The 72,089-nt window shown below is 41.7% G+C and overlaps 3 protein-coding genes across 4 annotated transcripts; 1 reads left to right on the plus strand and 2 right to left on the minus strand.

Annotated features, from left to right (window-relative positions):
- Positions 1-17,558: 17,558 nt before the first annotated feature.
- On the minus strand, positions 17,559-34,876 carry ppm1db (protein phosphatase, Mg2+/Mn2+ dependent, 1Db). Of its 2 annotated transcripts, none has more exons than XM_080833771.1 (6): positions 34,259-34,876; positions 33,117-33,345; positions 32,453-32,577; positions 29,129-29,310; positions 28,558-28,782; positions 17,559-18,205 (listed from the first exon to the last, which is right to left on the minus strand). In XM_080833771.1, the coding sequence occupies exons 1-6, from the start codon at positions 34,812-34,814 to the stop codon at positions 17,834-17,836; spliced, it is 1,689 nt and encodes a 562-aa protein (XP_080689897.1). In that variant the 5' UTR covers positions 34,815-34,876; the 3' UTR covers positions 17,559-17,833. The 2 variants fall into 2 exon arrangements, with proteins under 2 accessions (XP_080689897.1, XP_080689896.1); XM_080833770.1 differs by having other exon boundaries at positions 17,559-18,208.
- A 29,767-nt stretch (positions 34,877-64,643) lies between these two features.
- Positions 64,644-67,823, plus strand: pomp (proteasome maturation protein). The gene is made up of 6 exons (XM_080837172.1): positions 64,644-64,725; positions 65,429-65,529; positions 65,819-65,879; positions 66,387-66,488; positions 66,682-66,775; positions 67,619-67,823. Exons 1-6 carry the CDS (start codon positions 64,723-64,725, stop codon positions 67,684-67,686), a joined length of 429 nt encoding a protein of 142 aa, XP_080693298.1. The 5' UTR covers positions 64,644-64,722; the 3' UTR covers positions 67,687-67,823.
- A 963-nt stretch (positions 67,824-68,786) lies between these two features.
- spag16 (sperm associated antigen 16) lies at positions 68,787-70,619 on the minus strand (the record flags this gene model as incomplete). Its single annotated transcript, XM_080840942.1, has 1 exon — positions 68,787-70,619. The coding sequence occupies one exon, from the start codon at positions 70,617-70,619 to the stop codon at positions 68,787-68,789; it is 1,833 nt and encodes a 610-aa protein (XP_080697068.1).
- Positions 70,620-72,089: the final 1,470 nt, after the last annotated feature.

Here is a 72,089-nt window from a genome sequence, read left to right on the forward strand (position 1 = left end):
AAACAGTTTCAAACTGCCTAAGAGTTGGTGTTCTACTTCATTAGGACTTAAGCCACTCATCGTGCGAGGGAGCGACTTCACAAGTGCTCTGGTGACCCTGACTCACACAGAAACTCCAGACGGATGACTCAGCCTGCAAAAGTAATTATCTGTCCAGTCTCAGTGGTTCCTGTGAGTAACTTACCCAAACAGCTCTCCCCCACAAACACAGGCCAGCTAGCGGTGGGAAGACTCAAGGAGGCCCTAACAGGCACCTAGGGCCGACTGGAAACCCCACCGACTTTTGAGCCACTCAGTAGCATGTGAAGCCGAATACCATTTTCAGAGCGTTGTCACTGGTTTTTAAGAGTGCCCCACATCCACATAGGGTGAGATTGAAAACAAATCAGATTGAATTGAATTGATGTTCGAATTGTTTGCATGTGTTCAGTGAATGGTAACTAAGTAGGAAGTGGCTGCCATCTTAAATATTGCTCACATACATCCGTTATGTGCATGATTGAAATGAGTGCAGTGGTTGAAAAAACGCAGACAAAGGGAAAACATAGAAAGTCATTTAGCATTTTTTGTCTGTTTTCAATAAATATACCCCTGTCAAAACTGCAGTTGGCTAAGTCTCAGCTGTGACACAGACTGTGAGCCTTTTGGTCCAGTGCCACACCTCCCTCTCAACACTTGGGTTTTACCAAAGCTGTGGCTCTGATTGGATGGAGATCTATAGGGTCTTTGTACACCAGAGCCAGTTTATTTGTATGAAAATGTTTTTCAGCACATCCAATAAACAGGCTCTGGTCTGAAGGGCTGCCAGGTCCAGGAGGAAGAGGAGGAAGAGCAGGAGGAAGAGCACAATGTGTTGAATCAACAGATGGGCATCCTGGTGCCACGCTGAGGAAAGAACTTTTGTCAAACATGAAACCCTAGACAAAATATTCCACTCCTCCCACACAAACAACACCGGCACAAGTTTTGCTTACTCCGGGGAAGATGTCTCCCTGCCGTACGAGGGTCAGTAACAATGGAGCTTTGAGCTCGGTGAGGTCTTCCTGGATGGAGTTTTTAGCACAATCCAGGAAGTGCGCTAATGGGAAGAGATGAAACAAAGTCCATTAAAAGTCAATTAAGGTCAGTGGGGCTCTTACCAATACTTAATCAATAATAGAGAGTTAACGGCTTAAGTTAAACTTGCTATCACAGCAGCCAGGGCTGTGCAGTAAATCCCTGGGAGCCATGGAAGAGAAATTTCTGAGTTTTTATCTGATAAGAGCTGCTGAAGAATGATGATGCCAAAGCCATATGCTGTTCAAAGGTATCCAACTGCAAACAATACTTCCCCAATACACATAAGAAGTTAAGCACAAATGCATGGGTTACACATACACATAAGAAGTTAAGCAAAGATGCGTTACACATACACATAAGAAGTAAAGCACAGTTGCATGGGTTATGAAATGTTTTGTCATAAGCATGTTTGTATAATATAAAGTGAAATGAGTGCAGTCATAGAAAGGCTCTAAGAACATGCTACACACAAACATTACATGATGCCGACAATGAACACTGATGAATGGAAATTACAACAGAAACTAGTTGAAATAGTATTTATTTAACATTTTATTTAACATTTTATTCCACATATATTATCAATATATGTGACTGATATAAAATATAATTCAAATGATTATGACTAGTGTTGCACCGATACCGATACCAGTATCGGGTGGGGCCCCGATACAGCACTAAAATGGTGGTATCGGCGAGTACCAACAAATAGTGCAGATACTTTTTTTTTTTTTTTTTATCAATGGTTTGGTCCCCAAACAAAACAAACACACAAAGAAACAATACAGGGAAAAAAAAAAAAAAAAAAACTGACCAAACTTTAACTGTATTGTGTTCAAAATCAGAAAAGCAACAGTGCTGCTCAGTAAGGTAAACCATCAATTATAGAGGACTAGTACTCAGTTATGTCTGAAGTGCTGAAACTGTCAAGAAATGTAACTTGACTTTCTTACTGTTACACTAGTATTATACATGGGACCAAACCATTGATAAAAAAAAAAAAATTTAAAAATTAAAAATAAAAATTCAAACAGAGTGGTATCGGTATGGTATCGGTATCGGCCGATACTGCACAGCCAGGTATCGGTATCGGTATCGGATCCAAAAAATGGCATCGGTGCAACACTAATTATGACCATACAATTTCATATGTGTCTAGGGTATGGAGACATGGAGCCAACAGTTAAAGAAATAATCTGCTTTGGCTTTTAGTATTGGCAGCTCTGTTGTGGGTGTTACATATAGAACATTTACATTCCCCTGTGCTGTTGTTACAATTGAATTACAATTTCAAGAAACATTCTAAGCCTTATATAATATAATATAATTTAACCCAACCATTTTCAGCCAACATATTTGTTCTCCTTAAATCAAGGAAAACTGGTAATACACACACACCAGTAGGTGACAAAGCCATTGCAATGTCCTGCAGAATGTCTAAGAGGTTTGCCTCTTACCCCGACAGAGAAGGACAGACCCCTGTCTGGTCTCTCTTGCCCCAACAGAGCAGGTAATACCCCTGTCTGGTCTCTCAACCAGCTGCCTTTGTTCCTCTGGTGCCAAACGATTTCATAACTCACAACAATTATTGTGGAGGCTTTTAGATTTACGCTGAAACAAATGAGGTGATAACAGCGCTGTCTCATTATTTCTGATGGGAACTGACACGGAGAGGGGGGCTCCAGGCGTTTGAAGTGGCCTGCACCCGCCCGCGCCCCTGCTGGTATCTGAAACCAGCCGCTTGCAGACTGCTCACCATGGGGCATCTGGGGCTGGCGGCAGCAAGTTCAGCGGAGGCTTCTGGAAGCTTCTGGAGGCCATTCCCACAGATTAAGAAGGAGTTATGATCCAGTAAAACAAAAACAAAGAGTTGTTCTCGTCTAGAGTGGAGTTAGAAATACATATTTTGTTAAATAGGTGCGGGTGAAAATACATGCAAAAGTATTGCCATTTTATTGTCTAACTTTTAGCCTACATTTTTCGTAATGGATGCACAAATTCGAGCTTTTTGGAGGCCATGCTTTAAGGGGTAACTTGTGTAAAAGTGAATACTTGTTGTGTAAAACACTAGGTTATACTGCCCCCCAGAGACTCCCAGTGTAGTGAGATGTAGGTTGTAGCCTGCCATTGCATCTACACAGAGAGATTTGCTCTGTTTCTTTATAAAGATTATTATCTTCCCCTTTATATTTCATGTTTTTCGAGAGATTTGTTGAAAATATTCTTGAATTTATCTGATGGGCCAGTTTATTTATCAGAAGTGCATGTACAAAATGACTGAATTGCAGAATGTGGAGGGATCTCCTCCTGAAAACAACAGCTCTCACGGGGGAGACACACTTATTGGTTTCCCCTCGACCACTCTAGTGAGAGAGCCTTGTGTGAATACAATGCTACTTTGTCCTGTGCAAGCAATGTGTCAAAACACAGAGACAGTAGAGTATAGAGAGAGACAGAGAGACACACACAGACTGTGTATATCAAAGCAGCCATCAGGAGGATGTAGCCTGAGGTTACAGCATCTCCACAGAGGAGCCATTGGTCTGTCAGAACAAACAACACAAAGTGAATTCAGAGCTCTGATAGCCCTTTGTGAAAGAGGAGCGGAGAACACTACGGTGCACTGCTGTTGTGTAAACAACCATCGCATAAGGAACCATACACACAGAATTCAGTTCAGGTTCAGGGTTTCGCATTTGTTGGAGAACTACACCAAGTTAGGAGGTCTCTATAATAGACTGACAGTGTGTAGTTTGAGTGTGGGTACAGGTACACAGCTGGTTCTTGTGGGTGATCCGGTTTTAAAGTGGTGTGGAGACTGGCCAAAGAAGAGCGTCACGCTAGCAGTGAATTATGTGGCTAGATAGTGCAAAGCACGGGGGGAGGCTGAGAGCACAGTTCATCATGAGCCATGACACCAGTGGTACTGCAGAGTCTGGTTCTTAAGAGATACCATCGTTCAGGAAACACATCATAAATTGAAGAAGAGTTTGGACCTGAATATATGAAGCTCTTTTAAGACCATTCAGCGTGGCACTGCTGCATGAGTAACTCTGAAATACAGTTGTAGATTTGGCTTGCAGGCACTTATGTTCTTGTATTTCAAATGCAATTCCTACATGGAGACATTTTGTTTTTACCACCTCACGGTCAATAGTGCATGAACTCATATTTTTTTTTTAATGAACCTGTTGGTGATGCAAAGGGATATGGGGGTGGGATAGGTTAATGTGACGTACTGAGAACATATTTTGTGGTGAGGTTGGAGTGGCAGGCCACTATAGACCATAAAGAGAGGTTTCTGTCTCAGAGCCCTGCTATTACAGTGGAACCAGAATTATTTCATATTGACAGGTCAAGACAATACAAAGGGCCCAAAGCCATTCGCTTGACACTGATGCCTTCCCACACATTCAAACCTCTTCACTGCCCCCTACATGTGTGAGTTCAAATCACTGTTAGAAACACTCAGATGACACCTTGCACCTGCAGCATTGTCACCCTCACTAAACCTCTCATTTTACTATCACAATACTCTCTCTCTTTCTCTCTCTCTCTCTCTCTCTCACCCTCTCTGCCTCTATTTCCCTCACTGTCCCACTTCTGTGTCCCTTTCCTTCCTTCCCTCTCTCATGCTCATCTTTTGCATAACCATGGCCCTCGATTCCCTCTCCCACCCCACCCCATCCCACCCCACACCCCTCACCCACGCAGAGACAGACTGCTTTGAGGCTGACCCCAAGCATCACAGGGGTCACGTCAACAGCCCCCCGCACACACATTGGGATGGGTTTGGATGCAGGCAGAGGAGAGGAGCCAGTGCTGTCTGCTCCTAATGGCTCACGTCTGACCGCCGCCCTGTCACATGGCATCTGCAGACGCTGCCGTGCCGCACGCCTCTCCAGGAGTCGCAGCTGACAGGCGGGAGAGGTGCACTCAGGGTTTAAGTGTGCCCAAGAGCACGCTGTCTAGCAGGAAGCCCAAAGAGGGAGCAGGAGAGATAGATAGATATATAGATAGATAGATAGATAGATAGATAGATAGATAGATAGAGAGAGAGAGGGAGAGAGAGAGAGAGAGAGAGAGAGAGAGAGAGAGAGAGAGAGAGAGAGAGAGAGAGAGAGAGAGAGAGAGAGACAGACAGACAGACAGACAGACATACAGTAGAAAGTGAAACGGGTGTCTAAATAGACACAATGCCATGCTTTATATAAAATGATACAGCAAAATACATGAAGAGATCCAGAAATATCTATTTACTCTTTGAAGCCACAATGGCATGATTGGTAAGGTAGCTGAATTGAGATTGTTGGCGATTCACAATTATAACTGATATAAAACTGCAAATGTCACTGCAAAGTACAATTTAAGATTTCTATGATAATCTGTCAGCAAATAAAAGTGTGTACACATGAAAGGCCAAATATCAAATAGATGAAAAAAAAAGATGAAATCTTGATAAGTCTAGAGGTATGATGCATTGTTGCCCCAAAACATTGTCAAAATAAGATCCAGACCCCCACATGCACAAAACAATTCAAGAAAATTGCTGCAATTTCTTGAGACAGAGACAGTTATTTCAGTTACAAAAAAAGTAATTGAAACAAACCAGATCCTTTTATTACGGTTTGCCGAGACAATGTTGTCCTGTCGAGAATCCTGTCGTTCCCTTTGAAAGGGAATTAGTGTCCAGCCACATCTGAGGACTAATCCTATTACACTGGAGACTGGGGGTCTTGCTCTCCGCAGGCAGGGGTCAAACCCCTAATGCCTCCTTCCTTACCGGGACAATGAGGCAGGGAATAACCTAACCAGGCAGGCAGTGTGACATGTCATGCTGTCCTGGTCATTATTGTGGCGACCCCCCCCCCCCTCCCCCCCATCCCTTAGAGTACAGTGAGAGAGCATTCATGGTGTATGCTTCTGACGAAAAGAGCATATCATTGTGTTGGATGGGGTTGGACAGGGTCTAAGATTGCTAATGTAATATCATCTCAGACACTTGTGACTAATGGCAGTTCAAGAGGTGGATGATGATAGTACTGCTATTGTGTGGAGGTCCTAAAAATTATGCATCATTTTCAATTTTCATAAGCGTATTTACATGGCTGGAATACCAAACCTACAGACCACATATGGAATGACAGATTTAAACAATGTGTTCATTTTGCAAAAAAGATTCAACGGTACATTTAGTCTGGGTCTCTCTTTGCTGCTTTGAACTAAAAACCTGATGGTCTTCAATACCTGTAGGAAAATAGCAGACAGTCAACACGACAACAACACCAACATGTCTCCCTAGCAGTGTTGGGCAAGTTACTGAAAATTAGTACTTAGTTACAGTTACTAGTTACTTCTTTTAAAGGTAATTGAATTACTTCCCAGTTACTGTATATCAAAAGTAATTAGTTACTAGGGAAAGTAACTTTTAAGTTACTTTTATATCTGCGTTTAATATAATGAATATGAACAGTACTGAACAGTCAAACACAATAAACATATATATTTTTTACCTAATTATTTTAAACAACAGGGCAACATGCCTTCAAATCAAGCAGTAGTACAAATGTCCCTTTTAACACTTAACTTAACACAAAATAACTGTCTCAGTCATTTAACAGTGTTTTTTTTTTTTTTTTTTTTACTTCATTAGGCCCAATGTAGTTAAAGTGATTGGCTTACAGTATTAACACCATACAAAGAGTAGGGGGATACAAAATAATCAATTAGTGGTTCAGTTCACAAAATACCCTGAAACACCCACACAGTATTCACAATATGCTAAATATATAATTAGAATAATATCTTTCTAATACATCCTAATCGCTGGCAATCCCCACCCTGATCAAGGTAGGAACTGTTTATAAGTTCCCACCGGTCCCGGTGGCGCTTCTTTCGCCGTTGCCCCGACAGCCAAGATGACTGAGGACACGAACCAGTTGGTAATAGCTTCCACGCGTTTTATGGTTAAACAATAAATGTTGGAAACCATGATCGGTGTCCTAGCCTTCTTTCCATATGTATGCGCGATTGTATAAGTGCAATGAATGTGTGTTAGCGCCCGTGGAGAATGGGAGAAATAATCGCGGTTGTATATCCGTGTGTGTGTGTGTGTGAGTGCGTGCGTGATTGTATGCAAGTGCAGTGTGTGTGTGTGTGTGTGTGTGTGTGTGTGTGTGTTAGCAGTCCTGGAAAATGGGAGAAACAGTTGCGTATGTACAGCCTTGTGCGTGTCTTTGTGTGTGTATGTGTGTGCGTGCGTGATTGTATGCAGGTGCAATGTGTGTGTGTTTGTGTGTGTAAGCGGTCGTGGATCTGGGTAGCAGAGTGTCTTTCATGTGCGGTCGCATTGGTCCTGCGACGTCAGATCAGAAGAAGCTAAAGTAGGTCTATCTTCCACAAAAGATAGTAACGCGGGTAACGAACTCATTTAGATTTCAGTAACTGTAACTGCGTTACTCGATTTAAACAAATACTTAGTTACATGCTCGTTATCGCTAAAAGTAGTGGAATTACAGTAACGCGTTACTTAGTAACGCGTTAGTCCCAACACTGCTCCCTAGTCTGCCATTGTCTCTTTATGAGAAGGCGAAGACAGCAGCCATGGCTTACAGGGAGATGTATTTCAAACAAAGCCCTGCTTGGTGCCTTAATCTTAGATGTGTTATCTAAACATTTAAGATTTCCAGCCTGCTCTGGTGTTAGTGTGCTCCTACCGGTGGCACTGGTCTCCAAACCAGTGGTCTCTTACCTCCACCTCAGTGGGCATTAGGATTGTACTGTTCTCAGACAACAGGGACTGGTTATCTTTGTTGTGACTTGTTTCTGTATCCCACTCGTCCTGCTTCTTCATGTCGTTCTACTGCATGAGAGCAGAGAGCAGCTACCCTGGTCTCCAGGATGAGGGGCTGACTCCACCATCAAACAGCCAGGTAACCAAGAGTGGTGTGGCCCTTGATCTTCTTGCATTGTGGAGCCTCCTTTGCAGATATCCTATGCCACACTTCACACCAATGACCCCACACAATTACTCTGGATGGAGTGAGGGATGGCACAATAATACACACAAACTAACTACACTGAGACTGCACTGACATCGAAAGGTCTAAGATATCTGTGTGTTGTTGTAAGGAGATCAGGTTTACATCAGTAAAGGTAAAACAAATTACTCAGGTTAAGTGTATTTTATCATGCAGCCCCTTAGCAGTCCATCGATTAGGTCTGTAGTGATTGACAAACTAAACCTCTAACTCCGGTGATTAGAAAGCTCATTTGCACTGATCAATCCTGAGGCAAGTGCTTTGTTAAATAATTGATGATGAGCAATTTACACACACTCTGTTCAGTGGTTTAGCGGCGCCTGGGTCTGTCTTGATGAATGCAGGCGCCGAGCGATATCGACAGCGGGGCGAGAGACGCAGTCTGATTGAGTTCACCGGTCCCCATAGACATCCACAGAGCTGCTTACTATATTAACGCTCAATGAGGCTGCTTGTTTCAGCTGTTACAAAGCCTTGAGGGGTACAGAATGGCTTCAGACTATGGGGCTCCAGCATGTGATTATTTACAGCCCCCTAAAAAGCCTTACAATAACAATTGGTTTGTTTTGTAAATAAGTGACTCGAAAATTGATAGTGCACTTTTGTAACTGTGTAAGTATTGTAACATATTATACCTTATATCTACTGAATATTTATGTCTCCAACCACTAAACATCATGGTAATGTACAACAACATTTAACCCTCATGATAATGAATCATGCTTTTAAGCTTCTTTTTATGTCAGTGAGAATATAATTACTAATTTGTTGATAGCTTGCATAAGTTGAAAGTTTCTCATGGCCTTCCATAGACTTTAATTTCAGGAAGATAAACTAACTGACACACAGGCTATTGTGGTCCAACAAACAGAGGAAAGTTATGCTCTCTCTCTCATTCTCTCTCTCTAGCTCTCCCTCTCGCTCTCTCTCTCTCTCCCTCTGGCTCCCTCGTACCTCCACTCGGCTGGTCATTGGGTCGTTGAGGCGGGTGGCTGACGCAACGCTACAGGCTCAGGGGCATTGTTATAAATGACAGCGAATGGCTGCTCAGCAGACGAGCAGTCTGAGCAGCCCTAACCTCGTTTTCTCCGGAGCCCTCTCGGCACGGGCCCTTTGATGTACACCACCATTAAGGCTAATGGCCCTTGTCTCACAGAGGCCACTGGAGGTTCGTTACGGGAGGTGATCAGCTGGCAGGGGAAGGCACGGATGCTTTCAGTACATATATGACAACGACAGGGATACTTAGAGAGGGCTGCAACCACGTGGGATGTAAATGATACTGGCAGACAACAGTCTAGGATACAGTATTAATATTTGACATGACTAAAAGAAAGACATGTTTGGCCAGACCACTCCCCCCCCCCCTGCTAAATTAACTTCAGTGGACATTGCTGTTTTAGGATCCTACTATGTGGGTATGGTGCTTTGTGATATTTTGGCACAATATGCGCTTTCACACAGAGTGGGTTACATAATGCATGAGCATTTCTAATCTCCTGGAAATCGGAATCAAAGACTTAAAAACAAAGATGTCAAGTGGAATAAAGTCAATTGGCAGACTCAATTGGCAGACCTTAACAAGGAGCCAGTAAAAGCTAGTTTTGGGGGTGAAAGGGCAGGCCTGAAATCTCCTCCTCCAATTAGTGTCTAGAGTCCATCTAGAGTATTTGTGTGTATTAAGGGAAGACTGTTAGCTAGCGTCAGAAGGACGCGTCGTGTATGGATTACCTGGCAGACACATTGACCTGCTGGGGTAAAAGCTTTGTCACAAGTGATAAGGCTACAAATCCCTTTACAAGAAGCTGCAATGTTCTCGTAATAAGCAATGTCCTATAAATCACAGACAAATCTGGTGTGTGGTAACATGTCGCACACACACACTGGTCTTGTCGGGCTAACAAAGTCTGGTATTCTGTCAACTCACATACGTATATAGCCTTTTGATCTTTCTTTTACTTATGATCATTGCACTTGTTTTTTTGGGGAGTTTGGGAAATTAGTTCCATTGTAAACACATTTCAATGACTCTTTTATCCATCACTGGTAATTGAATTAAGGTTTGTATTGTTCAATGTCAGTACATTCATATTGTGAACAGAAGCACTATCTTAGTGGCTTGTGAAGAGTGAATGTGAATGAATTTGTTTGTCGACCACAGCAAGACAAGCCAGCATCTCAACCAAAGAGGCTCATTAAAAACCACATCTGAAGACCATGCATCTTATATTCACTCTTTTTCTCCATCTTGACAAGCAGCCATTGTTAATGCTTTCCTTAAGTTGCTTCTTCATTTATAATAACCACTAACAGGTAATTGCAGCAGTCAAGGACCATGGGATGTCCAACAACCGCTGCCACTGACCTTCAGTTTTCCTTCTTTATTATTTAATCCAATTAATATCATGGATGTCAGTCCAGGACAGCTCAGCAATGGCCTGTGCTGATGCAGTGTCCATTGGTACTATTCCACAACGCTGAGGTGTACAAGAACCCCGCAATCCCATCCTGTGCACTGGGCAATGTCTCCTCACTGATCGCATTACATTAATGCAACAACTATGATGAATGTGATTGCCCTTTGACAGGACATCAAAGCAGCCCATCCTCAGCAGAGAGATCATTTGATTATCAAGAGGGTGGCGGCAGCAGGAATTACACAGGCAGAATGATGAGTTTTTGGGGGTGCTGGAAGGTTCACTGGCCTGTGCTGTGCATCTGAATGGGCTCACTAATGGAAGCATTGTTTGTCAGTATGTGAAGCAGTTTTATTTTATCAGTAATATACAGTATACTATATGCACTTGTGGGTAAACAGCAAATGTTTTGAGCCCTGAGCCGACATAAGCTTTTGTGTATCAGCTCACACAAATAACAAATGCACGAAACTGTTGTGTAGCTAATTGTTACCAAGGGTACGACGAGATAAACTACCATGGTATTTCTGCTGCATTGATAGCTATGACTATAAAGAGGGCCAAAATAGGACGTAATGGCCTCCACACACCCGTGGGTTACTAGGCAACCAAACAATTTGTCCTCATGTAGATAAACACATACTTTTCTCCCATCCCCTGCTAACATGGGGCTCACACTAACCAGTACAATGTACATTGACCATGTCCATTACGCTGCAGTTACAGTTTTGTTTTCAGGTTGGGACTTAGAGGAGGACACTGTTGACATCAGTCGGCTGGAGTTTTGTTTTTAATTCAATATACGAACTGTTATTGCTCACATCCTGGAGATCAGCTGAAATCTATTTGGCATGTCAGGATCGCATCCCTGGTAAACACCAAGCTGCGACCTCGGAATTTCCTAGTAGGTTAGGTAATGTATGTGTTTTAGGAGGTGTGATACAATAAGACAAGATAATGTGTTTTTTGGGCTATGGGTGTTATTTTCTGAACACTGGCCTGGTGCGGTGTCGTTTATATTGTTGCAAGAGCACAGAGATGGGTTTTCTCCTTCCTTTGCTCTGCAGTACAAACCAGACGGTGTTTTGGTGGAGACTGGAAAAAAAATTGACTCCATGTTGTGTGTGGTCACTTGGTCTTACTCATACCGTTACCAATAAAAGGGTTGATTTGTGAGTGTGTCTGTGTGGTGGTGGTTGTGGGGGGGTCCTCATATGTGTGTGCCTGGAAGCACATATTGTTACTAGTTGAAAAAGAATACCCAAACAACAACCAAATGAGTATAGTATAGTAATAAATACATATGCATCCATTTTAGGGAGCTAAATTCTAAATCATGTAGTTCTGTCATGCATATATCACTGTATTATGACCTATGATCTATATTCAATTCAATTAAATTCCATTTTACTTAAAGCACCAATAACACATTGTCTCAAGGAGCTCTCCAGAGCCCAGAGCCTCAATCCCCTAGACTAGAGCAAGCACCCACTAAGATGACGGTGGCAAGGAAAAACCTGCAATATGCAAGATGTACATACATGATACATGCGCGTTACACACACACACACACACACACACACACACACAAGATACATACATATTGGCCATACAAAGAAAAGGGGTTGGAGGGATTGCGGGGGATTGGGAAGTACGAAGTTGAGTTTATTGTGACGGGTGCTGGATCTTGATATATTATTCCTAGCTATATGATGCACTAAAGAGTAATGTTTTCAGTTTGGACAGTGTCCGCTCCTCGGATGGAAATTATTTCACGGGTAGGAATTACAAGAAGACCTGCACTCTGGGAACGATGGATCTTGGTGGGCGGTTTTCCCTACAAGTCTTGAGGTTGCTCTTTGAAAGCCGAGAGGGCGTTCTCTCATCAAATCCATTGAAACTGTTTACAAGATGTGTTGCTAATTATGTATAGGTCTAATGAGATAATAGTCTTACACAACAACAGACAGTAAAAGATCTGAGAGATACATACACAAAAGCTTTACTGTAATGTGAACTGTGTGGGCCTAGGCTGTCTGTGCATACTGCTCTGGTTTTATTCATCATTTCAAGTCTTCATTCAGCTCCAAGAGGGCTGCAGTCCACCATCAGAGTGGATTTGTACTTTCCTGTATTTCCAGCAGGAATAGCAGTAATCTCACTGATAAACAGATAGCAGTAATCTCACTGATGAATGGAACAATAACACAGACAGTTACTACATTTTTTTATCAAGCCTTATCAGTTGTCCAGTTTATATACTTGGCTAAGGACAACCTGTAAAGCTTAAACACAAAAAAACTAAGGGGTGGCAAGTACTGTATGATAGCAAAATCCCTCTTGATCCCTGTCTGTGTTTGTGTACAGCCTGGCACAGGAAATGGGGAAACAGTTCAAGTAATCTCCTGCCTGCTCCATGCATTTAGGTGCTAAGGAACACAGCGGCCTCCCAGACACCACTCCAGATGCCGTCGGGGCCGTGTTGCTCCCACTGACGCCTCCTCAGCGCAACACATTTTCAATGACGGCAGCCGGCCATGCCTTTATCTCCCATCAGACCACAAACCTCTCAGCAGGCCAGTCGTTCTGTGCTGCTGGAGATGTGAATGCAGACACACAAACATGAGAAAGACACTCTTAGGAGAATGGGGGGGTGGGGGAGGGATGGAGTGTTGTCGATGTAACACCATTATGGAGGGTGTTGGCTTAGTGGTTGTCAAGAACACTTCACGTTCACTCATGCCCAGAGATTATGCAGCCCTCAACATGCCCATACTGTTAAAAGCACAAAAAGGCTTTGGAGGGAAAAGCTGCTGCTGCTGCGGCTGCATGTGACTATGCAGCCTGGAACAGTGGTGGTGAGTCACACTGAGGCTTTTGTGGGGCTTAACACACAGTGCCTGCCTGTACAACCAGTTCTAAAGCACAAACCATGTTGAATTCACAACAGAAAACAGTACTTGAGAGATAGCTGACATTTTGATGGAGGCCTTAAGAGATTTAGTTGCAAACCAAACGCATGTGTTGTGGAATAACAGGCACAAATTAAGTTTGGCATTACTGCCATCTAGTGATTAGGAATCAACACTGCGTCACCCTGTTGTCTTTAATACAAACCAAACGTTTTTTTTGGAATGCCTCAATTTGTTTTCCTCCCAATGTAGGTTTTGATCACTTCCCAGCGTGTACTACGTACAGCCGCGGAAAAAATTAAGAGACCACTTCAAAATTATCAGTTTCTCTGGTTTTACTATTTATTGGTATGTGTTAAAGTAAAATGTACATTTTTGTTTTATTCTATAACCTACTGGCAACATTCCTACCAAATTTCAAATAAAAATATTGTCATTTAGATCATTTATTTGCAGAAAAATGACAATTGGTCAAAATAGCAAAAATGATGCAGTGTCTTCAGATCTCAAATAATGCAAAGAAAACAAGCTCATATTTATTTTTAAACTACACAATACTAATGCTTACACTTAGGAAGAGTTCAGAAATCAATATTTGGTGGAATAACCTTGATTTAAAATCACAACTTTCATGTGTCTTGGCATGCTCTCCACCAGTCTTTCACATTGCCGTTGGGTGACTTTATGCTACTCCTGGCGCAAGAATTCAAGCAGCTCGGCTTCTTTTCATGGCTTGTGACCATCCATCTTCCTCTTGATCACATTTCAGAGGTTTTTTATGGGATTCAGGTCTCGAAATTGGGCTGGCCATGACAGGGTCCTGATCTGGTGGTACTCCATCCACACCTTTACTGGCCTGGCTGTGTGGCATGGAGCATTGCCCTGCTGGAAAAAACACTTCTCAGAGTTGGGGAACATTGTCAGAGCAAAAGGAAGCAAGTTTTTCTTCCGGGACAACGTTGTACTTTGCCTGGCTGAGGTTTGTAAAAGACCATAAGGATTGAAAAAGCGGACTGGAGGTTCTTCTAAGTTCGTTTTCTCTGATGAGTCCGATTTCACAGTAGGTGCAAGACTCTCTGGCTTGTAGGCCTCTCCAGGTCTCCGTCTAACCATCAGACGACCATGTGTTGGGCAAAGCTGAAAATTGGACTCATCAGAGAAGACGAACTAGAAGACCCTCCAGTCCGCTTTTTTCAATCCTTATGGTCTTTTACAAACCTCAGCCAGGCAAAGGACAACGTTGTCCCGGAAGAAAAACTTGCTTCCTTTAGCTCTGACAATGTTCCCCAACTCTGAGAAATGTTTTTTCCAGCAGGGCAATGCTCCATGCCACACAGCCAGGCCAGTAAAGGTGTGGATGGAGTACCACCAGATCAGGACCCTGTCATGGCCAGCCCAATGTCGAGACCTGAATCCTATAAAAAACCTCTGAAATGTGATCAAGAGGAAGATGGATGGTCACAAGCCATGAAAAGAAGCCGAGCTGCTTGAATTCTTGCACCAGGAGTAGCATAAAGTCACCCAACGGCAATGTGAAAGACTGGTGGAGAGCATGCCAAGACACATGAAAGTTGTGATTTTAAATCAAGGTTATTCCACCAAATATTGATTTCTGAACTCTTCCTAAGTGTAAGCATTAGTATTGTGTAGTTTAAAAATGAATATGAAGTTGTTTTCTTGGCATTATTCGAGATCTGAAGACACTGCATCTTTTTTGCTATTTTGACCAATTGTCATTTTTCTGCAAATAAATGATCTAAATGACAATATTTTTATTTGAAATTTGGTAGGAATGTTGCCAGTAGGTTATAGAATAAAACAAAAATGTACATTTTACTTTAACACATACCAATAAATAGTAAAACCAGAGAAACTGATAATTTTGAAGTGGTCTCTTAATTTTTTCCGCGGCTGTATATATTCCAGTTTCTTTGTGGTTACATGTTGTTCTTATACAATCCAGACAAGCCAATCTTATTGAAAACATCTTTATTCTATACACTGATGTTCAGTCACATTCAAAGTGAAGCTGTTCAACATCAAGACTGTGCACACATGTAAATGACCACAGGAAACATGTAGCCAGACTGACATCATATCACAATTGGGCCTATTGTTCAGGCCACCACTTTGACATCAAAATACAGGTCCAGAGAAGAAAAGAAAAAAATACCCTCAACATATGTGCGACATGCAGAATCCTGATATAACGATGAAGTAATTCTGCTTACTGTACATGTGACAGTTGGGAGATGTGACATTATCTATACAAGGAAGGTTGTTTACCAGGAAATATCCACTGCTGTATTTAAATCAAATCCCTTTCAACCAATTCTCACTGAATATAAAATCAAAGTTAAAAATTAAAACACATTTCAAAAACAAAGACCTAGTCATCCAGAGTCTGTTATAGCTCCAAACATCATGTCCAACAGTCCATAATACATATTTAGAAAAGAAGCTGTATTTACAGCACAACTAATGTATTGGTATTGCCCATGAAAAACAATGCTAAAAGTCAGCCACGCAGACAGACCCTGGTGTAAAAATGTACCCAATTGCAGGTCAGACAAAATTCAGCTCTATTTTTTTTATGATATGATGCACAGTTAAATTATTTTCATGAACATTTCAAGAAATGAACATACTTGAACAACATTGACAATTTGGTTCAAATCAAAGCACTCAAAAAGTATCAAAAGGACCAGCCTACAAAATGAATGTAATATTTAAATGGTGAGTATATCTGATAAACATGACCATTGGATTAGCTGCACAGACCATTCCTTGACCACAGGTGGCAGTCAAACTTTACTCTATTCAACAGCTACAGAACACTTAAAGGGGATATACTGGAAGAGCAGAGATGGTTCCACAGACACTTTCATCATTCTCAAGAGTCAAAGTTCACAAGCATTTCCTTCTGGCATTGATGGAAAACAGAAGGACATAAGTCAAGTTTTTTTTACTGATGTTTCTGTCAATAACAACAATCAAATATCAGGAGACATGCCTATTGAAACCTCAAGAATCAAAAGTGCAGACACAGACTATTATGACAAAACCTTTGAAGTTATTTACTAGGCCATCAGCCACGAGTAGTTTAAAATGAGAACATTTTTGTCATGGAGTTCGTCAAGTAAATTGTGTCTTTCGACATTTTTTTAATACATCACATATAAAAATATATCATTCAACTCAGTTTATAATTGGTAATTCTATGCAAAATATTAATAAATCCTTTAGAACTATAAGATTTACAACTAGCTTCAACAGATTTTTGCAGTGGATAGTGTTTTTAATTACCAGGAGTCATGTCTAAAGTTTTTAAAAAACTGGAAAAAAACAACACCATGAAAAAAAAGAACAAAAGAAAGCTTATATGCTGACATGAAATCATACATTCTCAATTCTTCCACACTTACAAAAATTAAACATATTACAATAACCCCCAAAATGGTAGAGTTTGACGAACAATGATACCGTGACACATTGCTGGACAAATTAATTCTTTTCCATGAGTGATCAAAATGAGGAGCAGGTTTTAGTGCATGAATACTGGTTACATGGTCCTAGATATGGTCATAACGCATTCAGTTGGAACACGCAAAACCAGTCATGTATACAGACTATTTTTTAGAATACTCTCACAATAATTCTGTTGGAAGCTGAAGGTGTTTTGATCAATCACCATTATATATACTTTAATAACATTTACTTGTATTTAGGGTATTGCTAGTACAACTTGTTGCATGTGACTGAAACACTCCATGTGAAGTATAACCAGGCAGAAATATAAGTGTTGTGTTTATTTCCAATTATTTTTTAAAAGCATGTGCAAATGCATGTGAATGTGTTTTCATACACGCCCAACTAAAATCAGCCAAAGAATATCAGCAAAATATTGCAAGCAAAATATAAAAAGGCAAGTTAACATGGACATACAAAAAAACAATGCAGGCATTATGACACAGGCACTGATGATAATGCATCTTAATTTTGCAGGAGATTATGCTTCTTTTTGTTTTTCTTTTAAGTTAATTCAAACAGATTGGCTGTCAGTCATCCGTCTGAATGCATCATCAACACTCTTCAGCAAGGGACAGCCAATTTTGAGCACAGAGGTCATGTTAAAGTATTCTAAAAGTAGTAACATTTTAAAAGGGCACCATAATGTAACGTCAATAAAAGGTTTTACAATAACATTGCTTTTTCAACCTTACCTGTGATCATTTCCTTAAAAATGGATACAGAGATGCAGGTCTCAGAATGAGTTATATACGTGTCTGTGTGTGTGTGTGTGAGCAAGACAGACAGAGCGTGATGGAAATGGAGAGAGAAAGAAGGAGAGGTAAGAGAGAGAGAGAGAGAGAGAGAGAGAAAAGGGAGAGCCATGCTCTGCCACTCAACACACACACAGGGCTGCTTTCCGGTGCTGATGCAGGATGGGCGAGACGTTGGGCGCTCGTTTCTGGGCCCGGCCGCCACGTCTCAGAGGGGTCCGCTCAGCATTCCGACGCCGGTAGGGGTGGTGCAGGGAGCGCTGCATGCCCCGACGGGGCCGCTTCGACATGGGGCCCAAGAGGGTCCGCCCCGGGGTCCGTTCCGCTTCGCCCGACCAGCCAGTCAGGGAAGTGCCCGAGAGGACGGAGACCTCAGGGACCGATCCGGCCAGTGTGTCCGACAGGTCGCAGAGACTGCCCCCCGACAGTCCGTTGGCTCGCTCCAAAGGGGGCGGCGAGTCGCCGCTGGGAAACACCATGACCGGCTCAGGTGTCTGCTAAGAAGAGGAGGGAGAGGAGCGAGTGAATGCTCAGGTGTCTGCTAAGGAGACGAGGGAGAGGAGAGAGTGAATGCTCAGGTGTATGCTTAGGAGTCGAGGGAGAGGAGAGAGTGAAAGCTCAAGTGTCTGCTAAGGAGACGAGGGAGTGAATGCTCCAGCAAATCATACTACTAAACATCAGCCACAGAAATAGGGCTTCAAATATTAGCCGGAACGTTCCTTTCTCAGCTTAAATGATGTGTTAGATGTCAATTACAATAAACTGTACAATTTACTGGTGGCCTTGGCTAACCAGAGTCTTTACACCTAAAGCCTGAAAGTGGTTGACATGTGTGAAACACCAGAAGCATTAGGCTTACAATGACATTCGCTATTCAATGCAAATGATGCATCACCTCTATAGGCTCTGATAATTACTGCACAAACTAACTCTGATGATGTGACTGATACCTGAAGAACAACCTAACACATCACAATAAAATCAAAGTGCACCTTATCACATCACTTCGAATCAAAGCATCTGCCGATGCTAGTCTTTACCTTTTACCTGTCTATCTACAAACAGGCGCATAGAAGAATGGGACAAAATTTCTAAACAAAAATGTGTTATGTCTGCTGCACTAAACTGTAGCTGACATATTCAAAATTATGGAAAATGGTAAACTAGGTCAAGATCAAAGTGCCTTTTCACAAAAACAAAAACAAATTTTACATGAAGGGATTAAACAGCCACGTGCTTGGCCCACACTCTTCCCAGCCTACCAGAGATATCTCTAGGAAGACTAAAAAAAAACAAGCTGTGCTGCTTCAACCCAAGGCTTAAGACAGTAGATGAATCACCCACTATGTCTGGCAAGATAGAGAGAGAGAGAGAGAGAGAGAGAGAGAGAGAGAGAGAGAGAGAGAGAGAGAGAGAGAGAGAGAGAGAGAGAGAGAGAGATAGAGATAGAGAGAACGCCAGTGATGGGTGTAACAGGAGAACTTGTATGACTTCATCGTCAAACAGTTATGGTAAGTCAGCAGTATTTGTAATTGTTTACAATTAATCCTTGGTTAATGAGGGATATTTCACCATTTACAACCATTTATTAAAAATATGTATTTCTTTATTTACAGTTACGTGCCAACTTACGCGCATCAAATGTGATCAAGCATGACTGCTTAAGCCTGGTTGTGTTTCTTGTAAGGATAGGTCAGGTCACATAGCAGGGAAAGCACTGACTCAGGGGCGGGGCTTCAGTGATGTCACTACCTGTGGCTTATTGCTTAAAAGAAACACCTGTCCTCACCTTCAGGGCTCACAATTAGTTAAAGCCTTCTGAAGGAGCAGATTTATGTTTCCCGTGTGAACCAGGCGAACTTGGAACACCATCTTTTGTTTGGATTATCACCACCAACAACCAACTGAAAACTGAGAGCAAATTCTCCTGAGGGCATGTTTTGTAATTTCAGGTATAAGCCAGAGCAACGTGACGTCTTCAGAGGTTCTTTTGGCAACCACACTCCTTTTGGTGGAATTTAAAGTGGTAAAAGTAACGAATGGGAGATACAGGCGCTCACTTTGTCTTGCACGATAAAAAAATCTAATTAAAAAAAAAACCACATATGTGTTTATGCTTGGTATCGGCGTAAAGGGAGAGCCAATAAAGAGATTTAGTAAAGGCTTTTTGGAGAGAAGATACACCCTTCTCCCCTCCATGTCTGACAAAATTGCTGATAAGTACAGATAGTTCTCCTGAAACAGGTGAACGCCAGCGCCACATGCAAGAGCCTATGAGTGAAAGCTCTCACTTAATAAAAAAGTTGGCCATTATACAGCAGAACTACAGAGACTTTGGGATGTTGGATGATTCTGGGAGGCCAGACGTTTTGGCTGCAGGGTAGGCCCTGGCCTCTGTGAAATCCCTATGGAGGCTCCTGAGAAGAAGGGCATGGAGAGGGAAGTTGCTTTTTTTTCTGGTGCAGTGATGACTCACCAGCTGAGTGTTCCTGTGTTGCCTAAAGGCAAAGCTGTATCTGGTTCTGTGGTTGAGCTGCTGCAAACTGCAGAAGATAATCCCTCTGTGGCTCTCACAGACATAGTCATTTGGCAGTTTGAGTCAAAGACAGAGCAGTTGGGCATTGAGATATTTGAGAGGTGCCCTGTACTACAGAGTCTGTAGATTTTGAACAGGAGTCTCTCTGGGTTCTTCCTATTGACATTCCAGAGGTGTCTAGCTTCAGCAGAAGTCAACGGGGACAGCCAGGAGTGTACACCACACTTTTGGTTTGATTGCTGCCGTCACTTCCGGGGTACGTAATGCCATTTTGAGAAAGCCTGCCTTCTGGTTGTCGGGCCGTTGGTGGAGCCTGGTAGAAGAGGTGCCAGGTTCCAGGCAAAGTATTTAGGTGGTTTGGTCAAAACTAGACTGGAGAGGTTTGGGCTCAACTTCTAAGCCCTTCAGGCCTCTGGCTGACTGGATTATTAACCTGGATTTGTGTCCCGGTGGCAGAATCATAAACAGATAATCACCGGTGCTTTAGGTGGAGTTGTGTGTTGGACCCATGCGACCAGGACACGCTCTGAAAGGTCAGCAGAAACAGATTTGTGTGTCCTTATCTCGCCTCTCTAGGTTTCGACTAGCTTTGCATGTTGAGTAGTTTGGGGGTCTGTTGTAGGTTTGGGCTGTTGTCTCAGTGTAGAATTTGGACAAGCGGATGTCAAAGGAATTGATTTTGTATATAGAAAAGAGCATTTTAAAAAAAAATTGTAAGAGTATACTAAATTGTAAGAGTATACTAAAAAAGTATAATGGTGGTATAAAATATTTGGTAGCAGGAAAAGCACTGACTTAGTGGCAGGTCTTCAGTGATGTCACTTCCTGTGGCTAAATGGTTAAAAGAGACACCTGTCCTCACCTTCAGGGCTCACAATTAGTTAAGGCCTTCGGAGCAGATTTATGTTTCCCGTGAAAAGCCAAACAAAAGATGGTGTTCCAAGTTTGCCTGGTTATCACCACCAACAACTAACTGCAAGCTGAGCACCACCAGCCCCGGGTAGTGGGAGCCATAGGTATTAGTGTTGCACCGATGCCATTTTTTGGCTCCGATACCGATACCGATACCTGGCTGTGCAGTATCGGCCGATACCGATACCATACCGATACCACTCTGTTTGAAATTTGAAAAATATATATATATTTTTTTTTAATTTATTTATTTATTTATTTTTATCAATGGTTTGGTCCCATGTATAATACTAGTGTAACAGTAAGAAAGTCAAATTACATTTCTTGACAGTTTCAGCACTTCAGACATAACTGAGGACTAGTCCTCTATAATTGATGGTTTACCTTACTGAGCAGCACAGTGGCTTTTCTGATTTTGAACACAATAGAGTTAAAGTTTGGTCAGTTCTTTTTTTTTTTCTTTCCCTGTATTGTTTCTTTGTGTGTTTGTTTTGTTTGTGGACCAAACCATTGATAAAAAAAAAAAAAAAAAAAAAAATTAAAAAAAAAAAAAAAAGTATCTGCACTATTTGTTGGTACTCGCCGATACCGATACCACCATTTTAGTGCTGTATCGGGGCCCTATCCGATACTGGTATCGGTATCGGTGCAACACTAATAGGTATGTGACCTCTCTCTAGGCTTCCGCCGAGCTGACACACACAAACACACACACACACACACACACACACACACACACACACACACACACACACACACACACACACACACACACACACACACACACACACACACACACACACACACACACACACGGTAGGTCTTACATCCAAATGTTTACATCACGTAGGGCCAGTATGTAGGTAAGTCGTCAGGCTTGTTCGTGCTTGGTTTAGTTTAAATTCCCAACTAGGGTCTCAGCACATAGAAAACGTACTCTAGACCAGGGTTTCTCAACCCATGGGCCGCGGCCCTATCATTGGGCCGTAAAAATGTTTCAGATTTTTTTCTGTTTAAAAGGCAAAATGACGGAACAATCGACAAATCTAAAGTTGTATGTAGCATTTGTCAAGCTGAATTTAGTCACTGAAGCAACTCGTCTTTAAGTTATCACCTTAATGCAGGGGTTTTCAACCGGGGGTCCGCGGCCGTATTGCAGGGGGTCCGCGATTTAAAAAAATAAAATAAAAAAATAAATAAAATCATTTGTTTTGATATTTCAACACATTTCCAGATTACTCTTGAAAATGTTTGAAAATATAAAAATATGTCTAAAATAATATAAAGGTGATTCACGCTGACAGAATGTAACCTTGCACCTATCCAGTCTATGGTAGCCTGTGCTTTGCTGATGTTAATGCATTCACAGGATACAGGGAAACAAAGTCAACAAAGTCAACATTACTGTCAACTGAAGCTATGAAGCCGACGAAACTATTGCAGCATATGGAGACGCATTACGTTTTCTTGAATGCCAAGCTTATTGAGTACATGCAACAGATGTTGCGTGATTTTCATGACTTAAGTTCTGGATAAGTTACCAGACCAAATTTCCAGAGCTTGCTGCAAAACAATGAGGTGTATTTTGCAAACTTTCAAACTACCTGTGTGAAAGCATTTTTTTTTGCGTACTTGAAGAATAAGTACAGGGCAAGAGAATGATATGAGACTGTCGCTGTCTACCATTTCGGCACGAATAGACAGGCTGTGTGGACTTCACCATGCCCAGATATTACACTGACAGGTCTCCTCTCTCCCCACACATGCACGAATGAACGCACACACGCACGCGCGCAGGCACATCAGTGGGCCGCGGATTACTTTCTAGTCAGAATGGTGGTCCCTGGGACAAAACCAGTTGAAAACCCTTGCCGTAATGCAAAGCACCCGACAGAAAGCAACCCCAGGTTAGATGGTCGCCAACCCACACTATTCTAACGATTTACCGTCCAGTGGCAACATTGTGTTTCAAATATAACTTGCTTGACGGCGAGAGACCACGAAAAATATACCATTAAACAACAGTGTCTAAAATACACGCTGTCTGAGGTGATTACTGGTAAATGTATAGGATTCGACGGACGTCAGTAACGTTGCATTAGTGTTGTTTTTGTGCATTTTCATTGGAGTGGATATGCTTTTCTGTGGACAGCTACCAACTCAAACGACTGCCCAGGAATGATTGGTGCTATTTATGTTGATAATAGATTGCAGCCACAGATTTAACTCATTATTTAAATTATTCTAATCATTATATTGACCTATTTGAACCTATTTGTTTGCATGTCTGAAGCATCACTTATTTTAAATAGGCCTAGCTGAGTGGTCTTGTTTGGATGTTCCATCACTTGTTTTGAGTACATGCTATCTTTTGGGTCCTGACTTGCTTGTTGTGCACAAATAGGCCTAGGCCTACTGCAATTCAGTTCTCTGTGTGTATTTATGTTGTTTTCGGGTGCACAACACAATTTTGATGCAATATCTAGAGTTAGATTTTCTTTTCTTTCTTTCTAGGCTTCCACCTGTGGCAGGTGCTGCTGTTGCTTTTTCTCACACATAACAATCACTTATTAATTATAATTAATGGATTATAGATTCAATTAGCCTAATGGAATATACAGCCGCGGAAAAAATTAAGAGACCACTTCAAAATTATCAGTTTCTCTGGTTTTACTATTTATTGGTATGTGTTAAAGTAAAATGTACATTTTTGTTTTATTCTATAACCTACTGGCAACATTCCTACCAAATTTCAAATAAAAATATTGTCATTTAGATCATTTATTTGCAGAAAAATGACAATTGGTCAAAATAGCAAAAAAGATGCAGTGTCTTCAGATCTCGAATAATGCAAAGAAAACAAGCTCATATTCATTTTTAAACTACACAATACTAATGCTTTAACTTAGGAAGAGTTCAGAAATCAATATTTGGTGGAATAACCTTGATTTAAAATTACAACTTTCATGTGTCTTGGCATGCTCTCCACCAGTCTTTCACATTGCCGTTGGGTGACTTTATGCTACTCCTGGCGCAAGAATTCAAGCAGCTCGGCTTCTTTTCATGGCTTGTGACCATCCATCTTCCTCTTGATCACATTTCAGAGTTTTTTTTATGGGATTCAGGTCTCGAAATTGGGCTGGCCATGACAGGGTCCTGATCTGGTGGTACTCCATCCACACCTTTACTGGCCTGGCTGTGTGGCATGGAGCATTGCCCTGCTGGAAAAAACATTTCTCAGAGTTGGGGAACATTGTCAGAGCTAAAGGAAGCAAGTTTTTCTTCCGGGACAACGTTGTACTTTGCCTGGCTGAGGTTTGTAAAAGACCATAAGGATTGAAAAAAGCGGACTGGAGGGTCTTCTAGTTTGTCTTCTCTGATGAGTCCAATTTTCAGCTTTGCCAAACACATGGTCGTCTGATGGTTAGACGGAGACCTGGAGAGGCCTACAAGCCAGAGAGTCTTGCACCTACTGTGAAATCAGACTCATCAGAGAAGACGAACTTAGAAGAACCTCCAGTCTGCTTTTTCAATCCTTATGGTCTTTTACAAACCTCAGCCAGGCAAAGTACAACGTTGTCCCGGAAGAAAAACTTGCTTCCTTTTGCTCTGACAATGTTCCCCAACTCTGAGAAGTGTTTTTTCCAGCAGGGCAATGCTCCATGCCACACAGCCAGGCCAGTAAAGGTGTGGATGGAGTACCACCAGATCAGGACCCTGTCATGGCCAGCCCAATTTCGAGACCTGAATCCCATAAAAAACCTCTGAAATGTGATCAAGAGGAAGATGGATGGTCACAAGCCATGAAAAGAAGCCGAGCTGCTTGAATTCTTGCGCCAGGAGTAGCATAAAGTCACCCAACGGCAATGTGAAAGACTGGTGGAGAGCATGCCAAGACACATGAAAGTTGTGATTTTAAATCAAGGTTATTCCACCAAATATTGATTTCTGAACTCTTCCTAAGTGTAAGCATTAGTATTGTGTAGTTTAAAAATGAATATGAGCTTGTTTTCTTTGCATTATTCGAGATCTGAAGACACTGCATCATTTTTGCTATTTTGACCAATTGTCATTTTTCTGCAAATAAATGATCTAAATGACAATATTTTTATTTGAAATTTGGTAGGAATGTTGCCAGTAGGTTATAGAATAAAACTAAAATGTACATTTTACTTTAACACATACCAATAAATAGTAAAACCAGAGAAACTGATAATTTTGAAGTGGTCTCTTAATTTTTTCCGCGGCTGTAGATTCGCTAAAATAAGCAGGGTGTCTGTTGGGCCCCGACCTGTTACAAATACAAAAAGTTGGGCCTCGGAGTCAAAAAGGTTGGGAACCCCTGCTCTAGACAACGTAGCTTTGACACTGCTGAACCTTCTCAGTTTTCCATGTTGTACCATTCTGATCCCAATCATGCACGTCAGCGCTAAAATCACTTTCAGCCTGTCAGAAACAACTGACAGGCTGTTACGGTGTTGTGGGCCTAGCAGAGGTATTTTCCCTGTGTCTGTTGTTTTCCCGTTTCGGCAAGGTGGTGTGGGCATGGTCTCGGACCTTGTGTGATTGCTGGGCGGGACTTCTCCCACAACCTGTTTCGGCTTACCCTGGTTTACGGCCACATCGAGCTTACAGAGACTTTAACCTGAAGACCTTTACGCGTGTTACGCGCTTTTTCATTTGCTCGCTCTTAGTTGTTTATTGGTGGCTGTTTGTGTTTATGTCTGCACCTTTTTTAGTTTAGCAGTAGTTAGTGCAGGCAAGGTAGTTCCCTCGGAAGACTCACCTTCTTTTTCATTTGACCGCGAGAGAGGTAAGCTGCTGCGACTATTTAGTTATTTGGAAGGCTTTTTGGTTGTCATATAGTTTTCCTCTCTTCTTCATTTGACGGCAACCACCATTGGGCCTCATTCTCGATAATTTTCTGAAATTCTTCTGAAATGTTTTTAACACGACTTCGTAAAAACTACGTAAGGGAAACACTTCCGCCGCATTCCTGCACGCTTGAAAATGCGTTCATAAGCAGCCGAAGTCTTCTCAGCTTCCTTCCTCCTTAGTTTCTTAAATTGATGCGTGTTCTCGTGAAAGTGGATTTGCATACATGCTAGGGATGCAAATTATCGATTAATTCATTAATCATTAGTTGATAATCTTATCGATCGACTTTCGATTAATTGATAAGCTGCGTTTTTCACCTGAGTTTCAGTGCTTCAATAGGGCCTTTAAAAATAGGCCCTATTATTATTATATTACATTACATTATGATAATTCTATTCTATTCTATTATACATTCCTCAAGTAATTATGCATTAGGAAAAGAAAGCAGAAAAGTTTTTTTTATGGTATAACAAAATCTATTCATTAATTTAAAAAAAAAGAAATAAATTATGGACTGGCTCAGTTCTTGCATTTGAAACAGACATAAAACAAAAAAGAATAGAAGAAATTAAATAGAGCCAAACAGAATATTATTGAGCCTATAGATTATGAAGAAACTGCATCTAGGCTATTACAAGCTAAATAGCCAACACAACTCTCTGAAGTTTAACTCGCGCTCACGGTAGTGAGGGATAGAGTAGTTACATTCTTAATGACAAGCCATCAGGCAAAGGTAAGCTAGCCCGCTAACGAGCTAGGTATCTAATCATTAAGCCTGAGTGAGCTAGTCCGCTATCAAGCTAAATAGCCAACTCAACTCTTACTTACTTACTTACTTACTTACTTACTAACTCTCATGAGCCAAACTCGCGGGCACACGTTAGCTCGGGAGTAGACAGAGATATTCACATTCATAGCAAGGTGAGCTAGCCCGCTAACGAGCTAGGTAGCTAACTCTATGAAGTCTCAGTGAGCTAGCCCGCTAACGAGCTATTAGCTAACCTGAGTTTTAAGACTATAAGCCATAACTCGCGGCAGTAAGCAAGAGAAGGTATAATACAGTGTAGCTGTGATTTTAGGTTGACCAGGTGAACTGGTGGTGCCATGCAGGACAGCAGCATGCACGGTGTTCAAATGATAACTGAGTGAGCTAGTGGAACTATTGTATTTCAATACCGCATTACACAGAGAACATTTGTTTTCAACCGGTCTCTCGCGCTAGCGCCCTCTAGCGATTAATCGTGATTAATACATTTTGATCGAGCAACCTCTTAATCGACAATTAATCTAAAGTCGATTAATCATTTGCATCCCTAATACATGCACGCCCCGCCAGCTCCTTATTAGGGCATGCAACCGTAGAAACGTGTGCTGTCGGAAACTCCCGAATCCCCATGAAAGCACCTGTAAGGCGAGTCATGTCTAAGCGGAAAGCGAGCAAAAAACGCAGATTTAACTGAACCGGTGCAGACATGGAGGTACTGCAGGACGTTATGTGTCCATTCTATTCCACTTTGGCTATTTTAACACGATTGGGCTTAGTGTTTATTTATTTATTCACTTACATTTGCAGTGTTCGTGTACATTTACATTCACATTCAGTCATTTAGCAGACGACTTTGTCCAAAGCGACGTACAAGGAAGAGAACAGTCAAGCTCAAGCAATAGAGACCTAGGGTAACAAAAAATACTTCTTTACATAAGAAATAGAAAAACGAGGTAGAAAATAAAAAAGAAGTGCAGGAATGCAACTGCTGTAAGTGCAAGTGAAGCACTAATCGAAGTGTAAGTTGGGAAGGGAGGTGCTCTCTGAAGAGTTGGGTCTTCAAAAGCTTCTTTAAAAGGTAGAGAGGGACGCCCCTGCTCTGGTAGTGCTAGCTAGTTAGTTAGTTCATTCCACCAACGTGGATCTACAAATGAGAATAGTCTGGATTAGCATCCTGGTGTAGTCCTTTTATTTATTTAATGACATCACGATGCCTCGTAGAATCATGACTATAAATGTGAAACGTTATTGTTAATGATACAAATATTCTCGTATTTATTATTATTATAATTATTTTAATCCGAGGATGGTTGTAGAGTTAATGTGAACGCAATCACCAACGGTTTCTCACTCTCATTTGAGGAAACGCATTGAGGAATCGCATTTGAGAAGACTACATCAAAGTTACGACTGCTATTTCGCGTTCTGAAAGTCTTCTGAAGTTCAGAAGAAATCCCAGATGGGAAAACTATCGAGAATGGCAAATGTTTTCCTAAATCCACCGAAGTAGAGTTCAGAAGAAACTCCTTCTTAAATTCTTCTCAAATGCGTTCGAGAATTAGGCCCATTTTGTTTATAATATTAAACAAGTATATTTACCCGCAACTGAGAGTCTGGCATTTTATGTTATGGGACCTTTGGTGCTTCGGGTCTGTCGTAACACAGGCTGAAAACAACAAAGCAAAGCAAGTTCACAGGACAACTGGACGATTACGCCACTGTGAAACTGACCAGAGCGCTTCGAGCTTACAAACCTTGATTAGAGGCGTGTCGGCACGGGAGTCGCCCGGCGGGTCGTACTGGGGACCCTCGGCCAGGTTGAGGATGACCTCGTCACGGTGCATGGGCAGCTGAGACTTGCCCGGCTCGGGCAGAGCGATGACAATGACACTGGTGTTGTCTGCGCGCAGCATGCGCTGGCGCCAGCGCAGAAGAGCGTGGCACCCTAACCTCCGGGCACAGGACATGCCAAAAGGAGCCTGTGAGGGGAGGTCAGAAGTGTCAAAGGGTTTCGGTGGAAATGGTGCACACACTGCATGCACTGAATACATATTTATATAAATGGGAAAAAGCTATATGCCTAGCTCAAACATGTAAGAACTTTTCTGTGCTCAGTTCAGTTGCTGTTGTATCAGTTACCAAACAGTGGTTACGAAAGGGTATTTGAAGCAAAAGCAGAAAATGGAGACTATACATTAGTGAATAAATGTACAAATCCATTATGGATTGGGCAAAGTGTACTGGAGTTCTCCAATCAAATCTTAGAAGCTAATCAGTCATCTTGAACAGCACCCTTGGAGGGCCACCTGCATAGTTAGTACTCACCGCGGCCTCGTCGTGGCTCTGTAGCACGGTGACGGCTTCCTGCGGAGGCACCATGTTCCACAGGCCATCGCTGCCCACGATGATGTAGCGGTGCCGCCTGAGGTCGAGCGTAACTACACTGGTGTCTGGCTCTGGACTCACCACAAACTCTCCGCTGTAGAAGTCATAACTCCACAGATCGCCTGCACATAGGTTGGCCATTTAGCAGATCAGTGATGTGCAACATCAAAGAAAGACACTGACATTCATAGCAACAACATATAGCATATAAATTAATGTGAATATTAGTGGAAGCTTTAAAACTATTCCTATATGACAAATATCTTATTTAAACTTCAATTTCAAAACAGTGATAATTCTTCATTTCAGTTTCTTCAAGAATAATTTGTCATTTGTGGATGTGTAAAAGTCACAAACCATAAAAGAACTAGACGTAACGCAAAGCCTTACAAAATATGACCGCCTAACTGTTCAGTAGGTTTTGGCACAGAATGAGTCATGGTTGTCAGTGTGTTTGTGTGTTTTCATGTGTGTTAATTGGTTTGTGTTTCATTTTTATGTATTAAAGGAATTATTTGTGATAGATTTTGATGATTTGATTATGTAATGTTTTGTGTACTACTTTTTTGTGGATTGTTTTGGTATATTTTTCTTTTGCAATGTAGTTTGTTAAAACAGGTCAAGCAAAGAGGTGTGGAAACAAAGTGAAGTTTCCAACCACCAACAGGTGGCGCTATAGGTGATATCAGTCAGGCATATGTACGCGTTCCGGCTGGATCCAGCGTCCACCCTAAGACATTTTCTCTTGATCAAATAATGTACGCAAGAGTTATAAGAGACTTTGGGCCTGATTTACTAACAGGATTGCGCCCATTTCTGGCGTAAAATAGCGGTCGTAAACATAAAACGGTATTTACTAAGGGGCCGCAGCGCATATTAACGCCTGTGGGTGTGAACAGGGGAGGTAACTTGGACGTGGGTGGTAACGTAGGCGTGAGGCGCAATTTACATGGGTGGAGACAAGGTAAGTGCGCCTAATGATGTCATGCGTGGTATTTACTAAACTGCCTGTGGAGCGCACGTCTCCAATTTGCAGGATAATTCTCCGCCTCATAAAAGCACGTCTTAACCAGGAAGCGCAATTTCATTGAGTCTGAAAACGTTGATATGGCTGCAGTGATAAGAGAAAGGCGAAGAAAGAAGACAGAGACAGCGCACAGAAATAATTTTTTCAACTCGCATAACACATTTTCAGTTAAATGAACCACAAATCATTAGACGGTACAGGTTAACCAGCCACGCAATACTTCAATTACTAAACCAGATCAGAGATGACATCTAACCCTCCAACGGAGATCACATTCCATTCAATCAGTTGGTAAACATTGCAAATATTGGCACCGGATCATTTCAAACAGTTATAGTATCAGCAGTTGATATATCTCAGCCTTCACAAATATTCACACAGGTACTCGAAGCATTGCTATGGCGCACTGGTCAATACATTTCCCCACTGCCACAGCTGAAATTATAGACATCAAACAAGACTTTTTTTGAAATCGCAAACTTTCCGAATGTAATATGAACCATTGATTGCACCCACGTCCATATATATTGTAGTGAACCCATGTCCCTTGTAGAAATTATTAATCTCGCCATGTACACATCTATATTGTTATAATAGACAGTTTATGCATTAATGCCACCAATAGCATATTATTTATAATCGTGTTCTTTTAAACATCTTGCTGTAGGTGATGGCGGGCAGAACAACATTATAGCAGCGCACACATTGAATCAGGTTCAGTGATTGAGCGAACGTGAACCAATATATCAATCTCCACTTGCTGTAGCTTCATTTTCTCTTCCTAAATAAATACCACGGAAAATGCGGAAAAACACCGTGCGTTAATGTGCGAACGCAGTTTAAGCAGCGGTCGCAATGTTAGTAAATCAGGCCCTATATAGGGCGGAGTAAACACAGATTGCCCAGCGCGATCTGGTTTGATAAATACCAACTAAAATGCGCTAAAACACCGTGCGTTAATTTGCGAACGCAGATTAAGAAGCGCTCGCATATTAGTAAATCAGGCCCTTTGTGTTTTGTGGCAAGCACTGACAAGCACTTTGACATACATGCGATTGAGTTATAAGACACTTTGTGGTTTCTGGCAAGCACTAACAAGTTGGCAAAGTTTAAGGGTCTGCCACGCCCACACCTTCCGACTAATGAGAAAATCCAATATCACTTTCAGTCGCCCATGGCTGAAGAGTAGCCGGACCACATTTCAAGGTGTTACCATTAAATCTGTCGGAGGAGTTTGATCAGATGCGAGGTGTGCAAACGCCGTCAAAACGCATCTTCCACTCAAAATGGCCGACTTCCTGTGGACCCGCCACCATGGCGTCGAGAGACTTTTTGGTGCGTCCAAGCATGATGAAGACGTGTACCGAATTCCGTCGAGCTACGCCAAAATAACCCCAATGCGCAGGGGTTTTTGTAATGTTCTAGGGGGCGCTACAGAGCCATTTTGCTCCATCCATGGACACAAACTCTACCGAAGATGGACGGTTACAGGCTTGATGTCCCTGGCAAATTTGGTAATTTTTCGAGCACTTTGATATATATGCGATTAAAACACCTAATTTTTGCTTTTTAATTTTTAACTAGGTGGCGCTATACATGTAAAGACTGGTTATGGTATGGGTTGACATGGCCCCTTAACACAAACATACAAGAACAATTTGGCCCTCCAAGGCCCTACGGTTCTCGGGATATTCGAAGAAAACTGTGTCGCGCCACCTACAGGCCAGTTTGTGTATAATCATATAAATCGATTTATTGCATGCCCCCCCATGCAATCAGAAGGTGTCATAATGATCCCACACCTCCGATTTCGTGCAGTTCTGACCTTGTCAACTTACAATTAACATTTTTTACAACACTCCATTTTTGCTTTTTCATTTGTAACTAGGTGGCGCTATACATGAAATAAGTGGTAGTGGAATGGTTGACGTGGCCTCTTAAGACCAATATACAAAAAAAATGTGGTCCTCCTAAGCCTTAGGTTTTGGACTTATTCACAGAAAACTGAATTGCCCCACCCTCTTTAAAAGGGGTCCAGTCCGACGGGGGTGCAACGGATCAAAGCGAAAATCGATGGTTCAACGCTAATCTAGTGGCGTTACATGCCCACCAAATTACGTGCACGCCGGTATTTCAGTGTCCCGGGAATCGTTGACAGAAATCGGCAAACAGAAAGAAAAAAAAGACAATTCCACTTTGAGCACAGAGCAGTTCTCCAGACGGACATTCCAACTCACCAAGAGCTCGAGCCACAGCAAGGAAGGGGATCTGGTCTATGACCGTGCTCCTTCGCACAGGACCATTATGAGTCAGTCTTGGCCTTTTCCATACCACACGGTTCACCCCTGACTTCTTCACCACACTAAGAAAGGAAATCCAATGCATATGTTAGGATCCTACAGACACACTACTTGGCTACTCCAAGTAAAATCGGAAAATCGGGCCCAGGTTAAAAGAATACTAGCTTCCCTTTAAGACTCTTGGGAAAACCAAGAAAAATAACAGAAAAGGAAATATCCATCACAGAATAATAATCTGGTGATGCCATTACATAATGAGTAAGAAATGACTAAATAAATGAATGAATGAATAAAACAAAGGTATTGGTCACGACCACACATTTTGCGCTGAGGAAGACAGACACTCAGACATTAGCCTACTACTTCAAATACAATGACTCTTCATCAACTTGTGCTGAAAGATTCATACGTTAAATCTTGACTGTACTAAAAGTATGGGCAGGTAACATCACCCAGTACATCACACATTCTTATATGGCATCATCAGATCTTAACAGGTTCATGATGACCTGCCATCGCTAAAACTGAGAGCCATACATCAGACCCTAGTCATCCTACGTTACTTTAATGAGTGAGTCTGTATTGCCATAATTATTCTCACCTGCCACCAAGGCCTTCGATTCGTTGCCTCTCTTTGGGGAGCTCTGGCTTGTGGTCTTGTGTGACTTCCACAGGTTTGATGACCTTGTCCGACGGATCCTCCCTGACCCCAAGCACCACAGATGAGTCTCCAACATGCGCCACATACATGCGGTCTCCACGGATCACTACAACACTGGCTGTTGTGCCTGAGGTGCTTGGAAGACCAGTAATGGTCTTAGGCCATTCAGCTGATGCACATTCGTAGGTTGGGAGGGGTTTAAGACAATGGGAAAAGATATGAATACCCAAGATCTACAAGCAATTGTACCTACTCACTTAATTTGTAACAACATGCAACTGTAACAACTGATCTCTCTTTACTCGAGGGAATGTTATGTTTTACATTGCATTAAGGCACACGCATGATTGATGCATATGTTTAATTATGTGCGGATATACTGAATTCTGTTAGAATACATCATTAAACACAATAAACATATTACACACAAATTAAGTTACTCATCAGTTTCGTTAGTGTTGCCCGGGAAGTTTGAAAACCCCTGAGAACATGCTACCTACACAAAAAAAGGACACTAGCCGTGTAAACGGGCGTGTCTTTAGTGACATTTGCATATTGCTAAGCATAACACAGTAAAATGCAATAAGCCTCAATAGTCACTCTCCTAGAGAGTATGCTATGTATACAGTAAGCAAGCTACATTAAATCAGCTAGCTACATAACCCTGGGCTAGTATTATCAAAGAGCCAGTATTATCAGTAGCCTATGACATGCGCAGCGCTTTGAGCATGCTCGGTTTCTGCTAAGATCACTTGTTTTCCCTCCAACTCGCAACTTCCAATTTTGAAATGAGAATTCTGACTAAGATTGCATCACAACAACGATGATCATAATTTACAACAGACAACCTACAGTCATACTGTTCATCTTTATCCAGCTGGCAACGAGAAGTCAAAAGTACTTAGCTAGACTGCTAAATTTTACAGTTTACCGTTGCAATGAGCTGCGGCATTAGCTTGTTATTTACAGTAGCATGACGCTAACCGTTTACCAACTAAGATCATGCTCAGGCTTATTTTCTAAAGTTTCACTGGCTAAAGTGGACACACTGAATAGCTCACAATAGTTAGATAGCAACTTACGGAGCTTTTTCCACATTGCATGGTGACAGGCTATGAAACCCTTTCGAATAGCCACACATACATCCCTGTAGTCTTTGGACCAAAATCCCCGTTGCTTCTTTATAAAGTCCCATAGATGATCTCGAGCAAAATGTGCTGCCTCCCGACCTCCATGACCGTCGAAGACGGCAAAAAACGCCACAGACCGTCGCGACTCCGATGCAGGTTCTACCTTTGATTGTGATAAACTTACTGTCGTTTCCTCTGCAGAGTTAATGTCTAACGTTATACTGGCCTTCTCTCCTTGTTCCTCTGTTGTTAAATTTTGTGTCCACATAACATTGACGGGTGAAGTTGCGGTTTCGGACAGAGAGTCTGCAGCATGAGTAGAGGGCTGCTCAGCAAGCTGATCTTCAGGGTGGTAGTCTGCTTTAGAGTCCCCATGTCCAACCGAGCCAAGCTCGTCCTCGCTCGGCTCGTACTCTAACACAACCTCGGTAACATCCTCCATGTATTTTCTTCCTCCTTGCTCGGAGAAAACACTTACTCGCAACGATAAATCGTTATGCATTGCCATAGAATTAACGGATCCAATAAATTAATGTCTGATTGATTAAATACAATGATCGTATCCGACTTGGCCGGGATTTCAGCTGCAAAAACATTGATATTTCAGAGCCCGTCTTTTGTTTATTTCTACTCTCGCAGTTGTAACATAGATATCTTGTAACTGGAATCTTCTGCTCGAAGTGTCCTGCTGGAAGTGTACTGCCCCTAGTGGTTGGCTTGGTTCTCAGCCACATCAGGGCGTCCACGACAGAACTGTTCATCAGTAACAAGCGAGAATAGACATTGCTTACCTGGAGGGGTATTCCAAGTGGGTGGTTCGATGACAAACCTGTGTAAGTTAAAGAGTGTGTTGTACACCACCTTGTACTTCACCACCTTTGCTTGGAGAATGAAGCCATATATGACTCTTTTATATAGGTTCACCAGTTACTTTGGGAGTGCTAAACCAGGTTTGTCACAAAACCACTTCCCAGGGCCCCCGACAGTCCCCAGCAACCAAAGCAAAATAAAGTGTCTGAGTAGCAGGGGTGCAGAGGGCACATTAACCCACGGCACCAATACAATCATCAAGTCTGCAGATGACACCTCTGTGATAGCAGTGTTGGGGAGTAGTGAATTACATGTACTAAAACTAGAAAGAAAGAAAGCATCTCATTCCATAACATGTCACTCATTCCCTGTCACCAAATGTCATACATCTGGGATGCAGTGCAACATACCGTGAAAAATCCCTGTGCCTCAATGCCTTACACTGCCTTAGAGGTACATATCCTACTATATCAGAATCAGAATCAGAATCAGAAAGGTTTTTTACTGCCAAGTAGGTTTTCACCTACCAGGAATTTTTTGTGGGACGTTGGTGCAAACAATAAACATATACAATAAACAATACAAATATTAGTTATTATACACATATTAAGTGATTCATTATAGGAAAAACTAAACATAAAATATATTTAAAATTGTACAGAATATAGTAAATTGAAAATGCATGACTAGTGTGCAATTAAGAGTTCATGATTAGTCCGTGTTGGGGTGCTGGGGACCAGGGCCTTGTTAATGAGGCCAGGCGCAGACGGGAAGAAGCTGCTCTGGTGGCGGGAGGTTCTGGTCCTGATGGACCGCAGCCTTCTGCCGGAGGGGAGGGTCACAAAGAGTTTGTGACCAGGGTGGGAGGGGTCGGCCATAATCTTCCCCGCACGCCTCAGGGTCCTGGATCCATACAGGTCCTGGAGAGATGGCAAATTGCAGCCAATAACCTTCTCCGCTGAACGAATGACACGCTGCAGTCTGCCTTTGTCCTTGACAGTGGCAGCAGCGTACCAGATGGTGATGGAGGACGTGAGGATGGACTCAATGATGGAGGTGTAAAAGTTCAACATCATTGCCTTTGGCAGGTTGAATTTCTTCAGCTGCCGCAGGAAGTACATCCTCTGATGTGCCTTTTTGGTGAGGAAGATGATGTTTAGCTCCCACTTGAGGTCCTGGGAGATGATGGTGCCCAGGAAGCGGATGGACTCCACACTGTCAACTGGCACGTCTCTCAGGGTGTTGGGGAGGGTGAGGCTGGGTTCTTTCTGAAATCTACTACCATCTCCACTGTTTTCAGCGCATTGAGCTCCAGATTGTTCTGTCCACACCAGGTCACCAGATGGTCAATCTCCCACCTGTAGGCAGACTCATCCCCACCAGAGGTGAGCCCAAATACACTCTGATTACCATAATGTGTATCATAAGATGTATATATTTCATCATAATTGTGTTGCAGTCATGTGTACCTTCAAACTGCACAGTTTTGCACACCAACCAAATGTTTCTATCTCAATGTCAATGTCACACAGTAATCTTGTAAGGCCGGGATGTTATAGACAGCAGACAGAATTCACAGGACAAGGATGCTAACACATGAAGACAATTACAGCAGGGGATTTACGCACCACACATTGACTCAGAAAATACAAAAGACTCATCAAAAAAACACAAAAGACTCATCAAATCAAATCAAATATTTTGACATTTAAGCCATCGATTCATCACATTAGAGCCTGTATGAAAAGCATTTAAACTCAAAAAGAAAAGATGTGTGGAAACAGTCTATTTGGTACCCTGAGTTTTAAACCAAATCCCAACCCTTCCTTCTTCAATTTTTGCTAATTTGAATTTTTTTCGAAGTACAGAAAACAAATGCATAGAAACAGTGTATACAATAGTAGCCTACGTTTTCCCAATATTTTTGATAGAGAGGATTCCAGGCTCCCAGATGGTTAACAGTCCAGCAAAAGCCCCAACTGGAGGGCAGTGAAAGAAGTAATACAAGACAGGACCCAATAATCAGAATCAGGTTTATTGGCAAGTAAGTTTGCACAAACAAGGAATTTGACTCCGGGTAAAGTGGCTCTCAGTGTACTTACCCAAAATATGTACATCACAAGATTCACAATACAACAGTATTGATGGAGGGCAACTTCTCCCAACCATCCAGGAACAGTTTGGTGATGAACAATGCCTTTTCCAGCACGATGGAGCACCTTGCCATAAGGCAAAAGTGATAACTAAGTGGCTCGGGGAACAAAACATTGATATTTTGGTTCCATTGGCCCGAAACTCCCCAGACCTTAAACCCATTGAGAACTTGTGGTCAATCCTCAAGAGGCGGATGGACAAACAAAACAAAAAATATTTCTGACAAACTCCAAGCATTGATTATGCAACAATGGGCCGCCATCAGTCAGGATGTGGCCCAGAAGTTAATTGACAGCATGCCAGGGCGGATTGCAGAGGTCTTGAAAAAGAAGGGTCAAAACTGCACACATTGACTTTTTGCATTAACTTCATGTAATTGCCAATAAAAGCCAGTGACACTTATTAAATGTTTGTAATTATACTTCGGTCTTCCATAGTAACATCTGACAAAAATATCTAAAGACACTGAAGCAGCAAACTTTGTGAAAATGCATATTTGTGTCATTCTCAAAACTTTTGGCCACAACTGTATACTGAAGTTACACAAAAAGTGTTGATCATGTCATTGTAAACCTTTGTTGGCTGCATTAGAGTGTCAAAACATTAGCCAAAATGACACAAAATAGCATAGTTGCTAGCTTGAAAGTGGATAACTTTAGAGTTTGGTCCTCCACACTCTAAAAATCTCTCCTGCACCTCTGTGTAGCAGTATAGGACAAGCATGTAGCATTCGTAGTAGGCTACATGGCTACCTTTCTCAGTGCTTTTTTAAAAACCTGATTTTCAACAATCAGTCACAGCCTTTGAGGTACTACATCGTGGTGTTGGATATGGAAACTGATGTATCATGCCAGTGACAGAAATCGAAAATGTTAATCAAACTGCAAGAAAGGACAAGGGGACAAGAAGATGCATGGATCGACCACCAAACGGAAGCCTTGCAATAGAAACTAGAAAATGCATTTCCTGAAGGAAATACCAGTGCATGAAATGCAAAGGTTAAGAAAGGAAGAAGAAAAGAAAGAAGAGTGAAAGAAGGAAAGAAGAAAGGAAAGAAGAGTGGAAGAAGGAAAGACAAAAGGAAAGAAGAGTGAAGAAAGGAGAGAAGAGCGGAAGAAGGAAAGAAGAGTGAAAGAAGGAAAGAAGAAAAGAAAGAAGAGTGAAGAAAGGAAAGAAGAGTGGAAGAAGGAAAGAAGAAAAGAAAGAAGAGTGAAATAATGAAAGAAGAAAGGAAAGAAGAGTGGAAGAAGGAAATAAGAAAAGAAAGAAGAGTGAAAGAAGGAAAGAACAAAGGAAAGAAGAGTGAAAGAAGAAAATAAGAAAGGAAAGAAGAGTGGAAGAAGGAAAGAAGAGTGAACAAGAGTGGCTCTGGATGAAGAGATAAAGAGAGTGAAAATATTGAAAAAAGGAGATAAAAATGGAGTGAAGAAGAGAGATTGAGTGTGAGAGAAGTTGACTGAGAGAGAAAGATGGAGAGATGGAGAAAAAAAAAAGTAGAGAATGGATGGTGTCTTAATGTTCCTAGTTACAGTTAAATTGAGAGGGACAGAGAGAGTAGAGGTTCCTTTGATTTGGTGCAGCTGTCAGTGAAGCACAGGTGCAAGCCAGTTTAAAGACCCTATTATGATGTCATAATGGCCCAATGTAAGTCAATGGGAGAAATTTATATTTGTTTTTCTTTAATATCTTAAAAAGTATAAAGTTTAGAAAAGTGAAAAATACATAGCATAAGTGTCGTTTACAAGACCTACGCGTCAAAGTTTGAATGAAGTTTCTACGTTAAGCGGTTCGGGCTGAATTAATCGCAGAAAAAGGTAACAAGAACTAGAAAATGCATTTCCTGAAGGAAATACCAGTGCATGAAATGCAAAAGTTAGGAAAGGAAGAAGAAAAGAAAGAAGAGTGAAAGAAGGAAAGAAGAAAGGAAAGAAGAGTGGAAGAAGGAAAGAAGAAAGGATAGAAGAGTGAAGAAAGGAGAGAAGAGAGGATGAAGGAAAGAAGAGTGAAAGAAGGAAAGAAGAAAAGAAAGGAAAGAGGAGTGGAAGAAGAAAAGAAAGAAGAGTGAAGAAAGGAAAGAAGAGTGAAAGAAGGAAATAATAGTTGAAGGAAAGAAGAAAAGGAAAGAAGAGTGAAAGAAGGAAAGAAGAAAGGAGAGTGAAGGAAAGAAAAGTGAAAGAAGGAAAGAAGAGTGGAATAAGGAAAGAAGAGTGAAAGAGAAAAAGAGTGAAAATATTGAAAAAAGGAGATAAAAATGGAGTGAAGAAGAGAGATTGAGTGTGAGAGAAAGTAGACTGAGAGGGATAGAGAGAAAGATGGAGAGATGGAGAGAAAAAAAGTAGAGAATGGAAGGTGTCTTAATGTTCCTACACTGTAAAAAAAAAAAAAAAAGTTGGGTGAACTCAAAATTTTAAGGCAACAAACTTCAGTAAAATTTTAAGGCAACAAACTTCAGTAAAATTTTAAGTTTTGCTTTTGAGTTTGCTCAATTCTGATTTTGGTCAACTCAAGAGTAAGTTCTACTAACTCATAATTTTACATTGTAATAACATTTAATCCTTACTTGTGCCAACTCTCCCCTAAGTTGTACTTACTTATTATTTAACATTGTAATAACATTTAATCCTTACTTGTGCTAACTCTCCCCTAAATTGTACTTATTTATTATTTAACATTGTAATAACTTTTAATCCTTACTTCTGCTAACTCTCCCCTAAATTGTACTAACTTATTATTTAACGTTGTAATAACTTTGAATCCTCACTTCAGCTAACTGTCCTGTAAATTGTAGTAATTTATAATTTTACATTGTAATGAGTTCTTATACAGAATTCACTTTAAATGGGTTTAGTTAGTATAGCAGAATAATTTAAGAGGAATTTAAAATCGCACACTGCAATAGTTTATAATGTAACTCAACTTTATAATTTATAACCAGGAACTTCTAATCAAATGTATAGATAATTACAGACGCAACATATACATTCAAAACATTTGTTTTATTTATACTGTATCAAATCCCTTCCAAAAGGGGCAAGTAAATGCAAACTATCGAGACCATGTAACATGTTTCAGAAAAACCAACCAAAAAAAAAATGTTTCAGAAAAAACTAAACAAAATAAGATGCAAAATAAATGTAAAGTGGGAGATCGAGATACACAACAGTTGATTAATTAACATGGAGTTGGATGGACAGAAGGGAACAATTCCAGATCCAAGTAAATGTAAAGTGGGAGATCGAGAATACACAACAGTTGATTAATTAACATGGTGTTGGATGGACAGAAGGGAACAATTCCAGATCCAACACTTTACTTCACTGAAGAAGTTTGTTTTTTAGGGATCTGACCCGTTGCAGAGAGGTCCGACCCCAGTTCCATTATGACCTTTTGGACAGTTTCAAAGGTGTATTTCAAATCCTTTGGGTAACTAAGGTTTAATGTATAGATCAGTCCAACAAGGTAGGCAAATGCAGTTGGCAGGTAAGGGAGATCTTGGAGGACAATCTCTTCTTCCAACACAAGAGCAACATTCCTGACACTTTTAGAGACTGCTCTGCTATCATCCTCCAACACAGTGAGGATACCCACAATGAGGCCTTTCGTCTGTCCCTCTTCTGGGTCAGTGTCCTTGTGTTGACAGACAGAAAACACCAAAACATGAATTGCAAGACATTAGTAATTAAAATACTGTGAATCAGAATAAGCTCTTAATCTAAAATAACTCAAAATATTGTATAAACATTTTTTTTCCAAATAGAATTAATTATGAGTTTGACATATTAACTATTTCCATCCCATACACCACAATCAAAAATGTAACCCTCATACACACATCATATGACATCAATTAGGCTACATCAAGTCAAGGGCAGGACAGTGAAACTACAGAAGACACTCTGGACATGGTTAGGGAACCAGGAGGACAGAGAGGTTATGGTTGAAGACAACGTTAAATACAGCACTATAAATACAGTATAATAACATATTTACAATTTCTATTCATAGCCACTCACAGTTCCTGAAGAGCTTCTCCTGACTCTCACGGAGATACAAGGGAAGGCCCTTTAAAGCTGCAGTTTGTCTATGTGCAGTGATGTCAGATGTCTGAAACAAGAGTTGCATGAAACATTACAAGATGTAATTGACATATAAGAAGTAGAGTAAACATGCAGGCAGCTGTCCTTTTCAATATCCAAAATGATTGCTACGATTACGATTGCTCACTGTGAAGGTATATCCACTGGAGGTGCTTTTTGTGTCACTGACAGGCTCATATCATTATCAGTGTCTGACAACATTATGAAAAGGCTCCCCACAGAGCAATGTCTTTTTGTTTTTAAGATTACAATACCCTTTGTTTAACAAGAAAAAGCCGCTATCACCTCGATTTGAAAACTGAATCAAAAACGTCTAAAAATGACCCATATATTCCACAATTCACACTACATGGACAAAGATGTAAACAGTGTTGTTGGACTGATCATTAACTTCACTGGAGCAATTCCAAGAACGCGATTGGATAACAACGACAAAACGTCACGAGTATCGGACCCAAAGTGTAGCTGCCCTCTCCATTTGCCTCGGGAATAAAGTTATCGATAACGACTTAATAAGCAATAACTGCAAGTGGCAACAATTTTTGTCTAAACGTGAATACAAACGTAGAACATATTTACAAAAACATGGCTTCTCCATATCCAGGGAACGTTAAAATGCACGAAATCGCACCTCGGCCCACCACCTATTAGGGGAAGCCAAGCTTTAAAGAAATCGCCACTGGTCGTAAGTGTGAACTAGCCAGGTAACAAACTACACACGATGGCAGACAATGCTAATATTTGTATGATGTACGCCAAAAATGAGCTCCCCCTCTTTGAAAGATCAGCAGCTGCCACTGGTGGGGCAGGCAGAACCGAGCAAGCAGCAACCTGTCGCTGGCCCCGCTCTCTCTCTGTCCCTACTAAACCAGCCTGCTCACCTGCTACCTGGAGCAGAGACGGAGCATGACTACCACTGTGTAGTAACACTACACTTCTGAAAGATGGCATAAAATGTCAGCTAATGTTGCAACCACAATTTTGAGTTAGCATTAATACCATAATGTCTTTTTTGTATCTGTAACAAGCTGGCAAACACGAATTAAAGCAGCACAACGGATCAATAGCTATACGCTAGCTATATGCTATCAGCTAAAACTGACGAAATCTCTTGAAATGTGCTGACTTTGACATTATTACAAACTAGTTATTCAACAACTGTCCTTACACAGTCAAGCAAGTGCAACACAAGACAAAGCAAGATGGCAAATAAGCTTACTAGTTCAGCAGACAGTGGAAAGTTGGGCGGCAAAACTACAAAACGAAGTTATGTGCCTATAGACCCTGCATAGCAATGGCGCGGATGCAATTCTCCATATTAAGAGTCATTGTAGCGCCCCAATTTTTTTCAAGCTGTTATTTTTAGGTTAAACTGATTATCCTAACCCTAATCATGACGTATAATTGTTGCATTGTGTTACTTTAACACAATACCAACAGTCAGAAGATAACATGCCTGTCCTGTTTGAATAGGTTGCCTGACTGATGCTAGCTTTCTCTAATGACTGAAAAGCTTTGTGTAAATGTCTAGGTCGCTTTCTCCATTAAACGACGTACAACATAGGCCTACTGCACAACACAACTCAGAATAAAATTCGCGCATCATTTTAATTTAATTAAAGGTTGATTTAAAACGTACCTGTTTGGACTCCAGCAAGAGGCAGCAGCACAGCCAGAATGAGACTTCAATTGTAAAGTGCCAACGGACAGTTGGCTATTTGGCGCAGCTGTCAGTAAAGCACAGGTGCAAGCCAGTTTAAAGACCCTATTATGACGTCATAATGGCCCAATGTAAGTCAATGGGAAAATTTCGATTCGTTTTTATTTAATATCTTAAAAAGTATAAAGTTTAGAAAAGTGAAAAATACATAGCATAAGTGTCGTTTACAAGACCTACGCGACAAAGTTTGAATGAAGTTTCTACGTTAAGCGGTTCGGGCTGAATTAATCGCAGAAAAAGGTAACAAGAACTAGAAAATGCATTTCCTGAAGGAAATACCAGTGCATGAAATGCAAAGGTTAAGAAAGGAAGAAGAAAAGAAAGAAGAGTGAAGAAAGGAAAGAAGAGTGGAAGAAGAAAAGAAAGAAGAGTGAAGAAAGGAAAGAAGAGTGAAAGAAGGAAATAATAGTTGAAGAAGGAAAGAAGAAAGGAAAGAAGAGTGAAAGAAGGAAAGAAGAAAGGAGAGTGAAGAAAGGAAAGAAAAGTGAAAGAAGGAAAGAAGAGTGGAAGAAAGAAGAAAGGAAAGAAGAGTGGAAGAAGGAAAGAAGAGTGGAAGAGAAAAAGAGAGTGAAAATATTGAAAAAAGGAGATAAAAATGGAGTGAAGAAGAGAGATTGAGTGTGAGAGAAAGTAGACTGAGAGGGATAGAGAGAAAGATGGAGAGATGGAGAGAAAAAAAGTAGAGAATGGAAGGTGTCTTAATGTTCCTAGTTACAGTTAAATTGAGAGGGACAGAGAGAAGAGGTTCCTTTGATTTGGTGCAGCTGTCAGTGAAGCACAGGTGCAAGCCAGTTTAAAGTTTAGAAAAGTGAAAAATACATAGCATAAGTGTCCTTTACAAGACCTACGCGACAAAGTTTGAATGAAGTTTCTACGTTAAGCGGTTCGGGCTGAATTAATCGCAGAAAAAGGTAAGAAGAATAACTAGAAAATGCATTTCCTGAAGGAAATACCAGTGCATGAAATGCAAAAGTTAGGAAAGGAAGAAGAAAAGAAAGAAGAGTGAAAGAAGGAAATAAGAAAGGAAAGAAGAGTGGAAGAAGGAAAGAGGAAAGGAAAGAAGAGTGGAAGAAGGAAAGAAGAAAGGAAAGAAGAGTGAAGAAAGGAGAGAAGAGAGGATGAAGGAAAGAAGAGTGAAGAAAAGAAAGAAGAGTGAAGAAAGGAAAGAAGAGTGGAAGAAGAAAAGAAAGAAGAGTGAAGAAAGGAAAGAAGAGTGAAAGAAGGAAATAAGAAAGGAAAGAAGAGTGGAAGAAGGAAAGAAGAAAGGAAAGAAGAGTGAAGAAAGGAGAGAAGAGAGGATGAAGGAAAGAAAGAAGAGTGAAGAAAGGAAAGAAGAGTGAAAGAAGGAAATAGTAGTTGAAGAAGGAAAGAAGAAAGGAAAGAAGAGTGAAAGAAGGAAAGAAGAAAGGAGAGTGAAGAAAGGAAAGAAAAGTGAAAGAAGGAAAGAAGAGTGGAAGAAGGAAAGAAGAAAGGAAAGAAGAGTGGAAGAAGGAAAGAAGAGTGGAAGAGAAAAAGAGTGAAAATATTGAAAAAAGGAGATAAAAATGGAGTGAAGAAGAGAGATTTAGTGTGAGAGAAAGTAGACTGAGAGGGATAGAGAGAAAGATGGAGAGAAAAAAAAGTAGAGAATGGAAGGTGTCTTAATGTTCCTAGTTACAGTTAAATTGAGAGGGACAGAGAAGAGGTTCCTTTGATTTGGCGCAGCTGTCAGTGAAGCACAGGTGCAAGCCAGTTTAAAGACCCTATTATGATGTCATAATGGCCCATTGTAAGTCAATGGGAAAATTTCAATTCGTTTTTATTTAATATCTTAAAAAATATAAAGTTTAGAAAAGTGAAAAATACATAGCATAAGTGTCCTTTACAAGACCTACGCGACGAAGTTTGAATGAAGTTTCTACGTTAAGCGGTTCGGGCTGAATTAATCGCAGAAAAAGGTAACAAGAATAACTAGAAAATGCATTTCCTGAAGGAAATACCAGTGCATGAAATGCAAAAGTTAGGAAAGGAAGAAGAAAAGAAAGAAGAGGGAAAGAAGAAAGGAAAGAAGAGTGGAAGAAGGAAAGAAGAAAGGAGAGAAGAGAGGATGAAGGAAAGAAGAGTGAAAGAAGGAAAGAAGAAATGGAAGAAGAAAAGAAAGAAGAGTGAAGAAAGGAAAGAAGAGTGAAAGAAGGAAATAATAGTTGAAGAAGGAAAGAAGAAAAGGAAAGGAAAGAAGAAAGGAGAGTGGAAGACGGAAAGAAGAGTGAAAGAGAAAAAGAGAGTGAAAATATTGAAAAAAGGAGATAAAAATGGAGTGAAGAAGAGAGATTGAGTGTGAGAGAAAGTAGACTGAGAGGGATAGAGAGAAAGATGGAGAGATGGAGAGAAAAAAAGTAGAGAATGGAAGGTGTCTTAATGTTCCTATATACAGTTAAATTGAGAGGGACAGAGAAGAGGTTCCTTTGATTTGGTGCAGCTGTCAGTGAAGCACAGGTGCAAGCCAGTTTAAAGACCCTATTATGATGTCATAATGGCCCAATGTAAGTCAATGGGAAAATTTCGATTTGTTTTTATTTAATATCTTAAAAAGTATAAAGTTTAGAAAAGTGAAAAATACATAGCATAAGTGTCCTTTACAAGACCTACGCGACAAAGTTTGAATGAAGTTTCTACGTTAAGCGGTTCGGGCTGAATTAATCGCAGAAAAAGGTAACAAGAAGAAGAAGAAGAAGAAGAAGCCTAGGAATAACAATACAGGGCATTTCATGCACTGTAATAAGAAGAAGAAGCCTAGGAATAACAATACAGGGCATTTCATGCACTGTAATAAGAAGAAGAAGAAGAAGAAGAAGCCTAGGAATAACAATACAGGGCATTTCATGCACTGTAATAAGAAGAAGAAGAAGAAGAAGAAGCCTAGGAATAACAATACAGGGCATTTCATGCACTGTAATAAATCAAGCAAGCAATGGAACTCAGCAGCAGGAAGAAATCCACAGTCCATAGAAAATCTAAACTCCGGGATCCGTGGAGGAGGGAGTACCAACCAGATGCCCAAGACACAGCCTGCGCCCATGCATAGAGGAGAAGAACCTTCTAGGACGCAAACCACAAGTAAAATGGCCCAAATCCTGCAGGGGTTGAAACGTTCAGTGGATTGGAAACTGGTGAGAATGAGTGACCTCATCACTCAGCTATAAGGAATGGAGAATTTGGGAACAAAGGAGAAAAAAGAGACTAAAAAAACATCACCGCCTCCCAAATCCAGGCATCTTTGAAATTGAATGTCAAGGAGAGAAGGGCTCTAGGAAAAAGCACCAGCAGATGACAGAGAGGGCATCAATGCCATGCAAGATGACTTGAACACGCGCCTGGCCACCCTGCACAGGGCAGCAGTCTGAGAAGACACAAAAAACAGGAAAAAACAAGAATGGCCTTTTTTTTTTAATCCTGTGGATTACTGCAAGCATAACGACAGAACAGAACATCTGAAAAATAAACACACAGATTGTCTCAGATAAATAAATATGAATTCCTGTAGATACCCTAAATTGGAGGGTACACAGACAGCATGGACACATACTCCCGGATTCGCAAAGCAATACACTCACTGTGCACTATCATATTTCATTTGTGTTCCCCATGACCAGTAGCTGCAGGAAAGAAGCTGATTTAGTGTTTGGTGCAAAATTTTCTAAGATATGTAATCAAAATATAATCAAATACAAAAATGATGGCAAGCTCCTGAAGGACAGTGAAATACAAGCAATATTAGCAAACACGGGCTGCAAATATACTTACTGGATAATAAGATGGGTTTGTATATAGTGTATTTTTGTATATTTTCAAATGACAAAATACTTGTATACCTTGTAAACCTATATAAATGTTCTTGTGCCAATATTTTGTATTTTATTGTGATATATTTGATGACCATATATTTGTAATTTATAACAAGATGATGATGATGATATGATTTGTGCCCATCATGACAATAATGAAATATCTCTCTCTTCACACCATAGCTTAGCACTAAAAGACCATGCAAACAGGGACAGCAAGGACAAACTAGAAAATGCATTTCCTGAAGGAAATACCAGTGCATGAAATGCAAAAGTTAAGAAAGAACGAATAAAAGAAAAGAAAAGGAAAGAACAGTAAAAGAAGGAAAGAAGAGTGGAAGAAGGAAAGAAGAAAGGAAAGAAGAGTGAAGAAAGGAAGAAGAAAGGAAAGAAGAGTGAAGAAAGAAAATTAGAGTGGAAGAAGGAAAGAAGAGTGGAAGAAGGAAATAAAAGTGGAAGAAGGAAAGAAGAGTGAAGAAAGAGAAGAAGAGTGGAAGAAGGGAAGAAGAGCCGAAGAAGATAAGAAGAAAAGAAAGAAGAGTGAAAGAAGGAAAGAAGAAAGGAAAAAGGTAAGAAGAGTGGAAGAAGGGAAGAAGAAAGGAAAGAAGAGTGGAAGAAGGAAAGAAGAAAGTAAAGAAGAGTAGAAAGAAGGAAAGAAGAAAGGAAAGAAGAGAGGAAGAAACAAAGTACGGAAAGAAGAGTGAACAAGAGTGGCTCTGGATAAAGACAGTAAAGAGAGAGTGAAAATGTTGAAAGAAGGAGAAAAAAAAGAGTGAAGCAGAGAGATGGAGTGTGAGAGAAAGTAGAGTGAGAGTGATAGAGAGAAAGAAGGAGAGAGAGAAAAAAAGTACAGTATGGAAGGTGTCTGTGAGAAGGCGCGAGCCTGCCACCTCACCATGTGGGATGTAGCCTAGTAGAATGGGGTTGCAGGCACGAACACACGACGCAGGAGACAGTGGCTTCCATAAAAATAGCTACATTTATTTACAACAGGGTTTTTAAAAACCCCAAAACATACAAACACAAACTGAACATGCTAAAGCCTATACTAGACAAGGTACCCCTCTGAGCATTCAGGTTTGGTCTAGTACCTTGTCCAAGCTCCATCCAGCATGTTCAGTCTGTCCTTCCCTCTCAAACAATGAGGTGCACCTTAAGTAGGGCCACCTTGGTCCAATTAAGAGGTAATTGGACCCCTCCACAGGGGTGGGGGAATCCGGACCCAACCATTTAGGTAGGGGAGTCCAGTCCTTCTTCCCTCATGGACCACAGTGAGAAGGGGGAGGGACTTCACCTTTTCACATTTCCCTCCCCTTCTGGAGTCTCGCCACACAGTGGTGGGACAAGCCAGCCACCTCGTTCTGGCTCCACCTCATGCTCCAGCTCCAGCTCCTTCTGCAGCTCCCGCTCCACCTGCTGCTCCAGCTCTTTCTGCAGCTCCAGCTCTTTCTGCAGCTCCAGCTCTTTCTGCAGCTCCAGCTCTTTCTGCAGCTCCAGCTCTTTCCGCAGCTTCTGCTCCTTCTGCTGCTCCTGCTCCTGCTGGTAGGCCCTCTCCTGCCAGTGTTGGTCGCCATTTCCTTGCCTTGCTTCCCCCCAGTATCTCCGTCAGCGTACCATCCCACCACTGCCACCATATGTGAGGGACCGGACGGTCACCCCACGTTGTTTGGGGATGTGGCGACTGGACTGGGTGGTGAAGTGCAAAAGAACAGTGCAGGAGATGGTGGTTTTCTTATAAAACTATATATATATTTATTTACACGGGGACTAACCCCAACACAGTGCCCATGAAATAAAACAAACAAACAAATCGAACATACCGGCCGTACTCACAGGTACTGCAGTACTCTGCACCCTGGGCACCTGCTCGTCATACTTAGGTCCAATCACAGGCACCTGTTCAGCCCAAGCCAGGCCCCAAATCTAGGCACAGAGACTAACCTGAAACTAGAGTACATCCACTGGCCATCATAACAAAATACCTACAGACACTAAAAACAAAATACAAGGCACACAAACATGGTACAGAGACAAGGCACACAGAAAAGGCACACAGAACAAGTCATACAAAACAAGGGAACAAAACAAAGCTAAAAGTGTCCACGCATCTAGACACGTACTGTTTCACCTCAATGCAGTATACAGGAAAAGCAGTACACCTGTTTCTTCCCAAAGTTCTGTTGCCGTGCTGTCGTATCATATGCCTCTCTTGGCAAAGTCTCTCTCTCCCAGTCAATCTCCTTGAAAATGAGGTACCCTTTAAATAGGGCACAGCCTCGTTGGCTTGATTAGCTCCATCATTGGGATCAGGTTAGCCCAGCCCCAACCATTATGGGGGTGGAGTCCAAAAGTCTTAAAGGCACCATCCCTTTTTTTTTCCACAGTGAGGAGGGGGAGAATTCACCTTCTCACATTTCCCTCCCCTTCTGGAGTCTCGCCACCAGGTGGTGGGACAAGCCGGTCCAATCGCTCTGCGCCGCTGCGGGGCGGATCATCCTCCGGCGCTTTTCCTGGCTGGCCACCAGTAGAACATCTCCTGCTAGTGCTGGTCTTCACAAGTTCATCTCCAGTGTCTCGGTCAGCGTCATATCCCACCGCTGCCACCAACTGTGGAAAAGGCGGTTTTGCACCCCCAATTCACACACGGGACGGGACGCCACAACCAAGGTTCGAAGGGTAAGAAGCAAGACGCAGCTCAGCAGTTGAAGTGAGAAAATAGTGCCGGTTTATTTTACAAGTGCGAAGTGCAAAAATAATAACAAAAAGAATAATAAAGAAAATACTTTAGAAAAACAGAAATCAAACCGGCCCTTCATAGGCAATACAAAACTCACTTTTGGTTCAGGTAATTAAACACAGCCTCACAGCAAGCTGATGTGTTACACACTGGCAACCCCGAATCTCCCTACCCAGTCTCCCCACTAGCTTTAAATAAGCCAACCAATCAACTACTAATTGGGAGAACTCACCAGAATAGGTAAATCAACACATACAATATTCACAGAACAACCATTACAAAAGCCATAGACAACACATTGAGCATAATAATATCACATCATATAAATATACATATTCATACACATTTCCTCATTCACTAATAGTCTTCAAATACATCACATCAGTAATAATAATCATACACAGAAGTATTCACGGCAACTCAGCACCCCTCTCCATTAGCAAATCCCAATTACCCTGTCACAGGACAGAATAAGGACCTAGCTCCAATGTGGCTCGCGTTTCCACACGCTCCAGTTTGCGGACGGACTTAGGAGACCTGCAGTTGACTCGTGAGTTGTGCTGGTGTGTTTGAATAACTACCGAGAGTATTGTGAAAGGAATGGAATCTGTAACTGAATCAGTGGGTACCTCACTGTTCGCTATGGTGTTAAGTAAATAAATGAAGTTTATTGAACTGACGTGTGTTGTGGTTGTTTGTAAAGTTATCTTACCGGAACGTGCTGTAACTCAGCTTTGAAACGCTGCCACGGCTCCAGCTACAATGTGTTGCATTATGGGAAATGTAGTGTGGTCATCAGGTTACGTGTGACGATGTGTGTGCAAACTCAGGGCTAGACGGTAGCTACTGGGAAAACGCGACCCTCGCTTTTCACATTTCCTCCCCCCTCTAAAGGCTCATCACTAGGGTGACGAGACAGGAAGTCTGCTACTGGGTTCAGTTTCCCCGCCCTGTACTTGACCTGAAACTTGTATGGCTGCAGGGACAAAACCATCGCGTAATGCATGCATTAGAGTCTTTCATTTTGCCCAACCATTGCAATGCCTTATGATCGGTCTCAAGTAAAAAGTCTCTCCCCAACAGATAATATTTAAAAGTCTCTAGAGCCCATTTCATCGCCAGGCACTCAAGCTCCACCACAGAGTATCTGGTTTCACGAGGGAAGAGCTTACGGCTAATGTAAGCCACGGGCTTCTGTTCTTCGGCCTCCCCTTGGAGAAGAACGGCCCCAAGTCCCACTCCAGATGCATCGGTCTGCACCGTGAACTGGCTCTCAAAGTCCGGACTCTGCAACACTGGTTCACAGAGCAATGCTGCTTTCAGGTCCTGGAACGCCCCCTCATGCACCTCCTCCCACCTGACCCTTGTGGACCCCGACTTCCGGGTCAGATCAGTGAGAGGTGCAGCGCGGGTAGCAAAGTTTGGGATGAATCTCCGGTACCATCCAGCGAGCCCCAAAAAAGGCCGGACGTCCTTCTTGGTCTGAGGTCGCGGACAGTCCCGGACAGCCTCCAACTTATCCTTTTGAGGCTTAATCACCCCGCCACCGATGATGTGCCCAAGGTAACTAACCTCCGACTGAGCCAAGGCACATTTCTTTGGCTGGATTGTCAGCCCAGCTTCGTGGATGCCACGCAGCACCTCTCCCAGATGCTGCATGTGCTGCCCCCAGGTGGCGCTATAGACGACCACATCGTCCAGATAGGCCGCTGCAAAAGTGTCGGTGCCGTCCAGCACACGGTCAATCAGCCTCTGGAAGCATGCAGGCGCCCCCTGCAGGCCAAAAGGCATGACCGTGAACTGGTAGAGACCTTGAGGGGTACGAAAGGCAGTGTAAGGCTTAACTCCATCAGCCAAGGGAACCTGCCAATACCCCTTGCAGAGGTCGAGGGTGGTGACGAATTGCGCCTTTCCAAGCCGTTCTATGAGGTCCTCTAACCTCGGCATTGGATAGGCGTCGAAGTTGGACTGAGCGTTCAGCTGCCTGAAGTCAACGCAGAAACGGAGGGTTCCATCTTTCTTTGGAACGAGAACCACGGGGCTACTCCAGCCACTGTTGGACCGCTCGATGACCCCCAGCTGCTTCATCGACTCCAACTCCTCCTGGAGAGCAGGCAACAACCGCTCTGGGATACGGTACATCCGCTGTCTCACCGGCTTGGCGTCTTTGAGTTGGAAGTCATACTCCACCACTGATGTCCGCCCTGGCTGCTCAGAAAACAACCCTTCTGGGAGGATAGCTCGAAGCTCCTGCGCCTGTTGAGTAGTCAGGTGTGAGAAGTCAGGCTCCGTGGTGGGGACCTGCGCAGGGAAGTACTGCTCAGGAACGTCCTCATCCTCCCCCACAGCTCGCACCATCAGCTGGTGGCTGAGTGGCAACTCCCGTTCGTGCCACTCCTTGAGGAGATTGATGTGGAAGACCTGCCTGGTCTTGCGCCTCCCTGGCATCTCCAGCTCATAAGTCACTGGCCCCAGCTGACGAGTAATCCGATATGGCCCCTGCCAGCGGGCCAGAAGCTTGTTCTCTGTCGTTGGCAACAGCAAGAGAACCTGCTGTCCTGGCTCGAAGCTCCTCTGCCGCGCTGACTGGTCGTACCACCGGACTTGGGTCTGCTGGGCCTGCCGCATGTTGTCTTCCACCAGGCTAGCCATCTCCTGCAGTTTGTCCCGCATCTTCAAGACGTAGGTGAGTATGCCGTCATTCTCGGTGGGTCTAGGATTCCCCCAGGCCTCCCGCAGCAAATCCAGAGGGCCCCTGACCTGACGCCCGTACAACAGTTCAAAGGGTGAGAACCCTGTGGACGCCTGCGGCACCTCCCTGTAGGCAAAAAGCAAATACGGCAGCCACTGGTCCCAGTCCTTGCCATTATCAGCAACAAACTTCCTGATCATGCTCTTTAAGGTTCTGTTATATCTCTCTACCAGCCCGTCCGTCTGAGGGTGGTAGGGGGTGGTCCTGATCCCTCTTATCCCCAGCAAACTATAAACTTGTTTCATGGTTTTGGACAAGAATGCCGTTCCCTGGTCTGTGAGGATCTCATGTGGTATGCCTACCCTAGATATCAGTTGCAACAAAGCCCGAGCAATAGCACTAGCTGTAATCTTACGCAAGGGGAATGCCTCTGGGTATCTGGTAGCATAATCGCATATCACTAGAATGAATCTGTGACCTGACTGTGTTCTCTCCAATGGCCCAACTATGTCCATCGCTATCCTATGGAAAGGGACACCAATGATGGGAAGTGGATGTAGTGGTGAAGGCTTAACTTTGTAGCTACTGGTAAGCTGACAGGTGGAACACGACTTGCAGTACCTCTGAACCTCACTGTATAACCCTGGCCAGTGAAAACGTGCAGCTATCCTCTCAAGGGTCTTCACATTGCCAAGATGCCCTGCCCAAGGGATATCATGGCCTAATGCCAACACCTTCTCTCTCAGAGACTTTGGGACAACCAACTGCTCACTGCTGCCCCCTTCAGGTTGATGGTACAGTAGGCCCTCCCGGACAAAGTAGTGCTCCCCTGATAACGCTGCCGCTACACCAGTCTTCTCCCCATCTATCTCAGTGACTTTACTAAACACCTCTTTTAAAGAGTCATCTTCCCTCTGTAGTACACTAACATTACTGGGAATCTCCCACAAAGCTCCCTGTGAGACATCAGGAACTGGCACCTGGTCTCCAAGCTTCTTCACTGTGCCTTGCAGTTTCTCTCTCCTTCTCTGTCTGCGGCTCTTCTGCACCTTTGAATGCTCAGGTAAGCTAATGTCCTCCTGACTGAAAGGCATCATCTCTAGCAGTGACTTGTAAACTTCAGCTTTAGCCTTGGCTTGAGATCGCGTTGCTACCATGCTGACTGGCTTGGTAGTTTGCACTAACTCAGGTAGTATAAGTAAGTCCTGTCCCAACACTACTGGCTGGCTCAACCCTTCAACCACACCTGCATTTAGCCAAAAGGTCCGCCCTCTAACCTCCAGGCATATCACTGACACAGGATAGACGTGCTCGTCCCCATTTACACAACACACCCTTATACGCTTACCCCCCAGCTTCTCTGACTTGTCTATCAGATGGGGCTGAACTAAGGTCTGTGTGCTGCCGGTATCTAGGAGAGCAAAAGTAGGTTTGCCGTTGACATACACTGGGACAGTCTGCACTTTGCTGACACACTCCTCGGCTGTACTACCAGGTCTAGGTATGCTACACATACTCATCTCTTTAGCCTTTTTGATGGGACACTCCCTGCTGATGTGCCCTGGGTGCTTACAGTAGTAACATATAACATTCAGTTTGCTCTGTGTGGCTGTGGGTGCTGAGGCCTGTCTAGGCTGTGAGGTATATGGTGGATTGTATGGTGGTCTAGGCTGTGACGTAGAGGTAGGGCGAGTCTGTGTGTTTGGTGCCCTACTCTGTCCAGACCCCCTAGGACCAACTCCCCCACCGAAACCCCCAGACTTACCCCCAGCTGGTGGTCTGTTGAAGCTCTGGTACCGGAATGTCTTTGCCCCCGGGCGTGCAGCAAGGAACGCCTCCACCAGCTCAGCAGCCTGCTGGCCAGTCGTCGGGTTATGCTCCTTCACCCACACACGCACATCAGGAGACAGGGTTTGCAGATACTGCTCCAAGATGAGGAGCTCTCCAACCATTTCAACAGTCTTGCCGTCTGGCTTAATCCACTTCCGATAGAAGTCCTTCAGACGGTTGTACAGCTCTTTCGGAGTCTCTCCTGGCCGGATGTCTGGACCACGAAATCGCTGCCTGTAGATCTCCTCGCTGATCTCATATTTTGAGAGAATGGCATCCCTCACCTTGCTGTAGTCCATCGCCTCCAGGATATCCATTGCCACGTATGCAGAGCGGGCCCGTCCGGTCAGGTAGGGTACCAGGTACACAGCCCAGTCAGCTCTTGGCCACCGATAGGCCTCTGCCAGCCTCTCGAAGGTGGTGAGATACTGCTCGATGTCATCTCCCTCCTCCAGCCTAGGCACGGCTGCTCTGGTCCAGGCTGCTGGAGACGGCGCTGCTCGGCCTGGTGGTTCTGCTGGTCGAGGTCCTGGTTCTGGAGGTGCTGCTGGTAGTGGTGGTGCCACTGGAAGTCGATCGCCATCACCGCCTGGTCGACGTCCCTCACCGCCACGCCTTCGCTCTTCCTCTAATTCATCGCGGACATTGTTCAGCTGCACCTGCACGCTACGCCATCTTTGCTCCTGCTTGTGGGCCTCACGCTCTTGGCCCTTGAGAGTCTTCTGTAGGAGACTGTGGAGTGATGCCAGGTTCAAGGTACCCAGGTCGTCTGCTGCCTCATCAGCAAGTGCTGGATCACGTCCCTTGGCTCCCTCATCGTCTTCATCTTCTTCATTTTGCGCTGGCTGCGGCTTACCCTTGGTTAGATGTCGGATAGACATCCTCTGACGGATCAGCTCCCGTCTTCCAGAGTTCTTTCTTCTCTCGGAGCGCGCCACGATCCCACCGCTGCCACCAACTGTGGAAAGGCGCGAGCCGGCCACCTCACCATGTGGGATGTAGCCTAGTAGAATGGGGTTGCAGGCACGAACACACGACGCAGGAGACAGTGGCTTCCATAAAAATAGCTACATTTATTTACAACAGGGTTTTTAAAAACCCCAAAACATACAAACACAAACTGAACATGCTAAAGCCTATACTAGACAAGGTACCCCTCTGAGCATTCAGGTTTGGTCTAGTACCTTGTCCAAGCTCCATCCAGCATGTTCAGTCTGTCCTTCCCTCTCAAACAATGAGGTGCACCTTAAGTAGGGCCACCTTGGTCCAATTAAGAGGTAATTGGACCCCTCCACAGGGGTGGGGGAATCCGGACCCAACCATTTAGGTAGGGGAGTCCAGTCCTTCTTCCCTGGACCACAGTGAGAAGGGGGAGGGACTTCACCTTTTCACAGTGTCTATTAATATTCCTAGTTATACAGTTGAATGGAGAGGTACAGAGAGAAGAGGACCCTTGGAGGCTTGCCGCAGGTGTCAGTGAAGCACAGGTGCAAGCCAGTTTAATTACCCTATTATGATGTCATAATGGCCCAATGTAAGTCAATGGGAAAATTTAGATTCGTTTTTCTTTAATAACTTAAAAAGTATAAAGTTTAGAAAAGTGAAAAATACATAGCATAAGTGTCCTTTACAAGACCTACGCGACAAAGTTTGAATGAAGTTTCTACGTTAAGCGGTTCGAGCTGATTTAATCGCAGAAAAAGGTAAGAACTAGAAAATGCATTTCCTGAAGGAAATACCAGTGCATGAAATGCAAAAGTTAGGAAAGGAAGAAGAAAAGAAAGAAGAAGGAAAGAAGAAAGGAGAGAAGAGTGGAAGAAGGAACGAAGAAAGGATAGAAGAGTGAAGAAAGGAGAGAAGAGAGGATGAAGGAAAGAAGAGTGAAAGAAGGAAAGAAGAAAAGAAAGAAGAGTGAAGAAAGGAAAGAAGAGTGAAAAAAGGAAATAATAGTTGAAGAAGGAAAGAAGAAAAGGAAAGAAGAGTGAAAGAAGGAAAGAAGAAAGGAGAGTGAAGAAAGGAAAGAAAAGTGGAAGAAGGAAAGATGAGTGGAAGAAGGAAAGAAGAGTGAAAGAGAAAAAGAGAGTGAAAATATTGAAAAAAGGAGATAAAAATGGAGTGAAGAAGAGAGATTGAGTGTGAGAGAAAGTAGACTGAGAGGAATAGAGAGAAAGATGGAGAGATGGAGATAAAAAAAGTAGAGAATGGAAAGTGTCTTAATGTTCCTAGTTACAGTTAAATTGAGAGGGACAGAGAAGAGGTTGCTTTGATTTGGCGCAGCTGTCAGTGAAGCACAGGTGCAAGCCAGTTTAAAGACCCTATTATGATGTCATAATGGCCCAATGTAAGTCAATGGGAAAATTTCGATTCGTTTTTATTTAATATCTTAAAAAGTATAAAGTTTAGAAAAGTGAAAAATACATAGCATAAGTGTCCTTTACAACAGGGGTCCCCAACCTTTTTTGCACCACGGACCGGTTTAATGTAGGGAATTTTTTCACGGACCGGCTTCAAGGTGTCATTTTACACCACTTATTAGTCACGTCATCCATTCATATTGATGTGAGGCAAGCGCGAGTTTGATACAATGAAGCCCGGTCTGCTCATATACACAACAGCTAACATTAACGTTAGGTATTACGAACGTTAAGTGCATGAAAAATACAACTCACCATAACTCTGAATCAGTGCTTGGTCTCCATGTGCCGAAGCAGTTTTGAAGGCTTCATTGGCTCGTTTGTTAGCTTGTCGCCACATATTAAACAGAGCGGACTTGGTGCTTGAGAATCACCTGTTGCAATAAACCCGTATTTTAATTAATGGTATTGTCTTTTAAAAGAAGCTTTCTTTTTTTGAGGTTCTAGGCTCCTCTTCTGGCTCCTTAATTCACCGTTTCACCTTTGCAAAGAAGCTCTCCAAAGATGTTTGTTTTATTACTAATTTTCGCTAGTATGCGGGCTTTTTTTTTTGAGTGACATATCACGTGAACGTGACAAGCGTCTTGACGTGACAAGAGGCACAGGCGAATGTTACGTCCGGGAAAATCCGGTAGTTTTTCAAAATAAAACACCTTTCAGACTCCAATAATTAATACAGCGGAAATTATATAAATAATGTATTCTTTCTGTGCGGCCCGGTAACAAATACCTCACGGACCGGTACCGGGCCGCGGCCCGGTGGTTGGGGACCACTGCTTTACAAGACCTACGCGACAAAGTTTGAATGAAGTTTCTACGTTAAGCGGTTCGGGCTGAATTAATCGCAGAAAAAGGTAACAAGAACTAGAAAATGCATTTCCTGAAGGAAATACCAGTGCATGAAATGCAAAGGTTAAGAAAGGAAGAAGAAAAGAAAGAAGAGTGAAAGAAGGAAAGAAGAAAGGAAAGAAGAGTGGAAGAAGGAAAGACAAAAGGAAAGAAGAGTGAAGAAAGGAGAGAAGAGTGGAAGAAGGAAAGAAGAAAGGAAAGAAGAGTGAAAGAAGAAAAGAAAGAAGAGTGAAGAAAGGAAAGAAGAGTGGAAGAAGGAAAGAAGACAAGAAAGAAGAGTGAAATAATGAACGAAGAAAGGAAAGAAGAGTGAAGGAAGGAAAGAAGAGTGGAAGAAGGAAATAAGAAAAGAAAGAAGAGTGAAAGAAGGAAAGAAGAAAGGAAAGAAGAGTGTAAGAAGGAAAGAAGAGTGAAGAAAGGAAAGAAAAGTGGAAGAAGGAAAGAAGAGTGGATGAAGGAAAAAAGAAAGTCAAGAAGAGTGGAAGAAGGAAAGACAAATGGATGAAGAAAATAAGAAAGGAAAGAAGAGTGGAAGAAGGAAAGAAGAGTGAACAAGAGTGGCTCTGGATGAAGAGATAAAGAGAGAGTGAAAATATTGAAAAAAGGAGATAAAAATGGAGTGAAGAAGAGAGATTGAGTGTGAGAGAAAGTTGACTGAGAGAGAAAGATGGAGAGATGGAGAGAAAAAAAAGAGAGAATGGATGGTGTCTTAATGTTCCGAGTTACAGTTAAATTGAGAGGGACAGAGAGAGAAGAGGTTCTTTGGATTTGGCACAGGTGTCAGTAAAGCACAGGTGCAAGCCAGTTTAAATACCCTATTATGATGTCATAATGGCCCAATGTAAGTCAATGGGAGAAATTTATATTCGTTTTTCTTTAATATCTTAAAAAGTATAAAATTTAGAAAAGTGAAAAATACATAGCATAAGTGTCGTTTACAAGACCTACGCGACAAAGTTTGAATGAAGTTTCTACGTTAAGCGGTTCGGGCTGAATTAATCGCAGAAAAAGGTAACAAGAACTAGAAAATGCATTTCCTGAAGGAAATACCAGTGCATGAAATGCAAAGGTTAAGAAAGGAAGAAGAAAAGAAAGAAGAGTGAAAGAAGGAAAGAAGAAAGGAATAAAGAGTGTAAGAAGGAAAGAAGAGTGAAGAAAGGAAAGAAAAGTGGAAGAAGGAAAGAAGAGTGGATGAAGGAAAAAAGAAAGGCAAGAAGAGTGGAAGAAGGAAAGACAAAAGGAAAGAAGAGTGAAGAAAGGAGAGAAGAGTGGAAGAGGGAAAGAAGAAAGGAAAGAAGAGTGAAAGAAGGAAAGAAGAAAATAAAGAAGAGTGAAGAAAGGAAAGAAGAGTGGAAGAAGGAAAGAAGAAAAGAAAGAAGGGTGAAATAATGAAAGAAGAAAGGAAAGAAGAGTGAAGGAAGGAAAGAAGAGTGGAAGAAGGAAATAAGGAAAGAAAGAAGAGTGAAAGAAGGAAAGAAGAAAGGAAAGAAGAGTGTAAGAAGGAAAGAAGAGTGAAGAAAGGAAAGAAAAGTGGAAGAAGGAAAGAAGAGTGGATGAAGGAAAAAAGAAAGGCAAGAAGAGTGGAAGAAGGAAAGAAAAATGGAAGAAGAAAATAAGAAAGGAAAGAAGAGTGGAAGAAGGAAAGAAGAGTGAACAAGAGTGGCTCTGGATGAAGAGATAAAGAGAGAGTGAAAATATTGAAAAAAGGAGATAAAAATGGAGTGAAGAAGAGAGATTGAGTGTGAGAGAAAGTTGACAGAGAGAAAGATGGAGAGATGGAGAGAAAAAAAAATAGAGAATGGATGGTGTCTTAATGTTCCTAGTTACAGTTAAATTGAGAGGGACAGAGAGAGAAGAGGTTCTTTGGATTTGGCACAGGTGTCAGTGAAGCATACTAAGGCAGAAGGCAGTAACTTCTATGTTAAAGCTCAGTGGTATGATAACAATGGAATAATGACCCTATTAATTAATCAGTAGTAATACTATTTCATTTATCACAATTACCAATACAATGATTATCACACACACACACACACACACACACCATTGAATTATCACATTAAGCACATAAAACAATGAACTTGAATTGTCACATGAAACACATAAAACATCTATGTCAGTCCATTGGGGTGTGTGTGTGTGTGTGTGTGTGTGTGTGTGTGTGTGTGTGTGTGTGTGAGAGAGAGAGAGAGAGAGAGAGAGAGAACGATAGAGAATGAGGCCCATTTTCCCCCTCCACATGCCCCCGCTCGCCAAGCGAAGTTACCTGATTTAGATGCACCTTTTTCGGACTAGCCACAGGCACTGGGTGGGGGAATAGCCCGATAGCTTAGCATATCTGCCATGCAATTCTAATGGTAATGCTACCTAGCTTGGTATGCTAACTGTCGGTAGCCTATACATCGTGAAATCAACCAAAATACTGATGTCACTGGCTTTAATTTGATAATGGCATGTTAGTAGTACATTTAATATCAGTACATTTGTTTAATTACTGCTGATATTTTACAAATACGTCAAAAACTCATTTTTGACCAAACTTGAAGTTACGGTCTTTTGCCTTAGAAACTTGAAGTTACGGTCTTTCGCAGAGTAAAGCACAGGTGCAAGCCAGTTTAAAGACCCTATTATGATGTCATAATGGCCCAATGTAAGTCAATGGGAGAAATTTATATTCGTTTTTCTTTAATATCTTAAAAAGTATAAAGTTTAGAAAAGTGAAAAATACATAGCATAAGTGTCGTTTACAAGACCTACGCGACAAAGTTTGAATGAAGTTTCTACGTTAAGTGGTTCGGGCTGAATTAATCGCAGAAAAAGGTAACAAGAATAACTAGAAAATGCATTTCCTGAAGGAAATACCAGTGCATGAAATGCAAAAGTTAGGAAAGGAAGAAGAAAAGAAAGAAGAGTGAAAGAAGGAAAGAAGAAAGGAAAGAAGAGTGGAAGAAGGAAAGAAGAAAGGATAGAAGAGTGAAGAAAGGAGAGAAGAGAGGATGAAGGAAAGAAGAGTGAAAGAAGGAAAGAAGAAAAGAAAGAAGAGTGAAGAAAGGAAAGAAGAGTGGAAGAAGAAAAGAAAGAAGAGTGAAGAAAGGAAAGAAGAGTGAAAGAAGGAAATAATAGTTGAAGAAGGAAAGAAGAAAAGGGAAGAGTGAAAGAAGGAAAGAAGAAAGGAGAGTGAAGAAAGGAAAGAAAAGTGAAAGAAGGAAAGAAGAGTGGAAGAAGGAAAGAAGAGTGAAAGAGAAAAAGAGAGTGAAAATATTGAAAAAAGGAGATAAAAATTGAAGTGAAGAAGAGAGATTGAGTGTGAGAGAAAGTAGACTGAGAGGGATAGAGAGAAAGATGGAGAGAAAAAAAGTAGAGAATGGAAGGTGTCTTAATGTTCCTAGTTACAGTTAAATTGAGAGGGACAGAGAAGAGGTTCCTTTGATTTGGCGCAGCTGTCAGTGAAACACAGGTGCAAGCCAGTTTAAATACCCTATTATGATGTCATAATGGCCCAATGTAAGTCAATGGGAAAATTTCGATTCGTTTTTATTTAATATCTTAAAAAGTATAAAGTTTAGAAAAGTGAAAAATACATAGCATAAGTGTCCTTTACAAGACCTACGCGACAAAGTTTGAATGAAGTTTCTACGTTAAGCGGTTCGGGCTGAATTAATCGCAGAAAAAGGTAACAAGAATAAGAAGAAGAAGAAGAAGCCTAGGAATAACAATACAGGGCATTTCATGCACTGTAACTAGAAAATGCATTTCCTGAAGGAAATACCAGTGCATGAAATGCAAAAGTTAGGAAAGGAAGACGAAAAGAAAGAAGAAAGGAAAGAAGAGTGGAAGAAGGAAAGAAGAAAAGATAGAAGAGTGAAGAAAGGAGAGAAGAGAGGATGAAGGAAAGAAGAGTGAAAGAAGGAAAGAAGAAAAGAAAGAAGAGTGAAGAAAGGAAAGAAGAGTGGAAGAAGAAAAGAAAGAAGAGTGAAGAAAGGAAAGAAGAGTGAAAGAAGGAAATAATAGTTGAAGAAGGAAAGAAGAAAAGGAAAGAAGAGTGAAAGAAGGAAAGAAGAAAGGAGAGTGAAGAAAGGAAAGAAAAGTGAAAGAAGGAAAGAAGAGTGGAAGAAGGAAAAATGAGTGGAAGAAGGAAAGAAGAGTGAAAGAGAAAAAGAGAGTGAAAATATTGAAAAAAGGAGATAAAAATGGAGTGAAGAAGAGAGATTGAGTGTGAGAGAAAGTAGACTGAGAGGGATAGAGAGAAAGATGGAGAGATGGAGAGAAAAAAAGTAGAGAATGGAAGGTGTCTTAATGTTCCTAGTTACAGTTAAATTGAGAGGGACAGAGAAGATCGGTTCCTTTGATTTGGCGCAGCTGTGAGTGAAGCACAGGTGCAAGCCAGTTTAAAGACCCTATTATGATGTCATAATGGCCCAATGTAAGTCAATGGGAAAATTTCGATTCGTTTTTATTTAATATCTTAAAAAGTATAAAGTTTAGAAAAGTGAAAAATACATAGCATAAGTGTCCTTTACAAGACATACGCGACAAAGTTTGAATGAAGTTTCTACGTTAAGCGGTTCGGGCTGAATTAATCGCAGAAAAAGGTAACAAGAATAAGAAGAAGAAGAAGAAGAAGAAGCCTAGGAATAACAATACAGGGCATTTCATGCACTGTAACTAGAAAATGCATTTCCTGAAGGAAATACCAGTGCATGAAATGCAAAGGTTAAGAAAGGAAGAAGAAAAGAAAGAAGAGTGAAAGAAGGAAAGAAGAAAGGAAAGAAGAGTGTAAGAAGGAAAGAAGAGTGAAGAAAGGAAAGAAAAGTGGAAGAAGGAAAGAAGAGTGGATGAAGGAAAAAAGAAAGGCAAGAAGAGTGGAAGAAGGAAAGACAAAAGGAAAGAAGAGTGAAGAAAGGAGAGAAGAGTGGAAGAGGGAAAGAAGAAAGGAAAGAAGAGTGAAAGAAGGAAAGAAGAAAAGAAAGAAGAGTGAAGAAAGGAAAGAAGAGTGGAAGAAGGAAAGAAGAAAAGAAAGAAGAGTGAAATAATGAAAGAAGAAAGGAAAGAAGAGTGAAGGAAGGAAAGAAGAGTGGAAGAAGGAAATAAGGAAAGAAAGAAGAGTGAAAGAAGGAAAGAAGAAAGGAAAGAAGAGTGTAAGAAGGAAAGAATAGTGAAGAAAGGAAAGAAAAGTGGAAGAAGGAAAGAAGAGTGGATGAAGGAAAAAAGAAAGGCAAGAAGAGTGGAAGAAGGAAAGAAAAATGGAAGAAGAAAATAAGAAAGGAAAGAAGAGTGGAAGAAGGAAAGAAGAGTGAACAAGAGTGGCTCTGGATGAAGAGATAAAGAGAGTGAAAATATTGAAAAAAGGAGATAAAAATGGAGTGAAGAAGAGAGATTGAGTGTGAGAGAAAGTTGACAGAGAGAAAGATGGAGAGATGGAGAGAAAAAAAATAGAGAATGGATGGTGTCTTAATGTTCCTAGTTACAGTTAAATTGAGAGGGACAGAGAGAGAAGAGGTTCTTTGGATTTGGCACAGGTGTCAGTGAAGCATACTAAGGCAAAAGGCAGTAACTTCTATGTTAAAGCTCAGTGGTATGATAACAATGGAATAATGACCCTATTAATTAATCAGTAGTAATACTATTTCATTTATCACAATTACCAATACAATGATTATCACACACACACACACACACACACACACACCATTGAATTATCACATTAAGCACATAAAACAATGAACTTGAATTGTCACATGAAACACATAAAACATCTATGTCAGTTCATTGGGGTGTGTGTGTGTGTGTGTGTGTGTGTGAGAGAGAGAGAGAGAGAGAGAGAGAGAGAGAGAGAGAGAGAGAGAGAGAGAACGATAGAGAATGAGGCCCATTTTCCCCCTCCACATGCCCCCGCTCGCCAAGCGAAGTTACCCGATTTAGATGCACCTTTTTCGGACTAGCCACAGGCACTGGGTGGGGGAATAGCCCGATAGCTTAGCATATCTGCCATGCAATTCTAATGGTAATGCTACCTAGCTTGGTATGCTAACTGTCGGTAGCCTATACATCGTGAAATCAACCAAAATACTGATGTCACTGGCTTTAATTTGATAATGGCATGTTAGTAGTACATTTAATATCAGTACATTTGTTTAATTACTGCTGATATTTTACAAATACGTCAAAAACTCATTTTTGACCAAACTTGAAGTTACGGTCTTTTGCCTTAGCACGGCAGAGTAAAGCACAGGTGCAAGCCAGTTTAAAGACCCTATTATGATGTCATAATGGCCCAATGTAAGTCAATGGGAGAAATTTATATTCGTTTTTCTTTAATATCTTAAAAAGTATCAAGTTTAGAAAAGTGAAAAATACATAGCATAAGTGTCGTTTACAAGACCTACGCGACAAAGTTTGAATGAAGTTTCTACGTTAAGTGGTTCGGGCTGAATTAATCGCAGAAAAAGGTAACAAGAATAAGAAGAAGAAGAAGAAGAAGAAGAAGAAGAAGAAGAAGAAGAAGCCTAGGAATAACAATACAGGGCATTTCATGCACTGTAATAAGAAGAAGAAGCCTAGGAATAACAATACAGGGCATTTCATGCACTGTAATAAGAAGAAGAAGAAGAAGAAGAAGAAGCCTAGGAATAACAATACAGGGCATTTCATGCACTGTAATAAGAAGAAGAAGAAGAAGAAGAAGAAGAAGAAGAAGCCTAGGAATAACAATACAGGGCATTTCATGCACTGTAATAAGAAGAAGAAGAAGAAGAAGAAGAAGAAAATGCCTAGGAATAACAATACAGGGCATTTCATGCACTGTAATAACCGTGTCTGGACTTTCTGAATATAGATTATGTAAAATGTTGTCATGCTTCAATGACATTTAAATGCTGTATTCGGTTTAATAATCAATATTCTAGGAAAACAGGGGGCACCCGGATTTGAACCGGGGACCTCTTGATCTGCAGTCAAATGCTCTACCACTGAGCTATACCCCCTTCGGCAATAATGATTTTTAGATGGTATTAGTACAAATATATCTCTGAATGGTTGGAGGTTTGTGGTATATTTATATTTCAATGGTTGTTCGTATTTAGTCAGAAAAGATCATTACGTCTTGCAAATATAAAAATTCGAGAGCTAATCAGTCAAACAATGGAGAAAAGCGATTATAAAAACACACACACGTCAAAATCCACGTGACTTTTTGAACCGGAAGTATTTACGATTATCCTGCAGTTTCATTTCCATCTGTCGCTCTTCAACCAGATCATTTCTAATAGACGGGCTCTGGTTCTGCAAAGATGGTAGGTATTGCTACAGTTAGTAGTTTTTTTGTTTTGGCTAATGTTTTTTTTTTTGTTTAAACCCCGCACTACTGGCATACATTCTTAATTTCAGTGCTACACCACTTTCAGTTGGCTCCTGGGGATGACCATGTAGTTTTAGTAGAGCGGTCCACAGCTAGCGAGCTAGCTGGCTAGCTATTGATGTGTCATTGTGTATCTAGCTGGCTAGCTAGCTACTTTGTGATATTAAGATGCCTTGACGTTGAAGCTGTTGTTGCATGATGTTAGCAACGACTGATTATCGAACAATGTAACGTTAGGTCTATTAGCTAACTGTAAATGAAACGCAGTCTGGTCTTTTGTATTAAGTCCGCATTGCTATTTAGCTAGCTAATGTGTAGCGGTAGGGATGGCAGCGCGAGCTAACGTTAGGTAAGTACGAGCCAACGAGGTTAGTCTACTCTAGACTAGTCAGGTAACGTTATTTCTTAAATTTGACGGGATTATGAAATCGTCCGGGGCTAAATTGTGTTATGCTCCACATGTTTTTAAACGGATTAATATAATAGGTTTTGGTAACGTGTTCTCTTAATGGCAAGAAATGACGAGGGTAGAATATCACTAGCTAACATAACTTTCCTTATAGTTTTGTGTATTGTCATTCACGCACTCAAACGAGATTTCGCTCATTGTTGTAAATCCTATCTGTATTTTTGCATAGAACACTCGTGGTTTAAGATCTCAGTTGAAGGACAGTGTCCCGGTGACGGGGCTTTCTCCTCAAGCAGGAGCCTATGGCGTCCAGGATACGATGCGCAGGGGGTAAGTTTTGTTTGCGGACTGGTGAATTCTGCCTTCAGGTTGCAATTTATCTCGCATGTGTGTATACAGAATGTCAACACCAACTGCATTTGCAGCATACTGTACCTCTTGGGCCTATAAGTCATTTGTGTGATGTGAACTACTATAATTTAAGAGTACTACTGTTAGTGGATACTAGACATACATTGTATATATAATTCTAAGGATATGGATTTGCAAATATATGTGCTCATTATTGACTGAAATTTAACCTAGTTTGCCCATTGTTTTACCAATGTCATGGTTTCAGATTCTCCAGTGTGAAGAATGAAATGCTACCAAGTCACACACTGGAATATTCTGAGAAGAATGTGAGTTTCTTAGGCCATCCTTAAAATGATATTGGTTTGCATTAACCTGGCCTTTTCAATCAAATTGAATATAACCCAAATGATTTTTAATCTGTTTGATCTGCAAACATAGTGACTATAACCTGTTGGGACGACTAAAATATTTTAAAGCAACATTTTACTTCTGTGCGGCCCAGTCCCTGCTGGATGTGGCTTGCAGTGATGGTTAATGTGAATAGAGTGTATGCATTTGTTTATGGACCGCAGTGTGTAATTTTGTTATTCCACCATTAGAAATGATAGGACTCTTCACACATGTGAGATCAGTGTAACATAACAATGACAACCAGATGAGCACATTTCTTAAAATGTACTGTTATCACATGCATGTGGGGTTTTCACTTCCGCCCCCCAATTGTACCCCAATCCTAAATAGGTCCGTCCACTATTCTTTTAAATATGTTTTGTTCATTATTGAAATAATTATTATACAATTAGGCCTGACATTTGTTTGCATTTTCTTTACAGTTCCAGCTGAACCAAGACAAGATGAACTTCAGCACTCTCAGAAACATTCAGGGCCTCCACGCACCACTAAAACTGCAAATGGAGTACAAGGCAGCCAGACAGGTATGGACTTGCTAGGACAGTTCATCCATAAAAATGCTTGTCCCAACAAAGCTCTGTTGTCATAAAGATGTGTAGATGATGACTTGTCTTCATGTGTCTTCAGTGGAGTATAGCAGTACATTTATGTATGACATTCAAAGTACTTACAAACCTTGTTTGAATATTACATTTAATTTCTGGTTCTCTTGACTAGATCCAACGCTTACCATTCCTGCAAAGCTCAAACCTGGCCCTTGACACATTGCGTGGAAGTGATGACACAATTGGCTTTGAGGACATCCTCAATGGTAAGAGACTTGTGAGGCGCAAATATATATCAGAGGGGGTAAATGAATGACATTAAGTACACCTGAAGGAAACGTTATTGACTAAGATAACCTTGGTTGTGTTTAAATACCAGACTAGAATTCATTATTGGTCTTTCAAGCATAGGTGGTTGATGCATTCAAAAAATGATGGCGAAGTTTTGTCTTCAACTAACTCCCCTGAAAAAGTAACGCCTCTGGTGAGCTTTGCTGGGGCATTTTTGCTAGTGGTTGAAGACAAAAGCTTCTAGGTGTATATGGGTGTTGGCTCATTAAAACACAGGTTTGCTCCATGTTGAAACGCATTCAGGTTTTAAAATCATTGGCGTGTTGGTTGAGAATAAATTAGTTGAGGTCAACTCTTTGCTTGTTAGTGACAGGAACAGTAGAATTTCTTTGGTGCAAGATTGGCATTACCCTAACCTGGGTTTGGATCTCCTCCCACCTTTTACCCTGGATAGCTTGTGGCATGCCATAGTGTAATGAGATGTGGCGGTGAGTTTTGGTCGCTCTGGGAAATCACCAACCAATAGCACGAAGAATTAAACATCTTTTCCAGTGTATAACTAAAATTATGGTGGGCATTGGATGCTCTGATTATACCAAAAATCTATGAGGCTCCCCTTGGTTCTTAAGTCTGGCTAAAATCAACTAATATATCAACATGGTCTGACTATATCAACCAGTCAGGAAGTATCCAGGAGTTGTGCAGTTTGTGTGTGTGTTCACAGCACATATAATATAACTTACAGCAACTTTAATGACTTGGTTACCTAGCTTAGCTCTAATTTTTCATTCTTCAAATGTGGTTGTTTGTTTTTGCAGATCCAACACAAAGCGAAATGGTTGGAGAGCCTCACATGATGGTGGAGTACAAGCTAGGCCTGCTGTAATCGGAAATGGATTGCATTAAAATAATTTCTATTTGAACTTAATTTGTTGAATCAATTGTACTTCATCTGCAGACAGTCACTGTACACAAACTTTGAACCTTGTATTTGTAATAAAACTGTTCCATATCTACTCCGTATTTTGGAATTTTGATTTTTTTTTTCTTTCCACCATTAAATTGCGTAAATGAAAGGGACACTCACTGTATTTCTGGCCTCACCTGGAGATGTGATACTGGTAGGCATTTGACATTTATTTTGAGTAATATTTCAAGAAAACTATGTGGAAATTAATGCTAGTTACTCACATTTCATTCAAAGCTACATTTGACAAAAGTGTCTGTTCACCTAACCTGATCATGGTATTTTATACCAGCTGTTGAAAAGCAACTCATTGGTCTCTGGCAGTAAGACCCAAACATAGTCTTACAGTATTAAATAAAATGTTGTCAAGAGACCCCTGATAAATGCACTGAGTATTGCAACCTCTAATTGACCAATAAGACACATCCCTAAGCACAAAAAGCTAAAGTAGTTAGAAAGTTTGGTTGGTTTTGGAAATAATTGAGAATGAAAACAAAGCAAAAATGTTATAAAAAAATCTTGTTACACCTGATATTCTAATTTCTGTTACAGGCCTGAGAGCAACAGTAGGACACGGATGAGTTCATGTTCATCAAGCAGGTCTTGCAAGCATTTTACTGATCGCGCCCGAAACTGGAGTAGCTTGACAACATTAGTGATTTTACACCACTGACTCGTATGCAGAAGTATGATTGATTGTTTTTCCAACAAGCAGGAAATGTCTAATGGTTTACATGCATTGTGCTTGCACTTGGTGCAGTTGCTAGGTGATTTTGATTTCAGTGACCTTCAAATGGATGTTTCCAGAGAAAAACCTTTTATTTATTTTGCTAAAATTCAAGATAATTGTATGTCCCTTTAAACATTATAATGCAATTATAACTAGTATACAAACTCCTTGCTATTTTATGCTTACGCTTAGACAACATAATTCTAAAAGATAAAGGAGTGAGGTATGCATGTACTTTCAAACACCTTTATTTAAATTTCTCTAGTGTATTTTATTAATAGATTGTATTTTATGACCAGACAAGAATAGCACCATCAGACCCTGCAGACATTAAAATCTCTCCTTTGTGATCAAAAATGACACTCTGCACTGCATCTTCGTGTCCAACCAGACTTGTCACTTGCGATGAAGCGAGTTGAACCAGCTTCACTGAACCGTCGTTACTGGCCACAGCCAGGGTTCGCCCACATGGACTGAATGCCACCTGGTTGCTGGGATGCGGCCCGGTGTCCACCCTGAGCATAGCCGAGACCTTCCTCACGTCCCAGAGGTTCACCACCCCATAGGAGTCACAAGATGCTATTGTGTCCCCCAGACTGTTGAAAACGGCATGGTTACAGGAGTGCTGGTGGCCGTAGAAGGTTTGGGCACACAGACCTGTGCGTGCATCCCACAACGACAGGGTCTTGTCAGCAGAACAGGTCAGGAGCGTGTTGGAGAAGGGCAAGAAGGCTACACTGTTGACAGAGTCGACATGACCACGCATAGTGTACCGGCACCTCTCACTGTTCAGGTCCCACACCTTGGCGGTGTTGTCCATGGAGCAGGATGCTACAAAGTCACCACTGGAATGAAAGGAACAGCCCCAGGTGGCATGGGTGTGGCCCTCCAGCGTGAGGATGCAGCGGCCATGGCTGAAATCCCAGATCCGAACTGTAGTGTCTCCCCCAGTAGTGGCTAGACCTCCACCATTGGGATGAAAACAGCAACTGGATAGCCAATCGCTATGGCCTTCTCCTGTCATGATCATCTCCCCAGCAGGCAGTCCCCACAGTCGCCAGTGGTGGTCATCACTCGCGGTGGCCACAATCATCTTGCGAGGGTGAATTGCAAGGCAGCTGATAGGCATGCTGTGGGCCTTTATGGAAGTTGTCAATGAGAAGTATGGGCCTTTATTTCCCTGCGCTAGAAGAGCCTTGATCTGAGGAAGGTATGGGTTCACACGACTGCTGGCAGGGAACTCTGAATCCTTAGGATGTTTAGTGTTTGTGCTGCGATCTGTTGCAGGAGTGCAAGGACTTCCGTTGTTGTTCTGAGGCTTTGTCCCTTTCTCTACTCCCGGTTGAGTTTTGTCATTGCCTTGCTTAGGTGCACAACGTACCCCAGGGGAGGAGTGTGCATTGCGTAGAGAGGCCTCCAAATTGTGTGCGTGGCCAAGGACTCGGTCCCTCTCTAAACTGACAAGCATCTTTTGTTTCAGCGAGGCTTGGTACTTGTCGGTGAGCTGCCGGAGTGCTGGTTCATAGGAAGCATAGTGTTTTTTCAGTCGTCTGATGTCCTCAATGAATCGGTTCTTTTCTTGAACCACTCGCTTATGTTGCATACGATGAAAGTCCCTCTCTTTGTTAAGTTTGACGAGCGTTTCAGCTGCTTTAAGGGCTGCTTGTTTGTAACTTTCCCGTTCTTTCTTAACATTTCTGAGTTCGTTGTCTAGGAGCTGATTGTGAGAGTAGGCATCAGGAACGAAATCCACCTCGCCTATTTTCAACAGGCCTTTTAGCTGCATTTCGAACCACTCTGTTTGGAAGCATTCTAAAGTCCGAGTCATGCCCATTTTCACAAGAAAGTTACGGAAAAAGTCGTCTACTGTTTCGGGGATGTGAGAAACCGGTTGCTTTGCCGAGCTAATCCTCTGCGTAATCATGTCTGTATCTTCAGCGCAATCTCTCACAGCTTTCACAGCTGCTTCTAGATCTTCGTCTCCTTCGGTCATGCTTATATCGTCATCAGCCATAACTTCTTCATATTGATAGTCGTCCTCAGAGTCTTCGGGTATATAGATTTTTTCGAGATAATATGGCCCATCCACAGATTCTTCTGCTAGTTCATGTTTTGTCTCCATTTTACCACCGCTCACCTAACAATTATTGTGCTACTTGTGTACTATTACCATGGTAACGACTCCCGCACGCAAACTGATAACCAAACATCGAAACAGAACACCCACATAGCTGAGTGTTCGGGCAACATTGTCGCTCTTCTTACCATTGCCATGCATTTTTTTTGTTTCCATTCTAAATGCGTTCTTTTCTGAAATTATATTATTTAAAGGCCTATTTAAAGGCCTAGTTACTGGACATAAAAAAGGGCGTCTGAACCATCAGATTATCTAACCTCCTATCAAGGCCCACTAAGACATAGCCAACTACAAAGTCAAGTGATTTTAACTGAATGGAATTATATATAATAGGTGGTCATATATTACAATAATATCCACAAATCATACATTTAAACTATGCAGAATTGTACTCTACTTACATCCAGTTTATATTACGTAAGTAGCCTAGGCTTTAGGCTTGGCTACTGTAAAATGTAGGCTAATGCACAATTGGCTACATTTACTGTACACTTGTAATAGGCTTCATTGGCTGCTGATTCTAAACTACAGGCATGAAGGTCAAACATTTTCTGCATCACCCCAGATAGCATATTTATCAGTCCATCTGTTGATTTTGGTCTGCCCCCCTCTGGTGGTGTGCCACTTCCTGTCCACTCTCAGACCACCATACTCTTAGTTTAACTGGGCATGCATATAAAGAAAATAGTACAAAATGTTAGCAATTCCTAGAATTTATAAAATAACATTCTTGGCATAGTCTATTGACAATATTGGTTGCTAAACAGAAGAAGTTCATGATAGGTCTACAAGAAGGCTCTGTGGAAAAAGCAGGCCTATTTGGTCAGTTATATCACGCACAAATCTATACAAATGTTAAAGGTTAGTGAACAAGAATAAAATGATTAAAGAAACATTATTATTTTAAAATCAAGTGGAAAAACATTGGGCACTTTGTGTGTAACTCTGCCCAAAGACACATGAGCAAAGTGCTAGAGGACCGCCATTTCTGCAAGCAGTGGGCAGACAAAGGTCCACTGGACTTGCTATCTATTAAAAAAAAATATAGGCCTATATATATATCTGCCTATAAATCTTACAAGGCCTGACAGTGGTTTTGTAGCCGCACAAAGTCTATGAAGTCATTTGAGAATAAAATAGGATTTAAAAATAAATATTTTCTTAAAGGCAAGAAAGACATGACCCTTCACCTATCACGTTTTCACGTTTTCCAGTCAGTGTTGTGTGAATGTTATGACACTTAAAGGCCACACGGCGGCGAAATTCCACAAGAAAGCGGTAAAAGCACTTGAAGGCCTATGAACCAATGCATTTCAGGTTAAAGGCCACAGTTGCTTTAAGTTGTCTCCTTGTGCATATTTTCACGACTGAACGTCTGACCAAAGCTGAGTGTTTTCATGGACGCAATAAGCCTGTTGTCAATTTCATTTGACAGACAAACTGTCTCGACCCTCA

Source organism: Sprattus sprattus (assembly GCF_963457725.1).
Source record: "Sprattus sprattus genome assembly, chromosome: 1".
Lineage (NCBI taxonomy): Eukaryota > Metazoa > Chordata > Actinopteri > Clupeiformes > Clupeidae > Sprattus > Sprattus sprattus.

What these genes read in the sequence shown, in the direction of transcription:
- ppm1db (XM_080833770.1), bottom strand. Translation starts at nt 34,814, where the DNA reads ATGGCAATGCATAACGATTTATCGTTGCGAGTAAGTGTTTTCTCCGAG. An exon ending in AGAGCCACGACGAGGCCGCG is followed by an intron (nt 28,783 to 29,128) that starts GTGAGTACTAAC and finishes CTCCCCTCACAG; the next exon opens with GCTCCTTTTGGCATGTCCTG. An exon ending in CCGACACGCCTCTAATCAAG is followed by an intron (nt 18,209 to 28,557) that starts GTTTGTAAGCTC and finishes TCCTCTTCTTAG; the next exon opens with CAGACACCTGAGCCGGTCAT.
- pomp (XM_080837172.1), top strand. An exon ending in AGTACAAGGCAGCCAGACAG is followed by an intron (nt 66,489 to 66,681) that starts GTATGGACTTGC and finishes TCTCTTGACTAG; the next exon opens with ATCCAACGCTTACCATTCCT. An exon ending in CTTTGAGGACATCCTCAATG is followed by an intron (nt 66,776 to 67,618) that starts GTAAGAGACTTG and finishes TTGTTTTTGCAG; the next exon opens with ATCCAACACAAAGCGAAATG.